This window comes from Panthera pardus, unplaced genomic scaffold (assembly GCF_024362965.1).
Source record: "Panthera pardus isolate Hobbes unplaced genomic scaffold, ASM2436296v1 HiC_scaffold_11, whole genome shotgun sequence".
Lineage (NCBI taxonomy): Eukaryota > Metazoa > Chordata > Mammalia > Carnivora > Felidae > Panthera > Panthera pardus.
The window spans coordinates 12,759,086-12,831,174 of NW_026526666.1; the positions used below are offsets into that span (position 1 = coordinate 12,759,086).

Here is a 72,089-nt window from a genome sequence, read left to right on the forward strand (position 1 = left end):
ACCCACCACCATGAGTAAGGGTAAGGGTGTGATTTCCTAATATATTCTGACAAGTTTGCTTAGAATTGGTTCAAGAACTGAATTGCCCTAGCGGTAAGCTTGAATGGGACCTGAGGATTGGGTGGTAGCAATGCAAAATGTTAGTTTCCTAACTGGAGTGGCGTCGTCGTGGTTACTACAAGAATACACACAAAACACACTAAAGGATTCAAGGGTGATAGGCAATTTATTTTTGAAAATTATTGGCAAATAATTTTGGCAACTTATTTTCAAATGGTTAAGATAAGAGTTCTTTGTAGGGCACTTTTAACTCTTTGAAAAGTTGCAATTGGATCCAAAATAAAAAATATATAGAAGTCACATTGTCTAGTTGGGGGGGGGGGGAAATAACTGAGTTATCCTGAGTGGAGACTATAAATACAGATTTTCAATACTTACAGCTATGTTTCGGTCGGCAAAGTCTGACACGTCACAACATGTTTTAGTTTTATTTGCATTCGTTTTATAAGCAAGTAATATATCCATTGCATTTTCTTAGGTATGAGGAAGTCCCCAAAGAATTGCATTCATATTCTTTTGTCATTACAGAACTCAGTATTATTTGGTTCATCGTGGGCCTTTATATGCTTTCATTAATATCATCACCATTGTCATGAAAAGTCAATAAAATGGTAATACCATCCGACAGACATGTTGAGTTGCTCTGTCAACGTCATTGCAAAACCAATGACAAAGTAATCACACTGTAACATTTTGTCTGTAGATTAATAAAATATGCTTTGGTTTTCACCAGATTGGCAATACAAAAAAAAAAAAAAAAAACCTTGCTCAAAACCTCGATCTACTTCAGTAGATTCCTGTAAATGCCTGCTGAAGTTTTACAGTTCCATGTCAATTTATGGTCAACAGTTCACATTAATATCAACTCAGTCATGTGACTAAAACCACCCCTTTTATCTCTCCAAATTAATTTTATTGTGGTTCGCCCATAGCCTCACAACAAGGACTTCACACAAGGAACGTGAGGAAACACAAGGCGTTTTCTAGATATTTTTAAACATTCTTCAGAGCGCCTGGGTGGCTCAGTCGGTTGGGCGGCAGGCTTCGGCTCAGGTCATGATCTCGCGGTATGTGAGTTCGAGCCCCGCGTCGGGCTCTGTGCTGACAACTCAGAGCCTGGAGCCTGTTTCAGATTCTGTGTCTCCCTCTCTCTGACCCTCCCCTGTTCATGCTCTGTCTCTCCCTGTCTCAAAAATAAATTTAAAAAAACGTTAAAAAATAAATAAATAAGCATTCTTCATCACGTCCACTTTGAGAAAAACCACGGTGAAAGTATTACGTGTAATGGACCTCTTGCTAGAAGAAAGTTAATACGTTTGGCAGTGATCTAAAACCATTCAAATGTCTCTACAAATGTTAAGATTCCCATCTGCCAACAAATAATTGGTACATACAGAGGGCTCTACTGCTTGTCTCATTAATTGCACAGCTCATCTATGATTAGGAGTGTGACTGCCTGATTTTTCAATACATTAACCAGAACGAGCAAAAGCCATGCAGGTATTTCAGTGTCTGTACTCTCTCCTACCCAGAAGCTTAAGAAGAAACACGGGACTTATTTAAATGCTTGGGCTAACATAATACTTGTATCACTTCGGCTGCCATACTTTCTGACAGAACTCCAGTCTTCTCTGAATAGAAGTTATTTTCTGAAAATCACCCTGCCATGTGAGAACACAGACTAGACTGCTGGTTCATTCTGAGAGCCATCTTAACCCCAGGCAGAACCTGTATCTGCATCTATTTCTAGAATAACCCCTTCCCTGTGTCTAGCATCTTTCTTCTTAAAAATGGTACAAATTCAAGAAAGCGCATTTTATAGCCTTGGTGTTGAGGTACAGGACTAACACCTTCGTCACGGTCTATCCATCAGATTTTAGTGAATAAGCATTTATGCTTCGTGACTGTTCTTCTTAAATTATATTATTCAAAAATCATTTATCGTATACCTGCACAATATCGGAGACTGGAAATACACAGATGAATGAGACAAGCCCTCTAACCCTCGCAAAGGTGGTCTAGGGATGGGCTTGTGAATGTGGACTTCGTTCGAATCCTGGTTCTGCCATGTCCTAATTCTGTATGATCTTGCAGAAGTGACTTTTCCCACCCTCCACTATTTGTCCAGGTGTAGAATGATACAGCAGTCATATTGCCTACCCACAGGGCTGCTGGAGATTACTGCATATAAAGTGCTTAGCAGAGTCCTGGCTTATTACTGTGTGTTCACTGCTCAATATGTTAGCTATTAATAGGAGTTCACACTCTCATAGGGACACAGATCATCACATACACACTAAATATAGTACAGTAAAGCCCTCTTATGGAACTCTGAACAAAATGCGATAGTACTTCTGATGAGAAAGAAAATCATGAATTCCTTTATAATCACTTTTGCTGAGTTTCTTTGAGGTGGTAAACATGGCTGACTGGGAGGGTGGGGGTGTCAGAAGAGTTGACATCTAAGCTGGGTCTTGAAGACTGAATTCGCCAGTGGGTAAAAGGTGGAAAGGGTGTCCAGTGAGCTAGAGCATGAGCAGATGCATGGCTGTGTGCAAGGGGGTGTCTGGCATGTCCAAGGACCAGTAAGTGGTGTGGAAAGAACACAGAAGATGGCTGCCAGAAGGTCAGGTCAGCACCAGGGTTCAGCCATCATGGCAGCACTAGAGAGCAGTGTGACCAAATCTATGTTTTACAGAAATAACTCAGCTACTTCCTGGTGATGAAATACATAAAAGAGAGACTGGAAGCAGGGAGCTTGTTATGAAATGGAGAGCCTGAACTGGGACAGTGGCAGTGAGAATGAAGAGGTGAGGACAGAACCTGAGAGGGACTTGGATGGAGAAGAGAAAGCACTTAGTGACCAACTGGATGTGGGGGGCAGAGGAGAGATTGAGGGATGACTTTGGATTCTAGCATGAAGTATGAAAAACAGGAAGAGGAACAACGTTGGAGAGAAAGATAATGAGTTCAGTGCTATAAATATTAAGCTTGGGGTCTCATCAGGAAGAATATCTGAGTAGGCAGTTTAGAATAAAATTCCAGAGTTCAGGACAGACCCATCCAGGAGGGTAGAGAAAGAGGAAGTGACACTTAAAAAACAAATTAATGCATATCTGCACAGCCTAGTTGGTTCTGGGAGAGAGAACCAGAACTGGACAGATAATTCTCCAAAATAACCCCTCTATACCAGCCAACTGATTCACTCACTGGACCTTACTATGCCTCGTGCGTTCGCTCTGCACCTTTCTTTCCACCATTCATCACATACTGATTAAGCGCCTCTTGTGTGTCAGGTATTAGTCTAGATTTTGGTGACATACAAGTAAAAAAGTCAATACCCTGCCATTGGGGAGTTTATGTTTTAGTGCAGGAGATCGTCAATAAGCAAGTGACCAAATAAATGGAAAATATAAATTCAAAGAAATAAATAGAGTAAGGAAAAATAAAGCAGGTAAGAGATTAGAAAGTTACCAAGGGGGGGAAGGAAGGGGAACTCTTTGAAATCAGCCGGTTGTGGTCTGGGACATTATCCCTGATGAAGAGACATTTTCTTTTATTTTTTATTTATTTATTTAAATTTTATTTATTTTTGAGAAAGAGAGAGAGAGTGCACAAGCAGGGAGGGGCAGAGACAGAGGGAGACACAGAATCCGAAGCAGGCTCCAGGCTCTGAGCTGTCTGCACAGAGCCTGACGCGCGGCCCGAACCCAAAAACCACAAGAACATGACCTGAGCTGAAGTCGGACACTTAACAGACTGAGCGACGCAGGCGCCCCAAGATATTTTACATGGAGACCAAAAGTAATGGAGAAAAGCCATGCGAAAACCTGCAGAGTGTTTCTGGCAGAGGGAAGAACAAGTACAAAGTCCCTTGAGGTAGGAACCAGTTTAGTATGAATGAGAAACAGCCAGTAGCAGCTTGGCTAGAAGGGACCAAATAGTCACAGGGCAGCTTGTGACATTTCTGGCACAATGCTGTTGTAAAGATTTCACAAACTTGTATCCTGTCTTTCCAACTCCATGTAAGTCCTTTGAGGGCAAGCTCCTCATTCAAACTCCCTACTCCGATGCCTTGCACATAGCAGGCGGGGTTTCTTTTTCATTCATTTATCTATCATTGTAATTAGTGGTAACTTCTAGACCTGCCTTGCCCCACTCTCCAACACTTCTGGACTAATTCCAGAAGCTGCTAACCATCTGGCAGACCGTCGGCGAGCTACTCCTAGTACTGTTGTGACCAGTAAGAAACTCAAGCTATGTCCAGAGCAACACAGAAAGCCCAAACCAAGATTCACCCTTGGTGTTTGCAAACCTGATGGTTTTATTTAGGGTCTACTATTGAGGACTTGAAATATGAGGAAAATCTGCACATGCTCAGAGACGCTGTTGGCTTTGCCACATTTCTATGCTTAAACATTAGAATAATATTATTATTATCCCGCAGGGGTGTCATGTGGATTAATGAGACATTTTCAAATCACTTTGAGCTACTCCACTGGGGGTACTAAATAAGTGGCATGTATTCCTCCTGAAGTGCTATTTTTGACATTGATTTGTTGTGATGGGTTCTGCTGTCCAACAGGGCTGGAATTCGCCCACCAACTCATTTCCTATAAACAACAGACCAGCTGTCAGAAGGCAGTGGTTTTCGGTTCAAATAAATATGAATTGAAGTGAACTAGTCAGCAATCAGAAGCAAATAGGCTGCTGTTAGAAATCTAATATTTATTAAGCACTCACAGTGATCAACTCAAGAGTTTCACAGTGTGATACAGTAGGGCGAACACTGGATTTGGAAATGGCCCAAGATTTTAGGCTCGGCTCTGCCCCTAACTAGCTGTGCGGGCTTGAACAAATTGCCTGACTTCTCTGGGCCTCCAATACAAAGTAAAGGCTGTCCTAAGAAGCTCATAATGAGTCTTCCAGAGAAGGCAAATACATGAAAGGAATGGAAAGAGTCGTTTCTGAAGGAAAGATACTTCACAGCAGGGAGAAGCTTGTGACCATCCATCACAGGACCATCCTCTGTTCTGGTCTCCCTTTGCCATTGATTAATATTAATTCCAGTACTGATTCCTGCAAATGGAGAAATAAATCACTTTCTAGGTCAGACACAGAAGTGCATGAAACATTTGGTCTTTAAAAATAGGGTCCTTGCCTTTCTACGAGCCAACCTTGCAGCAAGCCGGCTGTCTTATTCTTAGCTTTAAATATATGAATGATTGATTATACCACTACCCTAATCACCAGCTCAAAAACAGTGTTCTAGTTTTGTGAGACTGTTTTACATAGTTGTCTCCTTTTACCATCTTACAACACATGTCACCGTCTGCAGTGCCTAGTACTGACCTAGAGGTGAAGTCAAAGATAAAAGGCCAGTAAAGAACATAAATGCTTGTTGTACCCAGAAGAGGCAGAGGTGGAATCTACAGCTTGGTAGATTCTCTATTACTCGGTGAAATAACCAAGTAATGTACACCTCGTGAGCTGTTTCCCGTCACTCTTCATCCCAGGAATCCCAGTGGACCTGGGTTCAGAAAGGAGAAATGTTGATACTCCAGAGCAGACAGAAATGCAAAGAATTGCTTATTGCGAAGTTCAACAAACATACTGAGTTCCTACTATTTATCAGGCACTTTGGTAGTTGCTAGGGATATGAACTGGGTAAGACTTTGTCTCTGCCCTAGAGAGCCTGGGTTGGAAGAGGTGGTGGGAAGTAGTGACCACAAATCGCAGTTACTGGCGGTAGAATTATTAGCTAAGGTATGATGGGTGAGGGAGTAGTCCAAACAGTTCCCTTTTGTAAATATCTCGAATGATACAGTAGAAAATGCATTCTAAAAGCCTAGGGTCGACTCTAAGTTGGAGTTGCTAAAATGTCTAGAAACAACAATCTCAAGAAAGAGTTTAGGTTCAAAGGGGATAAAACTGTTGTCCCCAGGCCAAAATCAAGCAACAGAGATACAAATTGCAGGCTGAATGTTCTCCCAGTGTAACAACTAGAGCGTGGCAAACCCTACCACAAAGCCAGCAAGTGGAACATTAAGTTGAGGGGTCTAGGTACCCATCTTGCTCCAGTCCTTCCCACGACAGACTTCGGACGAGATGTGAATTTCTCTTCTCTTCCTCTCCTGTGCCCACCGACAGGAAACCTTGCTCTTCTTTAAAGACCTCTCTGCCCTGGCCAATCGCAACCAGGAACTTGGTCCTTGATTTTTCCCAAGGGCTGAAATCTCAGCCATTACCATTAGTGAGAACTAGTCTCTCCCTACACAGCAAAGTCCCTGAATGCCTTTAATGACTCATTTTCTTCAGACTCCGGGTGCGAAACTCATCAGCACCTATTACTCCGTTGGGCTTCTCATGCACAGAGGACCTAAACTGTTCAGAGCGCTCCAGGCCTGGCGGTCTTCCAGCTTCAGTGGGCTCAGGGTGTGGGCAGCAGACTGGCCTCTTCCCCCAGGGCGCCCACCGGGCCTGTCACTCCCTAGGTCCACCACGCTCCGGGCCCGGGGCGCATCTCCGTCCTCCCTCCTCGCCCGCCCCGGGCCCACGGGGCCCTCCTCCCCGGGCGGGCCCAGGCGGCGCGTGCAGGACGAGAAGGCCGCCGCTCGCGGGCGGCGGGGTGGCCCAGGCCGGCCGAGAAGCCTCGCGGGCCGGACGCGAGGGGAGCACTGACCGGGGGCCGGATTCCCCGAGGGCCGCCTCGGCCCGCCGGGGGCTCGAGGGCACGCGAAGGCGCAAAGCGAAGGCCACGGGCGGCCACAAGGGGTGAGGCGGCGGGTGGAGAGGGGCCGGGCCCGCGGCCGCGGCGCGGGGTGGGAGCGGGGCGCGCGCCCGCGCGGTGGGCGGGCATCCTGAGGGGCCGCGGAGGGGCGGGCGCGCGCCCCGCGGGGGAGGGGCCGGGGAGGGGCGGGGGGAGCGCGGAGGCGGGGGAGGAGGAGGAGGCTTCTCCCGGAGGAGCCGGGCGGACCGCGCCAGAGTCACACTGAGCCTCACGGCGGCAGCAGCGGCGGTGGCGGCGGCGGCAGCAGCAGCAACAGGCGGCGGGCCCGGCTCGGGGGCGGAGGCGGCGGAGGGGCGGGGAGCGCGAGGAGGAGCGACGCGGCCCGCGCCGCCGCCTCTTCCCGCCGCATGGACGAGCACCTCAGCCTGCTGCGCTCACCGCCGCCGCCCTCCGCCCGCCACCGCGCCCACCCTCCCCAGAGCCCCGCGAGCGGCGGCGGCGGCGGCGGCGCCCACACCCTGGTGAACCCCGGCTACGCCGAGCCCGCCGCAGGCCCCGAGCTGCCGCCCGACATGACGGTGGTGCCCGGGGACCACCTGCTGGAGCCGGAGGCGGCCGACGGCGGCGGGGGCCCACCGCAGGGCGGCTGCGGCGGCGGCGGAGGCTGCGACCGCGACCGCTACGAGCCGCTGCCGCCCGCGCTGCCGGCCGCCGGCGAGCAGGACTGCTGCGGGGAGCGCGTGGTGATCAACATCTCCGGGCTGCGCTTCGAGACGCAGCTCAAGACCCTCTGCCAGTTCCCGGAGACGCTGCTGGGCGACCCCAAGCGGCGCATGAGGTACTTCGACCCGCTCCGCAACGAGTACTTCTTCGACCGCAACCGGCCCAGCTTCGACGCCATCCTCTACTACTACCAGTCGGGCGGCCGCATCCGCCGGCCGGTCAACGTGCCCATCGACATCTTCTCCGAGGAGATCCGCTTCTACCAGCTGGGCGAGGAGGCCATGGAGAAGTTCCGCGAGGACGAGGGCTTCCTGCGGGAGGAGGAGCGGCCCCTGCCCCGCCACGACTTCCAGCGCCAGGTGTGGCTGCTCTTCGAGTACCCGGAGAGCTCCGGGCCGGCGCGGGGCATCGCCATCGTGTCCGTGCTCGTCATCCTCATCTCCATTGTCATCTTCTGCCTGGAGACGCTGCCCGAGTTCCGCGACGAGAAGGACTACCCCGCCGCGTCGTCGCAGGAGCAGTTCGAGGCGGCCGGCAACAGCACGTCGGGGGCGCCCGCCGGAGCCTCCAGCTTCTCGGATCCCTTCTTCGTGGTGGAGACCCTGTGCATCATCTGGTTCTCCTTTGAGCTGCTGGTGCGGTTCTTCGCTTGCCCCAGCAAAGCCACCTTCTCGCGAAACATCATGAACCTGATAGACATCGTGGCCATCATCCCTTATTTCATCACTCTGGGCACCGAGCTGGCTGAGCGACAGGGCAATGGACAGCAAGCCATGTCCCTGGCCATCCTGAGGGTCATCCGGCTGGTGCGCGTCTTCCGCATCTTCAAGCTCTCCCGGCACTCCAAGGGGCTGCAGATCCTGGGCCAGACGCTGAAGGCTTCCATGCGGGAGCTGGGCTTGCTTATCTTTTTCCTCTTTATCGGGGTCATCCTTTTCTCCAGCGCGGTCTACTTTGCCGAGGCAGACGACCCCACTTCAGGTTTTAGCAGTATCCCGGATGCCTTCTGGTGGGCAGTGGTAACCATGACAACAGTAGGTTACGGTGACATGCACCCGGTGACCATAGGGGGCAAGATTGTGGGGTCGCTCTGTGCCATCGCTGGTGTCTTGACCATTGCTTTGCCAGTCCCTGTGATTGTTTCCAACTTCAATTACTTCTACCACCGGGAGACAGAAGGGGAAGAACAAGCCCAGTACATGCACGTGGGAAGTTGCCAGCACCTCTCCTCGTCGGCGGAGGAGCTCCGAAAAGCAAGGAGTAACTCGACTCTGAGTAAGTCGGAGTATATGGTGATCGAAGAGGGGGGCATGAACCATAGCGCGTTCCCCCAGACCCCTTTCAAAACGGGCAATTCCACTGCCACCTGCACCACGAACAATAATCCCAACTCCTGTGTCAACATCAAAAAGATATTTACTGACGTTTAATATATGATACAAGTGACATGCTGTGCTCAGTATTGTGTGGAACGTGCCCCCTTGGTCTGTGTATGCCCTTGTTTTATACATTTCCAGACCATTCATCAAGGAAAGGACATGAAGAAGTGGAACGCACACTTCATTTTCCCTCTCCCTACTGCTTCATACTGAAACAGGTGTCTGTTTTGCAAGTGGGCTGCATTCTCTCAGCTCTCCATTGTTTTCTCCCCCTCTCTCTAATATTGCAAAGAACAAACTTACTTTAAACTTGATTTCTAGTACACACCCTCTAAAACAAACAAACAAACAAAAAGCAGCTGTACATCCTGGGAGGAAATGAAATTAAAGAACAGTTAGAGTAACCGCCTAACCTCAGAATTAAAAGACACTTGTTTCTTTACTAAGTAAAGCTGGCACGTACTTAAAGGATGCTTCAGTGTGATGGACTGTTCAACATTATTGAGTATTTAGTTCAATTGCCTACGCTGTGGATGTGTGGATGAGAAGTCTGATTAGAAAAATGACTTGTAAACCCACCGTGAGTTTCTTTGGTTTTTGACTGGGATTTCTTCTATTCGGAACCCCTCCCGGAATTTTAAAGATATATACAACTTTGAACGAAGGGAAATGCCTGAGATGTCCTGATCTGACTAATCGGTTGCAACTCTTTGGGGCTTGTTGAGCATTTCGAAAGGGGTAGACTAACAGATTCCTCTGAACTTCTGTGTGTGTGTTCCAAGCAACATCTACCAAAGTGTAGAAACAGATGTTTTCAGCGCTGCTGAGAGAAACAAACAAAATTCCTAACGCATCTGCGAGATAAGCTTCTGCAGTATCACAAGAAGATTAAAGTGGCAGACACTCCTTCCAGCGGAAGTTACTAATTCGGACCTGACTGATGCAGTTCCCATAGCAACCCATGTTTCCTGGGAAACCCGAAAAAGGTTGTCATGGCATCTCTTGCTCTGTAGCCCCACCCCCTAGCCCCTGCCGTTTCCACAGTAACCTTTCCAGATGGTTCCTACTTACAGGATGTCGGAAGGAAAACCACTGTTTGAATAAACCGCACAAATAAAGTTATGTCTGAGAATCTGAGGGTGGTGAAATGAATCACAAAATGCGTTATTTTTTTACTACAGAAAATCATTGATATCATCTCATAATGATTGAATCGAGAAGGAAAATATTGCCTTTGGAATGTTAGATATACACCACAATGAGGCATGATTTGAATTCAATGCCAACAATTAGGCAATAATTTAAAAGGATGCTGTTTTCTTCCTCCAGGAAGTTTCAAGCCAACAGATGAAATTTAAAAGCAAATGTAAAAGCGTTCTGTACATAAGCATATGAAAGATCCAATCAGTGTACCTGAAACCTTACTGCAAGGGACCTTGAGACTTCCTCTTAAAAAAAAAAAAACAAAAAAAAAAACAAAAAAAAAAAAACTCCAGATCCCACAAGAGCACTTGAAAAGCTAAGTAAACTTTAAAAATATAAAGGATGCACGCTTTTTAACTGAGGGAATTGCAGACAATCAATAAAAAAAGACGGATGGGAAGTAACCAAATCTTGGGGAAATACCTGCAAGTTTCAGCCACACACCAGGGTTGCCAGAAGACACACAGAGAATCAGGTGAGCACTGTGGGGGTACTGAGAGCTCTCCCTCTTTGTACAGGGAACCAGGGAAATGCTGTTCCTGTTTGGGTTGGTGCTACTTGCAAACCCAGTAGTTTCATATTAATTACGTGCAAGTGCCTTTTAATGATCAGTTACAACATCTTTTCCATTTGATTTCCCTTTTGTTAACTGTCCTTTGGTTTCTGTTGTCTGTGGCAAACGGATGGCAGGGGGGAAGTCATCGCTCTACAGAATAACCTTCACCCAAACTGAAATGAAAATGATTCCATTCCTTCTACTAACCCTCTTGGCTTCTGCACAACCTGTTTCCCCTTAAAAAAGGATAAAAGGCAGAACCTACTGCTGTTAGATTATTGGCCCAATTTTAACTTACACAATTAGTCATACGCAGCAGTACGGTTCCTTTCAATAAAAAGTGGTTAAGGTTACAATAAGGGTAACAAATGTGTTTAATGTATTTTAACAAAACCATTTTAGTTTATATACATTATATGTATTATATGTTATACATTGTACACAAGTATACATTGTCCACAATTGTTTCTTGATATTGAAAGGGTATGACTAACTATTCTATCTTAGAGTAAATTAGAGTAACCCTGAGTCTAAAACTCATATTTTCAGGTAGTCAGAAGCCTACTTACTTTATTGTTTGTGTATTTAAGACAGTGAAAAAGAATGAAGACTGTATGAGGGGGAAGAGGAAGGAACAGACAAATAATAGAGGCAGGAAAAGTATATGCATGTTCATTGCTTTCTCTGTATGTGCATGCAAATAGGACTCCTTTATCTAGTTTCCTTTGCTACTTGTTAGAGTTGCTTTCACCACTGATCTACCTTTTGATCAAACTCTTGGTGTTCTTAATGACCAGACATTCTTTTTGTGACCCATTTTGGTGGTAAACTGTTAGACACACTATAGTAATAACGTAAGAATAATTTTTGTGTCTGTTCTTAAAAGATCTGGAGGTGAAGATGAACAAAGTGCAGTGACCCTTTATTCGTTTTTTTATTTGAAAATATAGAAACCTTGCTTTGTTGTGTGAGTAAATTATGGTTGTACCATAATTTTTAGAATTGTATGATTATTAATAGTAATATGAAGAAGACCTTTTTCTTCAATCCAGAGAAATAATGGCTTTTTGAATCATAACTTTGACATAGTATAATTATGTTCTAGTTGCCAAACTAAAAGCTCCTTAAAAGGTATAGGTTCTGTATCTTGACAAAGTTTTGGATACTAGTGCCTACCACAAAATGTAGCACTTTCTATGTATTCAGTACATATTTGATGAGTGAATGGCTCTAATCTTACATTAAGGTTATTTTAAGGTTTTTAATGAAGTGATTTAAAGCATAAGCTCTGCAGTCAGACTGCTAGGGTTTGAATCCTAACTATGCTGTGTGACACTGAGCAAATTACTTAACCTCTCTGTGCCTCAGTTTCCTTATTTGTAAACTGAGGATAAGAAATGGTACCTCGTAGAATTGTGAATATTAAATGTTGATACAGGCATGATACTTAGAAAAAAATAATTGCATGGCATGCAGCAGAGATTTTGCCAAGAGATTACATTATTATTGTGATTGTTACTTACAAGCATTGTATAATTACTACTGAGGTTTGCAAATGATATGACATACATAAATAATCAGTGTCTTCCTATTTACTTTCTGTGTAACAATAGTAATTACCATTTAATTACCATGTCCTGGATGCTCTCAGCTCTGCAAGGTAAGTGGTATTCACCCCACTCTAGGAGGGGAAAAACTAGATGGCTATGGTTAAGTGATTTCCCAAAACTTCCCAGCTAGCCAGAAACCCAGCTATGATTAAAGCCAGGTCCTTCTGGCCCCCAAACCCATATTCCTTTTATTGGGTGACTTGAAAGAGATTGAGAAAATAAATTTCTTATGCTTTTAGGTTTGACTTCAGCCCATGTTACTAATTAATGAATTTCTGTAAAGAATATATCTCCAGAAACCTATTTTATGCAGTATATTGAAAATTAACCCTTTCTAAACATCAGATACTTTTAACCATAGGGATCAAGTATCAGGTATTTAAATTGAACAAAGAGATTGACTTTTCTAGTAATAAAAGATCACTTTCTTATATTATTGATTTGTCTGGATTTAATATTATACTCAGAAAGTATAATTAGTCATAGTAGTGATACCTGCTAGGGCAATAGATATTTTTCAGTTTTAAGATTAATTTTCTATTTTCATGTGCTTTAATCTACAATCGATAGTACTATGCAAAGTGTTATTTTTTCCATCTCCTCATATTTTGCCTAGGTTACTGAAGAACGATGGCAGCAAGTAGTATAAATATTTTGACTCTCTCTTGAGAAAGGAGAAATTACTTAGAACAAAAGGATTGAAAGCACAAGGAGATTGCGAGCTCATTGAAATTTGTGACATGATTGCCTTACCTAATAACTCCATGGATCTTTAAGAGCATCTGTGCTCAAAGAAACAATAGAATATAATTTTGGCCCACATAATAGCTGTAGCCCCTTCTCTAAGGTCCTAAATCATTTAGAAAATGAAAATGGATAGTGATTTGGGCTTACAGCAAAATGCAAATGAGTCTAAGTCCACATATATCAGTCAGCTTTGCCAAACCACAGGCTTCACTGTTGAGCTCAGTGCACGTCTTAGATGTTGAAAAGTATACATATGTCTGTGTGTACAAAAGATTCATGAGAGGAGGTGTGACTGGAACAGGGCACATCCATCAACACCCTGGGAAAAATGTACATACCCCACAGCTGGTGAGTCCAGAGATGAAAATAACAGCATTGCTATTTATTTCCTTTATGGTGCTTTTAAGCTGATATTATACCAAATTTTAGTGCCCACCAACTATTATAACAAACAGCTACAAATATGAGGAGGCATTCTATCAGTTATTTCTGAATTTTGAAATAAAATTTCTGGGATTGAAATTTTAAATGCCGAGTATGAAGCAATTTAAAGTCATGGTTTGTTTATATGAAACTGGTGTTTACCTCTTTGGCATAAAATGTACTCAAGCAACTGCTTGAGCGATTGTATCTAAATTCAATATAAAATACCAATCATCTATTCCTTTGAGAACCATAACTATAACTTAATGACTTCTATACATTTAAAATTTCAACATTTTCTATAGCAGTTCCAAGTCCTTCCCACCTCTCAGCTGTGAATAACCCCTCCCACTAAGAAATGCAGAGAAGTACACCGGCCCCTCCCCCATCAATTCGAAGACTTATGGAAACACTGTGAGATAGATGTGAGGAGCACAAGAATGAGACAGAGGATATTTAGGGATTGCATTTTAGGGTGGGGCTTTTTTTTCCTTTTTCTTTTTCTTTTTCTTTTTTTTTTCTTTTAATTATTTCACCTTTTGAATGAAGGAGGGTAAGACTGTTGCTTTGGTGCTACTAATTTTCTGTATTTTGTTTTATATATATTAATGAAGTCCCTGAAGTCACTTGTTTTCCCTAACTTGCAGGGAGTACTTGAAAACCTTCGAGAGAGGGCAAATCAGAAAAGGCAGGAAGAAGGGAGGGGAAGCCATGCAGAGCCCAAACCCTGGGCTATCATGACTCAGCTCCTAACCTCCTGCCAGAAAATGGCCATTGCTATAGAGTACATGATAATAATATTCTTTATATACTCACATCCACCTTGCAAATTTCATTTAACCGACTCAGAGAGGTCAGGAAGTTCTCAAATATCTGTCTTCGTCTTCAGTGATGCCGCAAACTAATTTTGTCTTCAGAACTGTAAAGAAAAAACATTTTACAGAGAAACGTTTTTGTGGTTTTCCTCTTTTTCCCCCCTTTTTTGTACTGGATGTGTTTTTCCTTGCGTTTCAAATTTTGCACCATAAACCATCAAATACATTAAAGAGGAGATCTGGAAAAGAGGCTCCATCATTTTCTTGGGAGCCATTTTATTATTGCTGCAACCTAAAGCATGCAGAATAGGAGCTCTAGCCTGAAAAGTAAATCCTGGGATCCTGGTTGTGAGAAAGATGGCACTTAAATGCACGAAAAATGATGTTTCATCATGTCTGGAGAACATCATGAATAAATATGGGCATGCAGGGCTCTGACTCTGCAGATCATGCCCCCAGCATGGAGGTTAGGAGTGGAGAAGAGCTTTTTCTTTTTCAGTGAGCCCCCAGCCTCACCCTTACCCCTTCCATCAGAGCACAAAGGCTCTTGGGAATCTCTTTTGAGATTCCCACTAAATTTCTAGAATGAAAGCTAGCATTGCACTTGTGTGTTACATGTCAGTCAGCATTGGTTTTGTTGTCAAGTTTATTTTAAACTCCTGTTCTTTATGGAAATTCTCTCTGAATCCTAAAGTTCTTATTTTTATACATTTAAACATGTTCCTTAAATTAAACATATGATTTAATTTGGAAAAGAATCCAGTAAGGGTAATTTGTTATACACACACACACACACACACACACACACACACACCTCACCTGTTATTTTCTGTCCTAAGATATATTTACTTTCTGTCCAGAAATCTAAACCATATAAAATTGGTGAATTTCCAAAATACTGGTTTTCATTCATTCACATTTACAAAGCATTTTTATTTTTTTATAGCCTTGCTTAAGAGGCAGATTTATTGCCTAGTGTTCTCAATGTGTTTATTAATGTAATAGTAGATTCATATAAGTAAATACATTCAGTCTGTCACTGAGTTTAATCATTTCACTTCCTAAATACCCCTAAAAATAATCTACTTTTCTGCATCACTGTCACCACCACTTTAATCCACACTACTCTCCTCTCTATCCTGGGTAAGTGCCAAGGTCTCTTGACTGGCCTCCTTACATGTCCTGTGGCCAGTCTGACCATTCTCCCCCTGGTAGCCAGAAGAATCTTTTTGAGACTCAAATCCGATTACATCACCTGCCCCTACTTAGAATTCTTTGAAGGTCTTTTTCTTGTTTTGGGGATAGAGATCCAAAGGTTTTACATAGCTTTCATGGCCACACATGATCTCTCTCAGCCCTGATCTTCATCCACTTATGGGATTGGTTCCCTTTCCCCCTTCATCTATGGGGATCTTTGCAGATGTTCCCACTGCTAGCCCCCTCCTCACTTTCTTAACTTCTATTTTTACTTCAATACTTCCAAGTTATCTCTCATGACTCTGGTTTTATCAATTCCCCATTTAGGGTACCCTTCATCAAATTTAAGGTCCCTTAAGAACCACCACTATTCTATGTGCCATTAAAAAAAGAAGAACTGCCAATTATGAGGGAAAGTACCAGTGATTTTAAGGTACATCCTGATTTCATAGGTTCTCAAATCTGAAAAAGTGTGTCTTAGAATTAATTGAATATACGATGTGTTCTTGGCATGGCTGTCACTTTATATTTATTTGTGTTATATGATTAATCTATCTCTTCTATGAGAGCAGGGACTGTATCACTCTTCGTTCATCATGGAATCCCTTACCATTCGCTCCCAAATCTGCTCCAAACACTTTCACCCCTGTCACTTCTGAAAGTGTACTTTTCAAGGTCATTGGTGACCTCTGATAGCTAAACCCAATGGTCATTTCTCAGTGCTTGTTTCATTTGACTCATCAGAAGCCTTTGGCACTGTGGAATACTTCTTTCCTCCTGCAAAGAATTGCTTCATTTGACTTTAGGACCCAACACTGTGTGTTTTCTCACTACCTCTCTTCTCTCTCCTTTTTAATCTCTTTTGCTGGTTCTTTCTCATCTCCCCTGAGTCTTAATGTTTGAGAGCCCCGTGGGCCACAGCTTAGTCCTTAGACTTCTTTTCTTTCTATATCCCGTCTTACTCTCATAGCTTTAGACTATCTATATGTAAATTTCTCTCTCCCCCCCCCCCCCCGACCGTTCCCCTGAACTTCAGATTGCATTTCCAGCTCTCTACTTGACATCTTTACTTAGACATCTGATCTCTCAAACTTAGTATGTCCAAAACTGAGCTTCCCTCTCTTGCACCACCCTTGCCACCAATCCTGTCTCTTGCCCTTTTCCCCCTCTCTGTGACTATAACTTCAATCTTCCCATTATTCAAGCTAAAAAAAATCCTTGGAATTATTGTAGATTCCTCTCTTTCTGTCATACCGCTTTTGCAAGCTATTGGCAAATCCTGTTGGCTCCTCTCTTAAAATGTTTCTGGAGTCTTACTTCTGCAGCCACCTATTCTAAGCCATCATTATCTCTCACCTGGGTTTTTTTTTTTTAAGTTTATTCATTTATTATTTCTGAGAGAAGGAGAGAGCACAGTCAGGGGATGGGCAGAGAGAGGGAGACACAGAATCCGAAGCAGGCTCCAGGCTCTGCACTGACAGCATAGAGCCGGACACGGGGCTCGAACTCAGTAACTGCGAGATCATGACCTGAGCTGAAGTCAGACGCTTAACTGACTGAGCCACCCAGGCGCCCCTCACCTGGATTTTTAGAGTACCCTCCTGACTGTACCCCATCCTTCATCCTTTCCCCTGCTGGAGTCTGTTCTCAATGTAGCAGCCAGAGAACCTTTTAAAACATTTGTCAGATCATGTCACTTCTTGGTGGCAAAACTCCCATCTGGCTCTCCATTTCCCGCAGACTACACACTAAAAGCCCTCACGTGGCCTGCAAGGCCCTACCTTTTCTACCTCGTCTTACCCTCACCCTTCTCACCTCATTTCTGACTCTTCTCCCCTTTGATCCTCTACAGCAGCTGTGCCGGCCTCCTTGCCCTTCCTCAAACACACCAGGCACGCTCCGCCTCGGGTCTTTGTACCACTGTTCCACTGCCTGGAACGCTCTAACATCTGATCTCTGCGTGGCTGGCTCCATCAGCTCCGTAGCTGTCACTGCCTCAGTGAAGCCTTCCCCAGCCACTCTGTTTAAACTTGCAGCCCCCACAGCACTCTCCTTTAGCCTTTCTCTGCCTTGTATATTCCCTCCTCTAACATACTAGATATCTTACTTGCTTTTTGTTTATTGTCCATCTTCCTTTCCCTTCCATGAGCATAAGTGACCTTTGTCTTTCGTTGCTACTATATCCCCCAGGATCTGGAATATTGCCTGGAATAAAGTTGGTGCTTAATAAGTCTTTGTTCAAGGAAGGGATGAGAGGAAGGAAATTCCAATTTGAGTGTTTTTAAACTATAAGCAAAATTTTCATGTTGTGTATCTGTGCTTCAGTCTATCACTGTGAGGCTTATACCCCTTATGCTTTTTTGTTTTTTATTTTTTAACATTTATTTTATTTTTGAGAGAGACAGAGACAGAGAACACGTGGGGAAGGGGCAGAGAGAGAGAGAGAGAGAGAGAGAGAGCGCACGACAGAACTCGAAGCAGGCTCCAGGCTCTGAACTGTCAGCACAGAGCCTGACACGGGGCTTTAACTCACGAACCTCAAGATCATGACCTGAGCTGAAGTCAGACACTTAACTGACTGAGCCACCCAGGCGCCCCCTCACCGTGCTCTTTTGGATAGAATTTCTAATAATTGGTTCACTGGGGAGGGCTTCCATTTGGTAGAACATGCTCCAGCAGGTTTTACCCACAAAGTACTACCCAATTGTGGCGGTAGAGTTCCTTAACATAAATAATTTAAATATAACATTATAAGAGATATCGCTCGTAATCACCATGGCTACCTAGAGTTGGAATGCTTCACAGAGACTGTGTTTCCTACCCTAGCCGGTAATAAAATGCTGTTTATAAATGATACTCAATATATATTTGTTGACTGATTGGCTTACATAGTATAGCAAAAATCAGAACACGTAAGTGATATCTATAGGAACTTACCTATCTAGGCAACATTCTAAGAAACCTTTCTGTAAGTTCACTCTTGCTTTCAGTTAATGGTGAGTCTTAATATATCCATGGGATTTCCATTACTCTGGAAGCTGATTAAATAAGGCATTAGATATTTCATCAATGAATCACCTTGAAGAATTACATTACTGTAGTTGTGACCTTACTGAGTAAAATAATTGCTTTTACAAAGTAAATTTTGATGTAATTGTCAAGTTATATGGTAGGCTCACAAAAATCGGTTATTTTTTTAAAGGGACTTTTTCATATATGAAAGAGAAGATGGGGACATTGAATCCAAGAGCAGTAAGAGCAGATTCTCTGAGTGACTGTTATTTTTTTTTAATGTTTATATTAATTTTTGAGACAGAGACAGAGCATGAGTGGGGGAGGGGCAGAGAGAGAGAGAGGGAGATACAGAATCCGAAGCTCCAGGCTCTGAGCTCAGCACAGCGCCTGACATGGGGCTGGAACTCACAGACCGTGAGATCATGACCTGAGCCGAAGTCGAACGCTCAACCGACTGAGCCACCCAGGCGCCCCTCAGAGTGACTTTTACAGTGGCAAAACATAGGTCATTTCTAAATAAAATCAGTAGTAGTAGTACTGATTCAGTACTGGCATCAGTAGTAGTACATGTTGGTACTGGGAAATTCTTAGAAGCTTTGGAAAACCAAGGTGTGTAGTATGGAATTACTGAGTCTAAATGAAAACATTGCTGTAAAGGAGTACCGCAGAGTTGAGGTAATAGTATTGTGGGATTTTAGGTAATCTTGTAACAGAGGCACTTCCCTGTGTAGTAGGAAATGGGGACTCTCCAGATATGAATAGAAGGGAACTTTTTCCATGCTGCTCCTGGATTTGCTCTCCCTGGATTTCTCAGGCACATCCGACCGGAACTTGACTAGGTGTTGCCTCTGTACCTCTACATGGAACAATTTCCTCACGAAACATGTCCCTAAATTAAAGAAAACTGACGTATACGCTTCAGATTACATATGGAGACCAACAGAAGACAGAAACTCTGTTTGCCTCCCTCACTTTATATAATGAAGCTCACATAGGACAGAGATCATTTCTTTTCTGAGGGCACGTTGTCAGGACTTTTTAAAGGAATGACACAAAATAGAGGATTGGAATGAGTAATTTTCATTTCTTATTTTTTCATGTTTTTTTCTGGTTTGAAGAATTATTGTTGATATATATATATATATAGTATATATAGTAACCTAGTGTATATTAACCTGTACAGGTTAATATAATACTAAGTTAATATTATATATATTATATAATTATTATATAATATATATTATTATATAATATATAATATATATTATTTATATAATATATATTATATATTATATATTATATATTGTATAATATTATTATATATTATATTATTTTATATTATCTTATATATAATATATTATTACGTATAATTATATATTATAATATTATATATTATTATATAATACTAACCTAGTATTTTATATATATATGTGTGTGTGTGTGTGTATATATATATATATATATATATATATATATATATACATATATATAATATTAACCTAGTATGGGTTTTTACTGGATTTTCTGTTAAAAGCTGGAATGGCCAAGGTATTAGAAATTATAAGCGGCAGCCTCACATACCATTACATTTTACATTTACCTCATGTATGACTATAGGACAAAAAAAATTCAGGTATTCACCAACAGATTACCTCTGTAAGAAATTATAATAAAAAGTATGTTAAACAAGAGTGACACTGTCCTGGATTTCAAAAGGTAGTGGGTGACTAAAAACCACAGGCAAAAATAGTTTCTCCAGGGAAGAACTGTGTTTGAATTGCTTTACACCTGTATTCTATAAATCTTTTACCTGCAACCATTTTAACTTATTCTAAAAATCAATTTATTTTACTAGGTCACAATGTGATTTAAGGATATTTATTATTAGCAGACCTAAATATTGCTGTGATTACACCTCACAGCTCATTTTCCCATGACTTTGCAGATTTTTGACAAAGCTCATGTCTTTTTCAAATTTTTTTAATATTTATTTTTGAGAGAGAGAGAGCACAAGTTGGGGAGGGGCAGACAGAGACAGAGAGACACAGAATCCAGAGAGGCTCCAGGCTCCAAGCCGGCAGCACAGAGCCGGACGCAGGGCTCAAACTCACAAACCACGAGACCATAACCTGAGCTGAAGTCAGACACTTAACCAACTGAGCCACCCAGGTGCCCCATCAAAGCTCATGTCTTAACACATTAGCAACTCTAATGACTGAGTTTAAACTTTTTTTGTTTGCCAAGAGTACATAATTTCCAAGAGGCCAATCAGAGATTTATGCATAATTGAACAAGAAAATTTTCTAGTCCTTTGGCTAAATCATTACCATTTGGTTGGCAGAATTCATAGAGCTTGTTGGTGTGCAGCCAACTCTAAGTTATTTAATAGATGTCAAAGTATAAACACATAAAAACAAAGTTCCCGTAAAATAGAATGATTGTAACCCTTTCCTCGTGAAATACAAATTAGTAAGGCTAGCAGTTAGGTAAGTTGGGTTTCTGTATCTCTTTTGTTTGGTGGAGGCCTTGGTGGAGGTATTAATTACTTTTTCACAAGCTTGATAATTATAGAAATTTGACTGTTCTTATCCTCTTTTCTTGCTTCTTTTTTTAAAAAATTTTTTTACATTTATTTTTGAGAGACAGAGAGAGAGCACAAGTGGGGAAAGGGCAGAGAGAGAATGAGACACAGAATCCGAAGCAGGCTCCAGGCTCTGAGCTGTCAGCACAGAGCCCAATGCGGAGCTCGAACTCACAAACCGTGAGATCATGACTTGAGTCGAAGTCAGATGCCCAACTGACTGAGCCACCCAGGCGCCCCTCTTGCTTCTTATGTTAAATCATTTATTTGGTCAAATATCATCAATTATAAGTCACCATTTTCTGTTATACTTCCTTTCCCTGTTTTTGTAGAGTTGATTTCGATACCTAAGTAAGCCCTTCAACCCATTTCTTAGCCACTAATGTAAACATGATTAGCATCCAAATATCACTTTGATTTCTTGTTTCTGTTAAATTGCAACTCCCTCCACCCCTACAGTCTATTAGGATGCCGAGCTATACCTTACTTATTTAATAGTCCCAAGAGCCTTGAGGCAGGCACTGACACATGAGGTTAAAAAAAAAAAAAAAAAAAAAAAGGCTGAACCTTTCATATAAAAAGGATGTAAATAGTAGCAAGACAAGACTAGCTTAATAGAACCATCTCAAGATAATGAAAGCTACAGTAGCATTGAGCAGAAACTAGGCACTTAGGAAATGAAATGGATGCCAGATCATTCATGTTACTTGTAATTTCTTGTAATTGGTAGTCATTACTAGCTATTAGACCATTGTAATTTTCAAACGCTCATAATGAAAATTAAGAATACTGTGATGCAAGAGTGTACTCTTGCTATTTGGCCAAAGATTAGTGTCAAGAAGTTCTCTCTTTCATGAAGGATGATCCAGTATAATCCAGGCCAATAAAGAAAACTTTTCATTAAATGATTGCCAAGTACACAGTAGGCATATGATATTGGGTTTTGTGAGTTGATGATTCTTCCACAAAAAGCACATTCAAGTTCCAGATCAACACTGGTAGGCATTTGCCACTGGATTTCAGATACCTGCTAAAACCAGGAGTATGTATGGGAAATAATCTTCTCCTTCCCTCCCTCCCGCTGCTACCCTCACTCCTCCACCCCCTTTCCAGAACCCTGAGCATGGGATTTCCATTCACTTTAAAAGAGTTCTCATCTTAGGTTACAAGAGTGGGATATACAGCCAGGAAAGAAACAAACCCTTGGAAGTACATTGAGAAAATTAATACATATATTTTCTTTAAAAACAGGCACTCAGGGGGTGCCTGGGTGGCTCAGTGGGTTGGGTGTCTGACTTCGGCTCAGGTCATGATCTCGCGGTCCGTGAGTTCAAGCCCCGCGTCAGGCTCTGTGCTGACAGCTCAGAGCCTAGAGCCTGTTTCAGATTCTGTGTCTCCCTCTCTCTCTGACCTTCCCCCATTCATGCTCTGTCTCTCTCTGTCTCAAAAATGAATAAACGTTTAAAAAAAAATTTAAAATAAATAAATAAATAAAAATAAATAAATAAAAATAAAAACAGGCACTCAGAACCTTTCAGATGGTTGTAAAGGTGAAGATAAATTTTTATGTTGAAAAAGCAAACAATCACATTGGTTTAGACTACATTTCGAAGTGGGTATTAATAAGGATAAAAGGGGGGAAAGGGTGCCTGGGTTAAGCATCCTACTCTTGAACTCTTGATTTTGGCTCAGGTCATGATCTCATGGTCGTGAGATTGAGCCCCTGCCACCCCTACATTGGGCTCTGATCTGGGCACGGAGCCTATTTAAGATTCTCTCTCTCCCTCAGCTTCTTCCTCGCACACACGCTCTCTCTCATAGATGATAGAAAGAGAGACAGAGAGAGAGAGAGATGATAGATAGATAGATAGATAGATAGATAGATAGATAGATAGATGTAAGGACAAACAGCTCATAATTTCAGCATACTCTGAAACTTCTTCTAATTTATAAATTAAGTGCTTTTGATAAGTTTAGAAAATTAAATTGGTTGAACTTTTCAGGGTACCTGCAAAAAAAACCCCCCAAATTTTGAAAAGTATAATGAATAGAGTATTTTATATTGACATAAAGTCTATAATTTTTTTAAAAACTAAATACACAGTAAATTATTGTGCTTACTCTGTCCAACAGATACCTGAAGAGTCCCACATAGAGAACTGTATTGCTGCACGGACCAGTAGGATCCTCATTTTTAAATTGCCTACATCAAGAACGCTGTGTTGGTCCTGTCGCTGATGGGCAGTGATCTGTCTGCCAGTGCATATTTTTGTTTCAGTTGACATTAAATAACATGTCTCTAATAAATGCTTTATATAAAGGAAACAGCTCTAAAGCTGGAGGATTCTCTTCGAATTGTGTGCAATACTAAAGATAGTGATAGATGAAGAAGAACATTCGAAAATATTAAGGGATCATTTCAACCTTTTGACATTTTGGTGAAATTGAATCACTCAAAAACTAGTCAGTACTGCTGATAAAGAAAACCTAAATGTTTGTTTCCAACAAGCCAACTGGTACTGTTTTCTTCTTTCAGTTAATCACTGGACTGTGTTGAATCATGAGATATAGTAACGTTACCTTCTGTGTTCTGGCTTATGTGCAACCTTATTTGTGAAGGCGTGTTTTGTACCAAAGGCTCTCCTACGTAGATTGGCCCATTTACACATAAATAAGTGAAATCTACACTGTGCCCAGATGAATGGTGTTCAAGACAGACTGGCCTAAAAGAAATGTGCCTTGCTTGATTCAACATCCTTTTATTTTTTTGACTCAAAATGATAGATTTGCAAATTTGTCTCGTAGGTAGGTTTTAGCTGAGCATAAATTTAAAAGTATATTAGTACTTATGTTTAAGTTGTCTATTTCAGCTAAAATTTTAATATTTGGTTATAGTTTTCAGCAGTTCATAGATATTATAATCACTCAGTTTAGTTTTCGTATGATGTTTGGTGTGGTGAGACAAAGCACATTCTTGAAGATATAATATTTCACCTAATGTATAGAATTTCCTTCAAAATTGTACCTGTAAAAGGTTTCTTGACTCATCCTCTATTTTTATAAGTTATTCCTTTAGAAATGGAACTTTTTTCAATAAAATAAGCAAAGTTTTAGTTGGAAAAGAGATTTAGGAGGTCATGAAGATGATTTCCCATTTGGGGACATTTCACTTCTGTGCCATTATTAATGTATTTACTGTGACATTTCAGCAGAATGGTAGCTATTTGTATATTATTTAATAAGCCTTATGGAAAGTCAAACTGTGAACATTTGGTATAATGAAGACTTTTTTTCACTTTCATATTTTATTTTTGAAACATACCTGAGCAAATGCGTAAATAACCAATTTCCTGTTACTCAAATGCATAGCGATGCTGTTCTAATAAGAGTGCTTGTAGAATTTTAATTACATCAAAATATTTCAGTAGCAAAGCCAAGATGATAATACTTTTTGATGCCATGTAAAAGGAAATACAGGTGATGAGTTTCATTGTTAATATGTAAGAATCGATAACTAAGCAATCTTATACCTGTTAGCAGCAAAGGATGTAGGAGATAAAATCCAGGTAATTTTCTTTGGGTCAATGCCTACAATGAATTTTGCACAATCTGCTGATAATTCTTCTGTGGTCAAAATTTTGAGACCAGATCACTCTCGGGAAAAGTGAAGTAAGTGACTGCTAAGTATCTCAGATTTGAGCTATGTGAACCTCCCAACTGAATGATTTGTAATTAAAGTGAAAACATAGCCAAAGCCACCACCATGTTTTTGTTCTGTTAGCACACATAGAAGAGACGCTGGCCCAGAGAACTGTCAATCCATTCCAGCCACCTAATACTCATAACTGATGTTCACAGACTTGTCAGCAGTTAAAGTAATTCACATCAACTATTGGGATGATTGAAACAAACCAATTAAATGTCCTATAAGGGGTTTTAGACATTCACATGTTTTAGTAAGGATCGGTAGGCATTACAAAAATAGACACAGGTACTACCTTCAGGAAACACCAATGACACAACTTTAAGTATCATGTATACTTAATATCATATCTGCATTATTATTACAGGCCGCGGTTTCAAATAAAGACAAAACCTGGACTTTGAGATAAAAGCACAGAATGGCACCAGATGAGTAAACTGTCATATCTGATATGGTTCACCAAATGTGTAGTAAAAATACAGTATTGATCTAGATATCATGAAACCAGAGTTCTTACCCACTTTCTACCTGTGGGACCCTAGATAAGTCACTTACTGTTGCTAGGCTACAGTGTCCTAAGTTGCAAGGTGGTTGTGCTGGGTTAAATAATCCCCAAAGCCCATTCTCAGCCCCCAAATCCTCATTTATACACATTTGAAAAGTCTTTGAAGAATACTTAAAGTACTCAGATTTTTCTTACGCATCTCCAAAGGAAAGAGTAAATTGAAATAAGATTTAAACCTTTAAAGTGTCATAAATATACCATTCTTCAAATTGATTGTGAGAAGAGGAAATAGGATGTTTTTTCTCCTCTAAGAATTGTCACTGGCCCGTAATGGGATCATGAAAAAGTAGAAAACCCACTGTGCAGAATGGAAACAGATTAATGAAATAGCTGCAAAGGAAGAGGAGGTTATTTGTTCAATTTAATTAGAACTTAATGTGATTTGAAATTACATATGAAATGCTAAAAACAGTTCCAGAGCTGTACTGCACACTCAACATTATAACCCTGGACTAGAAAGTGGGAGAAGGTTGGAAGGATGGGGATGTTTGCCTTATGATCTCTTGATTTTTTTTTCCCCACAAGAAGCAGTTTGGTAGAGCTTAAGCAAGTGTCTTTGCTTTAGTGCTGGCTCTGCTAATAATTTATGTGCCCTAGGAAAGTCCCTTTGACTTCTCTGAGCCCTAGTTTCTTTATTTGTGCAATGAAGACTTTAAATTTAGTAATCTGTACATTTCTTTATATCTTTGAAAATTCTATAATGTTTCCAGAATATTCTGATATGCACATACATGTTGCTCCTCTCCAGGCACTAAGATGCCACAGATCTCTGTTCATATGACTGAACAGACTACAAATCCAAACGTTCATATTTCTAATTGACCTCAGTAAGACATTAAAAAATGTAACTTTTAATTTGGACCATGGCTTAACTATTATGACTTATCATTTCATCCTTGAATGGTGGGTTAGTTACTATATAAACAAAATTTCTGTGCAAGTGAATCTTCCGTTTAAATCTTTGTAGTTTAATAAACACTTAGCAAACCAGAATTAAATATATTATGCTTGCCAGTGAACTGTAGCTGACTGCAAGGTGCGTTTTTGTCACATTAAAAAGGTAACGCCGTTTTTGGTCCCAGAATTCAAATGACTATAATTTGAAATAATATTCACAAAATGTTGTAAACTTTTGTGAATACAAAAGAGGCCTGATGGAGCCATGTTGTAATTAGTTTCGCTCAGGAGTGAGAAACGAAATTCAGGGATAACCCAAACACTTCTGTTTGGCTTTTGTGGACAGTTGGAAAAAGAAGGGTTATAGCTTTTGTACAACATAGATAAGAGATAATTATGCCCATTGAAAACCAAGAGTATATTCTGGTTGCTGGTTTTATGGTAGAAAGAGATTAGGATAGAAAGATGCTAAAATATGGACACTAGGGAAATTGTTAAAATGATAGCAGTCCATTTGAATAATCTAGAAATATTTTGTCATAACGAGATTATTTGTCCAGAGGTTTAGTCTTCTATCCTTCCATTCAGAAAAGGGGGCAGTTTTTAAAGGCCTCTATCACAATAGGAAATGTATATTTTGACTAGCCGAGCAATTCATTAAAACATTTAATCTGATAATTTTTGGTCTTGTGAATCTGAATTTTCACTTTAGGTGTAATTGAGTCTCTTATATATTCGTGTTAGTGATATTTGTGAAAAGTAACTTTATCCATTTTTTTTAAAGTTGACGAAATTTGCTCAATGGTGATTCTATCAAATTGTGTTCATATTGTATCTTGCAACAATTTGTGAACTGACCATACAGAAACAAACCATAGTAGTATCTCTTCTGGTGAATTGTATCCATGGTGTGATCTCTTAATGCTGGGTTTGGGGCGGGAAGGTTAAGTATTTAGTTGACTTAAAACTAATTGTCAAAGTGTTTTTAAAACTGTAGGACTATAAACCAAATAGGAATATACTCTTCTTTTGTTCAGTGTAGACCATTTTTGGAACTACCCCATACAATGGCATAATTTGGGGTAAAAAGTTCCTCTATATGTATACAAGGGAAAGCAAACAGTGTATGTAGTATTTCCATGTAGTATGTTAAATGTAATAATAACAATAATCCATTTCTGAAATCGTATACAGATAGTAATTATGCAGACATCCAAATACGATTTTTTCATAGGAACGTCTAACATTTGTTTATCTCATACTTTGCAAAGATCATTCACATCTTATTTAATCTTTAAAATATCCATATGAAGTAATAATAGCATCTGAAGTTTAGAGATTAACCAACCAGTGGAAAGATCAAGTGACTTGTTCAAGACCGTATGGCCATCAAATGGCTCCAAATCTCATTTTCTTTACACTGTTCTCCCTTATGTTATTTTGCCATTAGCTGTAAAACTTCAGCTGAAATCTAATTCTACATGATATGTTGGGAAATTTCAGAGTTGGAGAACGAGGCATTTTTTGCTATTAACAGACCTTGTTAGATACTTCCAAAAGAGAGTCCTCCCACAGGGTGATAGCCAAACATTTTCCATCTAGAACATAATTAACTCCACCAACCCTGATCATAGACACCAAATCCACGTGTTGTCATAATGTTATCTTCTTCCCTAGCTTTCTAATTTCCCTAGACAAGTTATCTTCTTCCCTAATTTCCCTAGACAAGTTATCTTCTTCCCTGGCTTTCTAATTTCCTTTAAAAAAAAAAAAAAAAAAAGTCTACCATAGTAACTGACTTCTGAACAGTTGAAAGAAGCAATAACCCAAGAAATGGCCAACATTCTGATTCAGAGAAAACGTACCGTCAGACCAACCACTGTAACCAATTTTCAGCCCACTGTCTTTCGTCACATGTATGCTGTGATTAGCAGAGGACAGGGAAGGAGGAGAGGATAGAAAAACTGTCTTCATTTTAAGAAAACTCCTTATTCTAACTATTCAAAAAGAATTGGTTATCAAATATTAGACTACAGGATTAATACCTGCATTCTAATACATGTTCAAATACATGGTAAAGTTTATCCCCATATTTAAAAAGTAGGTAATTTCCCTGATAAAATTAAAATCTGATGACTGCTCAGTTTGAATATAGAGAAGATTCATGTGTTAATTCATGACATAATACAACATTTTTATTCTTTCTTTTTAAACAACAGAGAGGCACTGTTAACTGCTTTCCCTTGTAAATCAACAGTCTGTGATACGTTCTGTACTTTTACTCACTAGTAATGCAATGTTACTGTGCATAATTAAGTGGAACATATGCTATATTATATCAGAATTTAAATTTTGCTAACCTTAAATTTAGTTCTCTTTATCAGATAAGTCAATCAAGTATTATTTTGTATGGAATGAAATAATCATTCTCAAATAATGACATAGTAACAAATAATGGAATTCTGAATACAATGTAAAGTCAAAACTTCTTTTCTATATTTGTCTTCCTTTGACATTGAATTGTGTTCACTTATCACTTATTAATGTAAAGTTTAAATAAGTTTTTATGCCGTGTTCTTGGATGTTCTTGTCATAATACATTCGAGCCTTCTGTTAAGTAAATACAGTAAATACCTGTGAGTTGATTATGTGATATTTTTATCTGACCCATTTTTTAAAATTTGTCGTTGTATCTAAAGTATTTTCATGGCAAATGTTATGTGCGGAATTCAATAAAATACCCCCCAAAATCCTGTTACTCCTATTAATTAGCTCCAACTTCTTTCTTTTCTCTCTCCACCTGCCTTTTCTCGTTTTGGTTTTGCAAAACAGGAAACATCAACACCCGAGCTGTTGTTAACAGCTTAAGTATCACCTATCTTTGCAGACTGTTCTGTGTCTTCCTACATGAGTTGGCAAGTCTTTTGGATGCCAACATTGCCCAGGTTTCTTCCATTGCTCCCTCTCTTACGTTGTTGAGGGTCCAGAAAAATCTCAAGGAAGAAGAAAATTATGTGTAATAAGTATGTACCTTCATACTTGGTGTCAGTTATATGGGAAAATTGAAGCAAAGCAAATGTCTGAAGGTGGATACAAAGATGACCCTGCTCTCAGCTTATAGTCTAACAACAGGGGAGGGTAGAATTCTCATTATTAGACCCAGAAGAGTCAAGTGTTAAATAAGGGCATTTTGTTTTCCGTATGTATTCTCTATTATGTCCAATATTTTTTTGTCCCAGGACAGACTGTAATTTCTACTAATCAGCCCGTACATACCCATTGTTCTTATTTTGTGCTCAGCAGTGTGTATCCTAATTCTTTTTCCTAATAGCAGCTAGTTACTCAAATGTGTTTGTGCTTTTGGAATGTCAGCACATGCTGCATCACCAAAACAGAGGCCCTCTTGTTTCCATCTGGAATTTTACTTCGTCTAAAAAGAAAAAAAAAAAAAGTGCAGATTTAGGCTGCCTTCTACCTGTAGTAATTAGAACAAAACATATTTTTCTAAGCCTCCAGTTGATACAAGAAATACCTGTTTCTAAGTTTTCTGGTCATGCAAATTTGGTGGTAGATTCCACGAGCCATAATTTGTATTTCATGTTCAGGAACTAAATCTTTAAATCCTTTGCGAACATTTACAGAATGAATTAGAGATACGGGATTACAAATAGTCTCTTAGAACCATGCCTTCCTCCAAGAGAATTCTGTTGGACTTAGCAGGAACAAATTAGTACATAATTCTCACTGCTGCACGCCTTCTATGGGCTGTGGGGTATGTATGGGCCCACTCAATCCTCAGCTCACCCTTCTGTACTTTCTTTTATATTAGAACCTTTATCAATATTGTGCCTTTCTCTCCCTTAGGCCCATTGATCATGTATTTAGAAGTTCCATTAATCGCAGCCAGATGGGGCACATTATTATTATTTTTCAATCCTTCTGGATTCACTCTGCATGATACCTGATAACTTGAGTCATGAGAGGAGAAAAAGCCAAATGGAGAACTCCGTCCTCTGGGGACAGTACTGTCTTTTAAAATCTAAGGTCAGTGAAATCATTGTTCTGGAAATGAAGCCACAAGAGGAGGGACAAAGCAAATAACCCAGAAATCTGATTTCAAAGCGCACCACTGTCAGGGAAATGAGTGTGTGTGGACCGTCCCTCACCCGTGTCTGGTCCAATTTGGCAAAATAAATGCCTTCAGATGAAGATAAAGAACACAGGTTGATTCATGGGCACCATCTCATTAGCCTTTACGATGTTGGTGAGACGTAGATGCCAGGTAGTCCTGGTTTAATTTATACCTATTCTGCTAGCCATGAAAACAAACATTTCCGCATGACCTGAGTCTGAAAGCAATCAGGCACCGCGTGAGGGAAGTTAGTCAGAGGACTGGAGAGGGATCAGGAAGCCGAGCTAAATGATGTTAACCGCACCTGATGTCTTCAGTGTTCATTTGGTTTCTCCAGAGAAGCTGAGGAACTCTGCAGAGGAAAATGCTTGTGTTGCCTTCTGGTTTGTGGTGATGGAGACGGAAGTAATTTGGAGAGAGAGGGGCAATCTCTGGGGGCAATTTATAAAGCTGTTTGAACTTTATATGTCTAGTCTTGAGAAAGTAATGAGTTTGTGATTTTAATATGCCTCTCCCTGCAGGCACTGTCTGTGCCTGCGGGAATGCTCTGCGCTCAGGCCAAGCTCTCATCATGTGTAGTACCCCCAGAAGGAACCTAGCAAACAGTACTCCGAGGCCATGCTGTGCATGTATGTGCAGTCAGACAGGATTAGACAGCTCCACGGGGCACACTGCACAGGCAGCCCACATCTCTGGAATGCCTGGTATATGAATTAAGGGGCCTTTACAATATTTATGATATTTTAAGAATAGATAGAGCATATATATCACATATATTTATTTAAAAACAATCTGTAAAATCTGTAATCTGTAAAATCGGCAGAGGAGGTACCCTCACACACTTTGCACAAATGAAGAAACTACACGCATAGTTGTGCGATTTAAGGTGGTGCGATCAGGAAGCCCTCTTGCCTTAAAGTGAGACCCCAAGGGCTATAGAAACCTCAGTTCTGCAAATTGGCTCCATCACCCCTCCATGAGTCGATTCATTTGTTATTCACAAATATTTATTTGGTGCCTCTTACATTTCTCCCTCTTGCTTCAGTGGAAACAGTGTCCCCATCTCTGGAGCTCTGGTTCATGCTGTTCAACCTTCTCCCAAACTTGGCTTCACCAAATATTATCTGTCTTGGCCATGTACTCAATATCTTCCCACCCTGGAATCTTTTTTTTTTTCTTTCAAGTTTATTTATTTATTTGGAGAGGGACAGAGACAGCATGAGCAGAGGAGGGGCAGAGAGAGAGGAAGAGAGACAGAGAGAGAGAGAGAGAGAGAGAGAGAGAGAGAGAGAGAGAGAGAAGCCCAAGCAGGCTCCACACTGTCGGCGCAGAGCCCGACTCGGGGCCCGAACTCACAAAACTGAGGCCATGACCTGAGCGGAAACTGAGAGGCTGACGCCCAACTGATTGAGCCACCCAGGCGCCCTTCCCCACCCTGGAATCTTTGATTACTAAGTAAATGCTTCCTCCACCATGGGTCCATCTTTAGCTCTATTTGCCCCTTTCCATTCAAAGTCAAGCTTTTTAGACAGAAGTTGTCTCTGCTCCCTGACCCCTCATGTATTTGATATTCTACTTCACTGCATCCCACCATCATCCGGCTTCTGTCTCCCTCTCCTCAATGAATAGTCCCTCACTCCTGGTTCCTTGTCAGCCTTTAGTTCTCATCCTACCCACTCTCTGTGGAATTTGATGCCCTTTGACCGCTCCCTCCTTCTCCATTTTTGTGATGCTATCCTTCTTCTTACCTTTCTTTCCATCTGTTCCCAGTCACGTTCACTGACCTGCCTTCCTTCTGTCACTTCTTAAATCCTGCTGCTCCCCAAGGTTCTGATCTGAGCCATGACCTTCTCTCAGCATCTAAACTCTCCCTGGGTTATCTCAGCCAACATCTTAGATTTAACTGCTTCCCCAAATCCTTCTCTCCGGCCCAGATCTATCTCCTGAGTGCTATTCATACTGTAGTCCAGGTACCAGTTGTTTTCTCAGGAGGTACATTTCTTTCTGCTCACATTCCATCCTTAGAGAACCTGCTACCCACCAGCCTAGAAGGGAGAGCCCTAGAACCCACATAAACTCCTTCTCTATCCACCAGCGGTCACCTCACCGACCCTCACTGAGCCAATTAGATTTCTCTCTCCCTAGAATTTGTCATTGAGACTTGAAGACCTAGAGACAATTAAGCAGAGATCTAAGTCTTGTAGAATTGAGCTAAGGTCAGTCTCTTGATGACCCTAAATCCATGTAATCCATATTCTGGTAGAGCCGTAACTAAGCCTAGAAGAGAAGCAAAGAGAATGAAATGGACATGAAACAAAACAATCATACTGCTTCCGTGAGAGATAGTAGCTACTGACAAATTTCCAGTATGTAAATTTCCCAACTCTACCTCCTGCCCCTGAGTTTAATGAGATTCTTCTACAACCTTCCAGTAAGCCAGGATTTTGTTAGCCAGCCTTATGGAGTTTTCTGATCCACACACAGATGATCTCTCTTGTGTATACCAATCTCTTTGCTAGAAATATCTTATTAGATGGTCTCCAAACTATCCAAGGGACCTCACACTCAACATGTCCGACCCAGAGTGACTCATTTCCTGCACTCAGAACCACATCACACCCTAACCGTATTTCATAATTTGGGGAATGGAACCACTTCTCCTTAATCCTCCTGTTTGGAAATCTGAGGATCATCTAATCTCAGACTTCTCCTTCTCCCTCGCTTTTTACAGCCAATAAATTCTCGCCACAACGTCCACCACCCGCTCCACCTCCGAGTGGTTGCCGTATCTTATAATTTCTTGCCTATTTTGCTGCAGTAGCCTCGTCCATTTTTCATGCTACAGCCCCAGTGATGTCTGGAAACCACAAATATGCTAATGACTCTCCTGGCTAAAATACTTCAGTGACTTGCCCTTTATCCTTTGAGAACAAAGCCCAAACTTTCTAGCATGACATCCAAGGCCCTTCATCTAGCCCCTGTTGACCTTTCTAACCTCATTCTTTATCCCTCTCTAACAGGTGCTCTCTGCTTCCATCACCCTCAGTTACTATGAACTCCTTGCATGTAATATGCTCTCTCTACTCCTTCACATTTGCTGCTCCCTCTGCCCACGCCTTTTTTCTGCCCCACTCCACCCATCCACCCTCTTCTCCTCAGCTGGAGCGTCACTAGTTACTTTCAAGACTTACTTTAGCTGGTCTTTCCCCTCGAAGATCTCTGGGAAGTATCCTTTTTTTTTTTTAATTTTTTTTTAACGTTTATTTATTTTTGAGACAGAGAGAGACAGAGCATGAACGGGGGATGGTCAGAGAGAGAGAGGGAGACACAGAATCCGAAGCAGGCTCCAGGCTCCGAGCTGTCAGCACAGAGCCCGACGCAGGGCTCCAACCCACGAACCGGGAGATCATGACCTGAGCTGAAGTCAGACACTTAACCAACTGAGGCAGAAATTCAGTCTTGACAAGTATGTAGAAAGAACCGAGTGCAGCAAATGAGGAGGGGAAGGGTGTTTTCAGCATCCTGCAGCCCAGGCCAGGTTGGTTGTACTCCACAAGTTGCAAAAGCCGTGACACTTTGAGGTACCTCTGTTCAGAGGCTCTCAACTCTAGATTCGTAAAACAAATGCACTCCAAGGAAACTGGATAGTTGACTTAGCAGTGGAAAGCCCTAAAATAACATGTCAAACTTTTGCAGTGCTTACAAATATTTTGGATTCAATAAAACCCCAAATATGTCCCTCTCTTGGAAATTTTCCCTCTTAATTTTGAAACACATGAGTCGTGTTGAGGAAGTTAATCTGTGCTTTCAAGTCAACCACACTTACCTCATTCACTTGCTGTTTTAGAAGATCTGTTTATTATTCCAGGAACCTTCAAGGTCCTTATTGTAAGCTTGCAGACTTAGAAACAGGAAATCAGATTTTATCTCAAGTGTAATTTTAACCTCAGCACTTAAACATTTCCAGTAGTTTCTAGACTTCATCAGAGGGCCACTTCAATCTCCGATCCTTGGAAGTGTTCCACTTGGACAAGAGCTCTTGTGCTTAAACTGTACAGAATTTGCCTGTTCGTATCTCTACGAACCCTCAGTCAAAATGATTCCCAGCTCAAAATTACCTACACATCCTCTTATCTGTGTGGAATCTGCCGGAAGCAAGCCTGCAGAAGGCACCAAACTTAAATCATTGCAGTCACTAAGAACCATTCACTTAAAGCAAGAGTTTAGCTACTGATAATGCCAAGCACACTTCTTAACAAAACTTCAAATATGGATTTTCCTCCTTGCAATAACAGCGAAAGAACATATATTTACTGGAAAAGAAAAACTAAGCCTAAGGGTTGCAAATGGGTCTCGATCCATGTTATTCATTGCAACTCCTTCGGGCCTATTAAAGGGGAATTTAGGGAACCAAAGACTAAGATATAATTAATGTAACTTGGTGTTGGTGATTTACTCAGTGACAAATTATAAGGCTGCTACTATAACAGGTTCCCACTGGCTCAGAAGGAACAAAGCTCTTCTGTTTTAAGGAAGGGTCATAATAGCAATTCTCAGATACATGTCATTTCATCTTTCCCAACAGTTGTACACACCAACTGAAGAGACTTTCATCTGGAATCCTATTTGCGTGGTCTCCACTTGAAAAGACTTTTAACATCTAACGCTCTGGAAAAACTTTGTATTTTGAAATATAGATTGTTGTCCATATCTGTCCATATTTTCCTGTCTCCTACCTGGGTTGTTATGAGCTGACCTTGTCCGCGTCTACAAGGGTTAAATCTGACATTAAAGGGACACTTCCCTCCTTTTTTTTTTTTTTTTAAACATTTGCAAAACACCAGTTCTATTCAAAATAAAGAGCCAACCTGATTTAAATGTACAAAACCTTTTCCGAGAATATACGGATGGCGAGTGAGGATAAGAGAACATGTTCGGTACTCCCATACCACACAGCCGGAAGCCACAAAACACTTGGATGCAAATGTCCCTCGCAGCTTTATTTGTTTTCCAAAAACCGGAAACCAATGTATAACGGGATGGATAAACAAAATCATAGTACGTTCACACGATGGATACTACTTGGCAAAAAGGAATACATGGTTCAACCTGTCAGAAACTTAATACCAAACGAAAGCACCTTGAGGGGCGGTTCCTTCCTAGCTGGCATCAATGTACCTTGATCCTTGGGCCTTTTTGAGAGATGATGCAGATCTTGTTTAATAAGCTAGTAGAGATGACCACACAATACTGCCTCGCAACAAAGGGGGTAGATCACATCGCTAAAAGCCTAAATCCAGTTGAGATGATCTTCTTAGTAGAATGCACAGACATGTTCTTACCATGCTCTTTTGAATCATGGCAATCCAGAATTTAAAGAACTATACTTCACATTTTCGCGTTCCTTTCTCTCATGTCACGTATTTCTTCAAAGAATGCCCGTTCTCCAAGGAGAAGCTCACAATCACTGGGATTTTTAAGTCACAAAACTGGTAATTGTGAGTCATTGGCTGATTCATCTTCTAAAGTAGCTAACCCTCTCATTTTATAACACGGACCTTTAATCCCTCCACTGGTAATTCAGAAGTGATTTGCAGCTGCTTTATAGCACCACTATTGTTCGTTGTTAAAAACATGTCAAGAGTTTAGAGGTGTTTTCAAAAAAACAAACAAACAAACAAAAAACAAAAACAAAAAAGAAAGCTTCAACTGAAATAAGAGATTGCCAGAGATTTGTAGTAGGAAAGCAGTGCTTTTAGGTAAGCGGGAGTCAAAATTTCGAGTTAATATTTTAATAATTATGTCTTTGGCCCAATTTCACTTGGATTTCAGTCCAACAATCCTCTCTTGAAAATATTCTGGGTAAATCAGTGTCTCCCCCCCATTCTAAAATGCCACCCTAAAAATGATGGGCTTTTTATTGGGTTCTGAAAACACTTGAAGAACAAACCAAAGTGAATAATCACGCTCGTAAAGCAAGAGGAAAACCCTTATATAATGCAGTCAGACACCTCTGAGCTTTCTGGCCAAAAGCCAGACGATTGCATACAGCTTTACTTAACTTCCTTTGTCAAAAAGACCTCAGGGGATGGTGGGGGGAAAGAAGTGTCTAGCTTTCACTGATCATTCTTAATCTCATTCCCTCGCGAGAGCCCAGCTCTACTAATATCGGGTGATTCCAGCTTTGTATGTGGGTAGGAAGTGGGAGGAACCCCTTCCTCTAAACCCACACTTCTATGCAAAGGCATCTTCGGGAAGAGCTGTATTCAAAAACCTCATAATCTCGCTACTTACTGGTCCCCAAGGACCAGCGGCATCAGCATTACCTAAGAGCTTGCCAGAAATGCATAATCTCAGACTCCACCCCAAACCTACCGAATTAGAATCTGAATTTTAATAAAATCTCCAAGTGACTCATAGGCACATGAAGGTTTGAGAAACCCTGCTGGAGCGTCTGGGTAGCTCGGTTGGTTCGGCGTTGACTTCGGCTCAGGTCACTATCTCACAGTTTGTGAGTTCAAGCCCCGCGTTGGGCTCTGTGCTGACAGCTCGGAGCCTGGAGCCTGCTTGGGATTCTAGGTTTCCCTCTCTCTCTGCCCCTCCCCCACTTGTGTGTGTGCACTCGCTCGTGCTCTTTCTCTCTCAAAAATAAATAAGCATTTAAAAAAGGAAAATGAGAAGCACTGCTATCAGAGTGCCACTACATCACCTCACTCACCTGTGAGCCATCAGAGTGGATAAATAATATCTTAAATTCAAATCAGACTTAAGCTAAAATAATCCACCTTGATTCCATATAAGTTTGTTTAGCAAAGAATGCATGTTGTTACCCATGAGCACTAAGAATTGAGAAGCGACCATCCCTCAATAGCTATACAGCCCTTGGTAAAGCCCCAGATTTGGACTAGTCTTCATGAGTGTCAATAAACTGGGGAAATAGTAGCTTTCACGTACTAAATGCCAATAATCAATGACAATAGCCATTTTACCAGGCACTGTTCTAAGCCTGTACCATATTAACTTGTCGAATTCTGGAAACCACCCTGAAAGGCAGGCACTATTATTATTGCCCCCATTTTAAAGATGAGAAAGGTGATTGACGGAGAGGTTGAGTGCCTTGCCTCAAGTCATAAAACTAGAGGTTGGCGGAGCCAGGATCCGAAGCCTACTCCAGAGCCCAGAGGCTTAACCGTGAGGCCATATTACCACCAAATGCCTGGAGTACGATATCTCTGCTCCTCACAGCAGCCCTACAAGGTAGACAGTATACAGTTGAGAACACTGAGGTCTCCGAGCTAGCAAACGATGAAGCCTCTGTGTTCCCCCACCCCCAGCCCCACCATGATTCCATGCCGGCTTTGAGCCACCTTCAGTGTTGCAAATCCCAACTATTCCTGGCAGGCTGGCTACATCTCAGCCTGGTACGATCAGAGCCCAAGACTTCAGTTCCTTCTGTCAGTGTAACAAAGGTAAGAACGCCTTATCTCATGCCTTCCCCCCTCCAGCCGAATTCAACATGTATATTTTATCTGTATTTAGCACGGCATATTTTACAAGGCTGGGGATTCAGCCCTGTCCACTGTGGTTCTTCATGTATACAGGTCAAACCCTGGTCCCGAACACATATGTCTAGCAACGTGCTTGCCCTGGAGGGCCCCCGCCCCGCTGCCTCACTGGAAAGCCATGTTTTAGTCATTAGTATTCTGGTCAGACAGGAAATCTCCCTTGCAGAGCTGCGGTGGAGGGGAATGAAGCTTTGCACACTATAAATAGTGATTTTATTAAAATGTAGAAAAATTGTTGAGAAACAGAAGAGAGGTGGGGGTAGGGGGTTGCCACGGCAACTCAACCCTCCCTCAGTTTTCAAAGAGCAGAGAAGCCTAAGGAATAGTAAATAGAGAAAAGGAACCAGGTGACACGTGATCACAAATGGAATGAGACAATCGGAGGGACAAGTTTCAGACTGAATGACGAGCTGGGAGGCAGAGGGTGGGCCTCACGAGGAGATGTCCTTCCTCCAAGTGCAAGGAGCCTGGTAGAGGTAGATCTTTGTCACCACCTTTACCGCATGGCTCAGCCACACAGGTCACCAAGCAACAAGGCCGTGGACAAACGATTTATGGATAAATGAGTATCTCTCACGAAGAAGTAGGAATTCTCCTGGCATCCTCCCAGGAGCTATCCCCCATGACCTCTGTGCGTATTTTTAGGTATTGGCTCTGGGACCCCCATGTTTCATCCCCACCCGTTACCCCAGGATTGTTGATTGACTCCAGGCAGATCAGGAAAGATCAAGATGGTCCAGAACTCCACCGACTTATTTGACATTAGATAAATTCCCATGTAACAAATTCAAAATATATTATTGAGGAAAACTAGGATAAAAGGATAACCTTTATTCAGCACTTACAGGTTACCTAGTATTTGCATATTCTCTCATTTAATGCATGGGAGAGCAGCCCCAGCAATCTGGGATTACTCAACTTTACAGTAGCCGATGAAACCCGGTATGCAGCTGAGACTGAAATAAAGTGATTACTCTCTCCCGCACGCAAGAATTTCCCATCTCTCCTGGAGAACGGAATTCATGCTGATGGCCTACCTCATCTTCAGTCTGGCTTCTTCACACATTGTGACAGTTTGAACAATGCACCATCCCCACTAATTAACACGTCAGCTTTTGGGGGTGGGGAGGGTGGAAAGGGTAGGGGGAGAGAGAGGGAGACGTCCCTGTAGATACACACAAGCTAATGCGTGTGTATCTTTCTGCTAATGGAGAAGAGCAATGCTAGAGATAAACAAAAGATTGTCTAAAAGTCATTTTGAAGACTGAAATGCATGAAGTTACTTTGTAGCGGAGCTTGCCAGCAGCTGTTTCAGTTAATTTTTCAATGAGATTGCATTTCCACCCCCACGCACTCTGAAAGAGATAGCAAGGGGAAGGTAGTTAGGGGGAAAGTAGTCTGGGATTCAAAGCTGGCCCCAGATGACCCACAGCTCACCTTGCAGCACGGTGATCCATGCCGCGTGACACCTGGGGTTCAGCGTTCACTCTGCCCGCCTCCCCACCAGTCAGACCTCATGCACACGAGGCAGGGCTCAGGAACTCCGACATCGTGGCTGAAGGGAGGAGTGGTGCCAAAGAGAAGCTGCCTCATGAGGCAGGGTGAAGGCGTCCTTGGACTGGAAAAAGCATGATGCAAAAGAGGGAAGGTTCTGGGTGAGATCAATGCATACTTGATCACAATACCCCAGAAGAGCACCCGCTTGGAGAGGCAAGTTCTGTAAGTCCATAGACAGTCAAAATGGTGCATAGTAGGTCATCATCAGAGAGGAGAAAGCTGACACTTGGAGAAGGTAGATCATGAATTTGAGCCGAACACCAAATCTTTGGGGCTGATGCTCTCAGTAGTCCTCTCATTTCTTGAGGTAGGGGGCAGGCAGGAGGAGAATCGGTAGGCATTGATTAGAAGGGCATTGCTACAAAGTCGAAATGAGAGAGAATCTAGACTATATGTTTGCAGCCTTGCCTGGGGAGTTGAAAAGGGGCACCAACATTCACAAGCGCAAACTGGGAAGCCACAACTTGGTTGGGTTTCCGGTACTGAAGCCAACTGTGCAGTGGCTCAGTGACGCCCATTTCTACCAGTCATCGAGTGCTGTCTTTCCTTAGTTGTACCATACACACACACACACACACACACACACACACACACACACTATTTCTCTAGTCTCCCCCTTCTCTTCCCTTTTCTCTTTTGGAAAGTCACATACAATCATCCTTTTTTATATTAGCTGCACTTATCTATCCAGGGCCAGTGTTAGCATTTGTCCAGCTAAGTCCCGGGGCCCCAGTTGCCAAACGACTTACCCCGAGACTGCACTAACACACAGCCGAGAAAAGCTTATAGCAATGGTAACCAGTATTTACTGAGCACCTGCTTACAACGTGGAAAACGCTGGGATAACAGCTCTCATGCATTCAGGTTCCTGAATGTCTCATCCAGTCCTTAGGACAATGCAACAACCTTGGGAAGTATTACCATCCCTACTATGCAGGTGAGACTCTGAGACAGAGAGGGGTCAGGAACTCCCGGAAAGTCACAGCACTGATCAAGGACTGGGTTGGAGAAATATGACCTGCTTCCCCTTTGCCTCCCCAGCATTTTAAATATATTTAATTTCATCTAAGTTGCGTGCCTTAAGAATAAATGTTTTCTGTTAAGCTATCTTAACTGGTTCAGTATTCAGTTCATAATCAACTGATTCTACTTTGTAATTAATCTTTGTTTTCTCAGTGATGAGTTTATATATGCCTTCTCCCGCTCCCCGTTTCTGCCACTCACATCAATTTCTTCATATTCTGGTATCCGGCAAACCATCCAGCCTCCTTCTCTTGTTCTCTTTTCTGATCTTAGTTTCTTGCATTAGGAAGGTAGGCGGGACTGAGTGAGCTCACAGCACATCTTTCCCTTCATTCTACAAAGCACCTCGGGTTTCCCATAACTCTTTGAGCCACCTCCTCCTTGCACTACCTTACTCTCTCACTCCTTATTTTCCCTTATTCTTAAACGTGTGGTCCTCACACAGTCTGGGTTTTTTTTTTCCATATAATTCAAAAATTATTTGGACCCAGCAATATGGCATCATCCCAGAACTATATGCGGACGCCTCTCCGAGGTCACTGGCTTTTCTTGGGTCTTACCCTCTTGACATCTCCATTTTTGTTGGTTTCCATGACACAGAACTGCCTTACTTCTCCTCATTAGTAATTATTCCTCTTTAGCCTTCCTCAGGCTCCTCTTCTTCCGTCTTTCCCATCAGTGTTCTGTTGCCAAGGTCTAGCCTTAGCCCTCTTCCCTTCTCCCTCAGTCCCTTCCTGTGCCATGATACATTCCCATTCTATGACTGTCTTTGGAGCTAGCTCCTAATCCATATCCCTGTCCTCAGCCTCTCTCTTTGGCGCCTCCATTTCCAACAGCTGGCAGGTCACTGCCACTGGGATGACTCACTGACATTTGCCACCAAATTGCTCCCGGCAGAGCAATTTCTGTTACTGAACCAGTCCCTTTTTCTGACTTGCCTATTTCTGGCAAATATCACCATGTCCTCGGTTACCCAGGTAGAAAAATGTGCTATAATCTTGGACTCCTCTGTCTTCCTTACCCACTAGATTCTCTTAGCTTTAAAATATAACAAGATTTGACCTCCAATATCCCCATTTAGGTACCTTTAGTGACCCTCTGTTGCCTGTCGACAACGTGCCAAGTCTCACTTTCGTTTTTCATTTCCTCTCTCCATTGGTAGCTCAAAGCAACCCTTCTTATCCTAGTTTGCCCCAACCAAATTAGACCCTGCCCTGTTCTCACATAAAGGCGAAGCTTTCCTGCTTCCCTGCTCTGATCCATACTGTTCCTGACACCTGTAACACCTTCTCCTCCAAAACACACAAGTCTTTTCTGACCTTCCTACCCACAACTTAATGAGTCTTCTTAAGTTTTGGTGGTGTTTTTCATGCTCTAAGACTCTTTGTTTTTCTCTATTTGTTTCACCTCCTTAAGCACACTGTGGATTCCATGCCTCAAGGATCTCTGTTTTCCCATAACCCTTACATGATGTGTGAGTGGCAGATTCTCTTGTATCCTTGATGAATGGAATGGAGTCGGGGCTCAGTGGCTGTAAGGGAAGAACCAAATTGCCAGGACCTTCTCCTCTCCTAAATCCAAGCACATATTCTTTTAATTGTCCTACTTTCTCATCCTACAAATGAGCCTCCTGTTCCCCCTATGGCCTGAATGACTGCCATCTCCCTCTGTGAGCGGTGAGATCTTAGGAATAATGGCCACAACTATTGAACACTCCCATGTGTCATGCACCATTCTAAGCATGCACCCGTTTTAACTTCTTTAAACCGCTAAGAAATCCTGTAAAGTATAATCTCTATTTTACAGATGAGGACATTGAAGCACAGAGAGGTTATGTGGCTTGTATACATTCCAACAGCTAGTACGAAAGGAGCCAGATTCTCACCCAAATCCTCTGGCTCCAGAGCCCATGTCAGACCACAATGCTACGATGAAATGCAGATTCAAAGTGGAGAGATTTTACTTGTAGGTTTGGATGGCCAAAATCTCAAAACCTGGATGGGTCTTTCGTGTGTGGCCAGATATGTACAGATGGGCATCTGATCAGGAGTGTATGTGCAGTGGAAAGGGGGACGCGTGTCTGTCTTCGTACTCTGCTGTTCAGCTGGTGCTTGTGTATTTGCTATGATTTCCCCAACACAAACTTGCTGAGAAGCCAGTACCATCCATGACTTTATTCTGCCACTGGAGTCTACTCCCGGGCTTGTCACATAGTTTATGACCCACAATTTGAGGGCTGAATGGTATTTTCATGTATAAAATGTTCAATCCATGCATCTCTGTTAAAGCTTCTGTTGTCTGCCCCCACTTCTCCCAGCCTCCCGACTCACACCCACTCTCTTACAAAGCAGGTGCCGTTCAGCAAAATGTAAGCAAATCAGCTCTGAATGTCAAAACATGACTTTACTCAATTATTAATTTGGGAGAACCAGGAGAACAGCAAATAAATATCCCAACTAGGTCATGCTATGAAGTATGTGAAATCCTCTTAGATCTAATATTTAATTTACACTCTACTGCTTGAACAAGTTTCCAGCCCCCCAGATTCAAGCCAGAGGCCATGAGACATGGCGTCAGATGATGACACCAGATGACGTCAGATGAAGACTCAGCAGCTATAGAGGCCCAGTGCAAAGGCCAACACTAAATGAGGGACAGCTTCCCAGGAACAGGTGCCCGAAGGGCAGAGGCAAAAATGCTTCTCTAAACAGACCAATTAGCTCAAACACAGGAACGAGAGCTTGGGCCCTGACATCTGGATAAGTCAGGCTGCAGGTCAGGGCTTGGCCTCAAGATTCTGCAGGCAGCCAGGTTCTGGACCAACATCAGCTTCTTACCGCTCTGTGCTATTCAGGCCAGCCAAAAGGGAGATCCACGCATGTGAAGTGCCACCTAGGGCTGAAGCAAGTGGGCAGGTGCCTGACAGCCGCTCTCCGGCTGTAACACTATGTAGGTGTTGGGGCCACAGCGAATGCCAAAGAGGAGAAGGGAGGAAAAATGGAGGAGTGGAGAAGCAACAAGGGAAAGAGACTCAGAGTGAATCCCCTGCTCATTCCACTCACCCCACTTCACCTGCCATCCTTTGTACCCATGTCTACAGCCATCATCCTCTGATCCCCACAGGCTGCCTTCCTGTGGCTCCAGATTTGGGGGGTCTGCCCCCACCTCCCCCAAGCTTCTGCCCAGGCATGTGTGGCACACATGGACTGTTTCCCTTGTCCTTCTGTGCTCATGAACTGGAGTTTCACTCTCTCCTCTCCTCTGATACCTCCCTGAGCAAGGATATGTCCACTCTTAGCTCAGCATCCCAAGTACGTAAAGCAGGCTCAACTTCTAGAGTCAGGAAATGCATGAAGGCTTAGGATACGGAAACAAATCTTTCAGTCACCTGTTTCAGCAGGGGACGTCTCAGGGCCTGGTGGGAATCAGCTGTCAAAGTATCTTTCACCAGACCTCCCGAAGGGCACCCATACTGCTCAGACCCCACCCAGAGGGAGACCCAGGTCCCAGACAGGTCCTGACATACCGAAGGCTCTATCACAGGGCTAAGGAATAGGGATGGGTTTGGCTGCCCCGGGGCTGCTCAGTCTGCAGAGCTGACTGATGACCCTATGCCAGCTAGTGAGGGAGGAAATGCTACCAGTGAACTCAAAGTAATCCTGCAGCAGAAAAGGAAGTGGCAGGTAGAGCTGGAGCCCCACCCCACTCTGAGCATGCAACAGCTTCCCAAGAAGGTGCAGGTTACTCAAAGTAACACATTCTTTCTGGCTCCTCACAGTCCCTTTTAGACAGAATCTGATTTTAATGAGCATCAAGGGCAACCCTAAACCGACACCTTTGACTTGGTCATTGGGGATGGTCCATGGAGAACTGGCACATGACCCCTTTATTTCAGAGATCTTTGGTGGCTTTTCTCTTCTGCAGTCCTCGACTTCTGCAGGTCTGATGTTGGTGATGGAGCCCCAAGACTTTGTGAGAACGCCCTTTCCACTGTTGGACAGCTCCCCGGGCAGCTAATAGTTGGTGAGCTCTGGTCAAGTGCCCCACTCTGCGTTAGCCACTATCCATGAGTTCTCTAACCCCACCAGGTCAGTATTGTTATAAATCCCATATTCAGAAAAGGAAATTGTGGCTTGGAGACGTTGACTCACTTGCCTAAGATCACGATTGCTTGAAAGTGGCAAAGCCAGGACTCAAACCCTGAGCTCTTAACTAGAACAGAGTTGCAAACTGCAATCCCTCCAAAGGGCTGGGTACCTGTGAATCAGTGAAAGCCATGCAGGTGTAAGAAAGGTGGAGGAGAGTGGCATCTGTGATGACCTGGGAGGGGGCAGCTGCCATCCTGGTACCGTTTATTGTTCCATGACAGAACATGAACCTGAGTGATCAGCCCTTCACGTTTTTCAAGAGAGGTTATAAATACAGATGTATAAGCATAATTTCTCAATTTGTATTGTTTACTGATGGAATTTTTAAAAATCGTGGTGCAAGCCAACACCAAACAGGTCTCGTAACCACATCTGTGAGCAGGTTTGTGACTACGCCCATTGTAACGCTCCTCTAGAGCCCAGGATGTTAACCACCAGGTTCTGTTGTGTTAAAATGATCAGACAGGTGTATCTCTGGCGGTTTGCAGTTTTTCTTCCTGTTATTTCCGTCTGCTGGCCCCAGTTCCGCCATCTGGAGCAAGAAGTGTTCCAAAACACTCTCCTGTTCTCTTCTCTAGACTAAATATCCCCAACAGCCTCAAGCATTCCCTTCCTGGTTGGTTTGTAGGACTTTTGCCATACTGGCTGCTGCTCCAGGCAAGCCCCACACACACTCCCACCTGCTCACATCACTCCCCAAACCCACTGCTGGAAACTGAGCCATACACTTGAGGTTTATCTGTGTCACACAGAGCAAGGCAGGCTCCCTGACCCACTAAGACTCAACCAAACATGGAGCTCAAAGACACTTGGCTTACTGCGAGCTCAGGTTAAGTGAAGAGATTCTGGTCCCTCTCCCCAGTGAAGGGCTTCTCAGTCTCCGAGGTGATTTCACTGTCGTGAGGAATGACATCCTCAGCCACCAGCCCTTCCCACCATGGTCCCAAGTAATCACCCCAGTCCTCGCAGGGACTGCTCCAGGGCTAGCCCACTAACATGTATGGCTGTCAGGCCCACACCTGGATGACATTCCCTTCAGTGAAGAGAATTTGCACACGGCACCAAGGATCCATCCTTCTGTGTTGTGAAACAAACCTCACCCTCCTCCCCAGTTCCTCTCTCCCAGTATTTGGGGAGACTTTCCCCTGATTCATCTTGCCCACGCAAGAGTCACCCCCATTTCCTGACACTCACTGCCCCAAGCATACCACGTGGAGACTAAAAGCCTGGCTGTCACCACCTGTGGGTCAGAAGCAAAGTGGGGGGACAAAGGTGAGAACCCAGTGGGTCTGAGGAATAGGTCCAACAGCTCAGCCGAAGCCCTCCACACTCTGTAGCTGTGGGCCTTCCATCTGCCTCTTTGGTTCCAGTCCCACCTCCTAACTTCCCTTCTGAAATCAGGAAATGCAAATCTGGAAAGCTGCTGTAGAAACTGAGAAAAACAAAGTAGCCTATCTTCGACTCTTGCTCTGCCTGCTGGCCCTTCCCCACGGCCACAGGGCCCGGGACTGAGCAGAGCAGCTGGGTTTTCCCCTGAGCAGTGACTCACAGATGTCGTTTCTCTGGCACAGACTCTCACGAAGGTCCCAGCTGGGAAGGTTGCCTGGTGGCCAAGTGATCCCTCACAGCTGCCAGCCCAGGGACAAGAGATTCCAGCTGGTGCTAGGTGACGAAGAACAGGTCTGGGCTTTGTCCCTTGGCTACAGGACCTGTCTATCCCACTTGCTAGACTCAGGATGTAATCCATCTTCAAGGTTACTGAGCACCCAAGCCCTCAGCCCATCAAAACCACTTTAGTAAAATTCGATTTCTGGAAGGGCACCATGACCACCTCAGAAGAGCACTGGCTTTTCAGTGGGCTCAGAGCAGGGCTCTGGAGCTGCCCAGTTGCCCGCCAAGTGCCTAACATTCAAACTGACAAGGGTCCGCAGATAAGGACGCACCACCAGGGACATGCCCTACAGCACACAACAGCAAAAGGCTCGTGCAGGGTAAGGGCCAGGCAAGACCGAATTTTTTTTTTAATGCTTACTTATTCTTGTGTGAGACAGACAGAGCACAAGTGGGGGAGGGGCAGAGATAGAAGGAGACGCAGAATCCGCAGCAGGCTCCCTGCTCTGAGCTGTCAGCACAGAGCCCGACATGGGGCTCGAACCCATGAACTGTGAGATCGTGACCTGAGCTGAAGTCAGACACTTAACCAACTGAGCTACCCAGGCGGCCCTGGGCAAGACCAATTTTAACATTGCTTTGGACAGCTGAATCCTCGCTCCGCCCAAAATCTCCTGCAGAACTGCAGTACTCAGATCCAAAAACAGCTTCTCAGGTGGAAACCAGGAGCCCGTCCCCACTCAGACTCCCCTCAGTCCTGCCCCTGGGAGGGGGGCCTTAGCCTCTTCCAGGGAGTCACTCGGACTCCACTTGACATGGTCGAAAACCACGGTTCAACCCCTCATTGCACAGAGGCTCGCAGAACATGCCATGCGTTTCCCTAAGTCACACGGTGACTACATATTACAAATTCGGCCATATTACAAATTCAGCCAGCATAAAAGGGCTTGTAGACCAAGCTTTCAGTGAACCGAAACGTCCATCCAAATGGGCAACTTGCGCAGGTAGGCGGAGTAAGAGAATCCACACATGAGAGTAATTTTAATTTTTCTCAGCCACTTTCTAGCTGCCTGTACTCAGGCAAGCCACTGTATCTCGGCGGGCCTGAGGCGAGGGCTAGGTCCAGTGCCACCAACTCTCGTCGCCTTAAGGAGACCTCACCCTCCCCTGCAGTCACTTAGTCTGCAGCTCTTTCATCACCATAATGTCAGGCTCCTGTGCTCTGTCCATCCAGCACCTCTACCTCTTCCGCTCCAGGATCCCACATCCGGGCTCCACTTGGGCTCCCCACCCAAGGTCACATCCAGGACTTTGATAAAACCTGCCGCTTCTTGGGAATGTTAAAGACTCCAACACCCTGTCTCACCCAGCCCTCAAGCTCTCCCAAATCCCCCTGCGGGGCTCTGACAATTTAGCAACACCTTCCACCTTCGATCACTCTCTTTTCCCCCAGCCTATCCACCTCGTCCTGTCTTCACTCCTGCCAAGAGGTGGCCCAGAGCCCTGGACTGTTGCCTTGAGTACTTTCTGGCTAAATTCTCAACTCCAAGAACCCTTACTATACTGCTATCACTCTCCAGCTCCCTCTCCAGCAAATCACACCCCAGATCGGGTTGGAGACTACGGTGGCCTCCTTGCTCCTTTCCCCAGACGGTAGAGTCTTGATGGAGAAGATCACAGAGCCACGAGAACAGGAGCACTGCCCCATCCTTCTTTCTTACCACACTCTGGACAGAGCTCAGTCTGCCTCAGTGGCCTTCTTTCTGGTCCAGGCTCCAGAGCCCTGACTCCACCAGTCTGGCTCTCAACAAACCCCATCTCCTTCTCTCTCATCAAGTAAGGGCCCCAGGCCTTACCTCATGGCTCTCCCTCCACCTGTACTCTGATGTCCTCCCTCTCTGAATTCTCTTCTCTTATTTCCCCTACATCCCTAACTACTCATGCTGGACCCATTTCCCTCCATACATTTCTTCCATCCCAAACCAAAAAGTCTCAAACAAACGAGACACTTCTTTAATCTGACATTCCCTTCTACCACCACCCCTTTTCATTAATTCCTTTATATTCAGATTCCTTCAAAGGGCAGCCCTGAGTCTTTTTCCTGTCTCATTTCCCGCTCCTCCTTCTGCCTATGGCCTCAGCCTCTGCCCCACACCGTCCCATTGAAAGCATCACCCCAGTGTTGCTGACTCCAAATGCCTGAGCTCAGCTGCCTTTGACTCTGCCACCTGCCGCCACTGGGGCTTCTACGCCATCCCTGCCCCCAACTTACCTTCTCTATCTATGACCCTGCCTTCTCCATTCCCCTTGTGGCTCCTCCTTCTCTTCTAGGTCCCTAGATGTCCCTGCTTTCCCCTCTTCTGCTCCCCTGCCCCTAGTGTCATCTCCTCTATGTTGGAGGCCTCATCCATGCAGACTCCAGATCTCCTTGGAGACCCAGCCCCAGCCTGTCTCCTGAACTCCAGGCAACATCTAAATCCTCCTGCATTACCCACTCAGGTCTGCCATGGACCCCTCAGAGCCTGCAAGGTCCACCCAGGTCACTGAGCCTGTGACTGTACCCCAAAGTATCTCTTACCAGTTCATACCCACACTGTGTCAGCTGGGACAAGCAGTATCTTTCCCTCTGGCCTCCTCACCTTCTGCGTCACTTGTTCCCATTCCGTCCCTCAGCAGGCAGAGTGATCACCCCTAACAGGAAAATCCAATCATGTCACCCCTATGCTTGAAAGCCTTCCAGGCTCTCTACCTCCAACAAAAGGTCCAAATAGCCTTTGCAGAACCTGCTGGACAGACACTACAAGATCTGGCTCTTGCCACCCTCTTCACGCACTTCTCCTGGATCTCCTGCTCAGGCGGCCCCGTCATAATGAATTCCTTATAAATCCCTTGGCCTTCCATGTTGTTTTCCCTTCATGCTTTCACAAGTGCTGGTTCCTCTTCCTAATTCTTCACATTGCTAATTCCCACTGGCCCTTCAGTGCTCAACTCTTAGTCACTAATTCTGGAACCTTCCATGGCCTCCTCCAGCCCCTCCCTCTCTGTGCTCCCACAGAGCCCTGCACTTTCCTCCTTCGTGGCACTTCTCCTGCACCACAGTAATAGGCTGTTCACTAGCCTGTGTCCCCATTAGACCTTGGGGGTTTTGAGGACTGGCATTGGGTCTATCTGTATGTTCCTAGTACCCACAGTCCAGTCAATGCTCAACACATTGTTCTGAATAAATGAATGAATGAGTGAACAGAGAGGTTGCATTTTCTCAGTAAGCCTCAGAAGGCACTAGATTTCCAAGAAGACTAAAAATCTAATTTTTCTGGGACTTTTGCCTTTTACAGTGTCCTTCCCATCCTGTTCAACAAGGAGCCTTGGGGACATAGGGGATCTGGATTGTTTCATCCGAGCTGCTCTCCAGGGCACCCTCTGCCCTCGTCCCCACACACCATTGTGTGGGGACCTCCTCCTCACTCCCTTTGGCTCACCAGTAATGATTAAGGGCTCAATGAGTGCAGGGCACAGACCAGAGTAGGGAAAAAGGACTTGTTTTCCTTTGAAGAGAAAGACTTACTCTTGCCCTCCCTTGGTAGGGTGACAGGAAACACCTGAAGATTGTTGATAAAGCATCATGAAAACAGGTCAACCACCAAACCTGAAACCCAGAGAGCACTTACCAAGAAAGGAAATGTTGATGGGGTACTCAGTAGAGTGAGCCTTCATCTGGCGCCAAACCAGTGAAGACTTCCTGGAGATGAACTTTGGGCTGGGTCTTCAAGAGGCTGAGAGAAATAGAGGGGCAGCAGATATGAGCATCGATGGGTGGGTATTAACAGACAGGAATGATGTGAGCAAAGACAGAATGGGAGATGCCTCGCAGGCCATGCCGAGCAGTGACAGGCATAAGACGGTGAACTTTGATGGGGACACATCTTAAGGGCCCAACGGGATTCTGAACCTTCACAAAAAGCAACATGGGGGTCTGAAATGGAGTGAAGGTGAAGGGAAGGTGCTCTGGGAAAGATTCTGAACAAGTACCCTGCAGGTGTAAGATGACCCCGGGGCAAGAGGCTGGAATCTATTGAAAATTGAAAGGAAGAGGCCAAAATCAAAGCACCAGTTGTGACTCCCAAACAGCACACCAAGACCAGAGGGGCAAGGGTTAGTCCCCTCCTTCTCCAGGGTTTCAGAGACCCTGCACTGCACAGGGCATTGACCTGCCGACCTTACTTAGGCCAAGCAGCCAGAGAGCTCTGTGCTGCCATCTGGTGGTGGTGGAGTGGAAGACCGGTCTTGGTCGGTCCGGGACTCACCATGGCGGGATGTGGCCAGGGAGGGTGTTGGGAGTAGACTGAGACTCTTCCGGGAGCGTTGAGGTGGGAGGTGCTGACACTGGGGTTCTCAAATCCTTACCCTTTGTAAAAGGTGCAGTTTCTTTGCTCTTTCCGTTGCCTCTTTTGGGCCCTTATGTAGCATAGAGGCTGGCAGAGTAGGCATTTTCTTTTTAATAGTAATAATGAATTAACAGTTGTTGAATGCCTACCATGCACCAGGTACTTATATATATTATTATCTAAATTATTCCTTATAGCAACCCTGAATGAGTATATTATGATTTTTTTTAATAAAAGAAGGAACTGAAGCCATGGGCAATCCTCTGAGTTACTGGGTAAATACTTACTGAGCACCATTGTATGTCGTGCTGTGCTAGGCACTGGGGATGTGGAGGTGAATGCCAGGGGTAAGGTCTGCCTTCCTAGAGCTAAAGGCCTGGAAGAGGAAAAAAGACATTGTGCATACAGTACCTTAGTAATTAATTGATTTTATTGTGATTCATACACTAAAAAAGGAGAAGAGATACAGAATACTTACAGATATTAACTAACTTTCGAGTCCTTTTAATAAAAAATACGTATGCCTCTTCCAGCCTGACTCGCATTCTTCTGCATGACGTGAATGAATACTCTTTTCTTCTTTGGTTTTTACTCCCCTACTTTGGATTCTGTCTCCTCATGGAATCCATATTTTTTTTCCTCTCTCTTCCTAATTTATTCTTCTTTTCTGCCAATATTATCCCTTCTATCCTTATTATCATTTGTTGAATGCATCCCTGCATAAATGAAAGAAAGAAAGAAAGAAAGAATGAATGAATGAATGAATTCATGGACACAAGTATTGCACAAACATGTGTCACCCATCCACTGTGGGTCAGACACTTAGTGTGCTTATGAAAACACGGTTCCTGTTCTCGAGTTGCTCACAGGCTAGTGGGGACAAAAACATGGCAACAAATAATCACAATACTGAATAAGCACACAGAGGAAAGAGAGGGCAACCAGGCTGAGGTACTTAACTGAGCCTCTTTCTCGGGGTGATCTGTAAATGTAAGCAGCATCTGGCCAAATTCTGGCTGTCCCAGCAGATCCTTTGCACTTTGAAAAAGTCCTATGATGGTTAAAACCCATTTATGTTGTGTCAAAGGTATGGGTGCCCTCCTTACTTTAATTTACTAGTTTATTGGAATACCTCCCAAACAAGTGGTTCCAAAACTTAGTGGCCCTTGGGATCGCCTGGGGATCTTTGCAAATCACTGATGCCAGGCTTTTACCCATCCCAGACATTCTGAAATGCAGCCTGGACACCAGGAATTTTTTTTAACTCCCCCAGGAGATTCTAATGTGCCGCCACATTTGGGAGCCAGGGACCAGCTCCTGGGTTTGAAGGGCACAGCCATGACTCCCAGAGGAGATGGCTCTGCTGGGCTCTAAGTCAACGAACAACATTGTGAGGTTGTGTCCACCATTTCACAATCATTTCATGCTCACTTTGTACCTGCTTTGAGCACAAGTCAGTCCATCTCTGCTCCCAAGGATCTGGCTGAGGGGAGATGGGTCTAAAACATACGAGAGACTCATGTATGGTTGCTAAGGTGCAGGATGTCCAGGGCACCATGGGGGCACTTTGATGGGGTATCTAATCCGGACTCCCACCCTTTATGTCATCTGCTCTTTTCCAACCCTCTGCAGAGAGAACTTGCCCAATAAAAATGTCCGGGGCATCTGTTATATTATCAGACAGCAGGTGCCAGGCAGTGCATGTGGCCCCTGAGACAGGACAGGGATGAATAAGATAAATCCCTGCCCTCAAGGAGCTCACAGGCTGGGGTGAACAGTCTTCCCCTCTTCTTCCTCTCATATGAAACAGCTTGGGGTGGACCCGTCACTGAGTAGAAACCAGTGCTGTGGAACATGGAGGATGGTCAGGTCAGCTCTGACATCTAGAAGGATCCTTCACAGCCAACCTTAAAAGATGGGTAGGATTTCTGAGGGTGAACATGGAAGAAGGGGAAAATGTCTCAGTCCTCACTTATTCTGCTCGACTCAGGACATGCCCAGGGTGGAGGATAGAGTTGAGGCTTGCTTCTGGGCCTCGCATGACCCATGCTCATTAATGCTCCCAGGGGCACACCACCTTCTCCCCACATCAGGGCACACCAGAAGCCTGTGATTGCTGAAAAGCCTTGTCAACCACCACCATCATCTGGAAACAACAAGGCTTTATTGGGTAAGGCACTTGGGAACTAGCAGTGGCTTTTGCATTGCACTTCAATCATCTATATCTTATTGAATTCAAGAAAAGGGGAACTCATCATTGCCCAATAGCAGCCTCTCTAATATAAATGTTTCCTCAATGCACGGCACTACTTTCAATACCTCGTTTCCCATTCTTATCCTTGATATTTCACTTCCTGTCCACCCCATAGAGGTTCCTGCCTCTCTCACTTCCTCCTGAAATCAAGTCTGGCACTAACGTTTCCTTTAATTGAACTCATCCCTTTTTTCTTAAGTTTATTTATTTTGAGAGAGAGAGACAGCATGAGAGCGGAAGGGGAAGAGGGAGAAGGAGAGAGAGAGAGAATCCCAAGCAGTGCCGAGTCCGACGCAGAGCTCAAACCCATGAAACCATGAGATCATGACCTGAGCCAAAACCAAGAGTCTGACACTCAACCAATGGAGCTGGCCAGGCACCCCTTAAACTAGTCTTTAAGATGTCCCTAATTTTATTTTAGTTTTCTTCTTCTACCTTTCTTCCCCTTCCCCACTGTCTTCCTTCAGACTTAATTAATCATTAAATTTTTATTGAGAATCTATTAAGTGCCAGGTTCAATCATGGGGTATCCATACAAAGAAAGGCAAAGCTAGTCCTGGTCCTGAGCCCTTGCCGTCTAACTAAGGACACATGGAGGTGGATAGAGATAACATGGCATTAGCTGGCATAGTGCTGCTGGTAACACCAAGAAGCTCAGGGGGCTGGGACTTCACATTTCAAGGGACAGAGACTGTACATGGGGGAGTGGATAGAATCTGGAACTACAAAGACTTTGTGCCTGGACATTAACTAAACACTTACTATGTGCCAAGCTATGTGTGGAGTGTCTCCTTCCCAGTGTCTCATTTAATCCTTAGTAACTTCTTGAAGTAGGAATTTTTATTATTCCCATTTTACTAATGAATACATTAAGGCTTCTGTAGATAAGGTAGCTTTCCAAAATCACAGAACTGGGAAGGAGCTTAGTTGGGAGTCTAAGCCTGGACCTATGTGACCCCAGACATCAAGGTTGGGTCACTGAGCTGAGCCATCTCTGGGAAGGGTTTCCTGTGTGTGACATAGCAATTCCTCCTTCACACAGTTGGTGGGAAGATTAAAAGACATACAACCAACCACCTACTGCAGTGCCAACACAGAAGGCTCCTGGTAAACAGTGGTCAACACCATCATCATCACCATCATCATCACTATCCTCATCACCGTCACCATCATCATCATCATCATCATCACCAACATCATCACCATCATCGTCACCATCATCATCACCCTATCATCCTCAACATCATCACCATCATCGTCACCATCATCATCACCATCCTCACCATCATCACCATCATCATTATCACCACCATCGTCATTATCACCATCATCATCATCACCATTATCATCATCATCATCATCCTCACCATCATCACCATCATCATTATCACCACCATCATCATCACCATCATCATCATCATCACCGTCATCATCATCACCATCATCATCATCACCATCATCCTCACCATCATCGTCACCATCATCGTCACCATCATTGTCACCATCATTGTCACCATCATCACCCTATCATCCTCATCATCACCATCATTGTCACCATCATCGTCACCATCATCATCACCATCCTCACCATCACACCATCATCATTATCACCACCATCATTATCATCACCATCATCATCATCATCACCATCATCCTCACCATCATCCTCACCATCATTATCACCATCATCATCACCATCATCATCACCATGATTGTCACCATCATCATCACCATGATTGTCACCATCATCGTCACCATCATCATCACCCTCACTTACCATCATCCTCATCATCACCATCATCGTCACCATCATCATCATCGTCACCATGATGATGATCATCATCATCCTTATCCTGTTACATTCTTCTTCTTATTAAAGCCTCCCAGGGAAGTGGGAGAGGGCCCTAGACATTATTGATTGAAAGGAAATGGCATTCCATGCATGGAGGTGAAAGAACAAGATTCAGGTTCTAGAGAACCTGGTTTGGCTGGAGCCTGAGCCCTGGGCAGGGCTGAGGGGGAGATAAAGCCGGAAAACTGAGTCTCTTAAGTTCAGGCTTAGGATCTTTAATATCCACTAATAGCAACCTTTGAAAATAGAGTTTTGTTGTTGTTGTTGTTCTTGTTGTTGTTTTGAAGGGCAATGTTTTGTATAGATCAAAAATCAAAATAATAAAGATACACATTGATATGTCTCTTCTCATTCTGCCCTGACCACCCCATTTTATAAGCCCTAGAGGTAACCACTGAGTTTAATTTCTTCTGTATCCTTCCAGTATTTCTTTGTGCAGATATGAACACACACACGTGTATTTGTATTCCCTTGACTTCGGTATTCAAAAGGTAGCATACTAAATATGCTGTTTTCCCCTTGCTTTTTTTTTTTTTTTTTTCACTTTACATCATTTTACTGCCTTGGGGCCTCCATTTTTTTTCTCAGGAGGAGTCAGCTCTTAACCACATGCTTCTTCCCCTGTGTGTGATGAGGTATTTTTCTCTTGCTGCTCTCAAGATTTTCTCTTCATTTTAGCTTTCAACAGTTTGACTATGGCGTGTCTAGGTGCAGATCTCTCTGTGTTCATCTTATTTTGGGTTCGTTGGGCTTGTCAGATCCACAGATTCATGGGTTTTTAATCAAATTTGAGAGGTTTTCAGCCACTTTTTGTTCAAATATTTTTTTCTGCTCTTTTCTCTCCTTTTCTTCTGAGAGTCTCATGACACATTTGTGGGGCACATTTGGCATAATACGAAAGATATCAGAGCCTGTTCATTTTTCTTCCATTTTTTTTCTCTTTGATCTTCATAGCTTATGGTTTCTATTGATTTGCATTCAAGTTAACCAATTTTTTTCTTTTTTTCTGACATCTCAAACATGCTGTTAAGCCCATTTAGTGAATTTTCCATTTCAGCTATTATACTTCTCAATTCTAGAATTGACATGTGGTCCTCTTTTTAGAGTTTCTATTCATTCTTTTAGATTCCCTACTTGTTGAGCCATTTTCCTAATACTTTTCTTTAATTCCTTAAACATGCTTATTTCTTTAAACATTTATAATAACTACTTTGAAATCTTTTTCTGCTAAATCCAAAATCTGGGCCCACTGAGGACCATTTTTAACTGCTGTTTTTCTGAGTATGGAGTACATTTTCCTATTTCTTTGAATGTCTTATAATTTGTTGAAAATTGGAAATTTTTAGATAATATTTTGTAGCAACTCTAGGTTCTGATTTTTTTTTCCCCTCTGAAATTTTTTGCTGCTCTTGTTTGGTTGGGTTTTGTCTTTTGAGTAACTTGCCTGGGTTTTTTTTTTTTAATTTTTTTTTTTAACGTTTATTTATTTTTGAGACAGAGAGAGACAGAGCATGAACAGGGGAGGGTCAGAGAGAGGGAGACACAGAATCTGAAACGGGCTCCAGGCTCTGAGCTGTCAGCACAGAGCCCGACGCGGGGCTCGAACTCACGGATTGCGAGATCATGACCTGAGCCCAAGTCGGCCGCTTAACCAACTGAGCCACCCAGGCGCCCCTCTTGCCTGGGTTTAATCTGTGGTTATTTGTCTCTCTGCAACGTGCCTCACTGATGTGCCTGCTTATTCTTACCCCCTTATTCCCTTTTTCTTTTTCAGCCTGTCTTTAGAGGGGTTGCCTCTGGTCTGATAGCTTAATGATCAGCCAATGATTGGCCAGAGATTGTACCCAAGCACCTTGAGCCAGTAAAGCATCCACCCTCTACCCATGGATCTGAGTGTAGGCAGGGAGTGCATTCCAAGTTCGGGCAAGTTTTAAAGTCAGCTTGTATTTTCCACCCGGAACTTGCCTCTGCATGAGCTCAGCCTCCCAGTCAACCAGAAATGTGTGGAGAACTTATCTAGTCCCTCTATGACTATCTTATTTCCAGATGTTTCTGTTACATTTCTGAATACGCTACTGGTCTGCTGCCCACCCCAAGCGACATGAAGCATCAAGCAAGCAGGGCTGTGGGCTTTCCCATTTGTTTCATTCCGTGTTTGCTACTTTTACTGAAAACTCTCCTGAACGTGGGCCTTTTGTCCTCCTCTCCAAATCAAGAGAGCCTTCTCCAGCAGTGAAGCTGTTGGTTTTCATAGCCAGACACCCTCTGGTAGCTCTCCCTCTCCCAAGCTTGGGGGGTAAGAGGGAAGCTCTGTGCACTAACTCCACAGATTCCCATTGTGCAGGCCAGAAGTTCGACAATTTTTTATTTTTATTTTTTTTTAATTTTTTTTAATGTTTATTTATTTTTGAGACAGAGAGAGACAAAGCATGAATGGGGGAGGGTCAGAGAGAAGGAGACACAGAATCTGAAACAGGCTCCAGGCTCTGAGCTGGACACGGGGCTCGAACTCACGGACCGCGAGATCATGACCTGAGCCGAAGTCGGCCGCTTAACCGACTGAGCCACCCAGGCGCTCCAACAATTTTTTAATGAGTAAACATTTCTCAGTGTGTTAGTTCGTATTTGATCGATTTTCAGAGCCCTGAAATGATTTTGACAATTCTGTCCAGTTGAGCATTATTTTTGGATGAGAGGATTTGCCAGAGTCCTCACTCTGCCAGAGCTGGAAATCTCACCAGTTTTGTTTTTTTTTTAAACGAAGTTATAATTTTATGTTCCAGAGACACTTGTATTTTATCGGGCTAAAGCATTTTGCTACCTGGAAGGGCTATAGTCAAAATTAGCCTAGTAGCCCATTTTTTTTTCATGGAAACTTATAAAAAAAAAACTAGCTAATGCAGCCTTCTTCATCCAGGAAAGAACAGCATTCTAAGGAGTGGGACTCTGAACGGTGCAGTCCGTTCATGTGAAGGACAAAACCGAAGCCAATGTCCACATTCAGGACTCTCCAGAGACTTGGCGTCCCAGGGGCAAGACTGTGGCACTCTAGTTAGAACTGCAAAAAGCCTGAGGAAAAGTCACACCTTTCCCTGTAACAGGGCTGCCCAAGCAAAGCAGAATGTCACGTGGCTTTACTTTGGGCTGAATCCTCACCCTTGAGCGAGGCAGTCGGCAGCCTCCCATGCGGGCCAGGAGCTATGCTGGCTGTTACAAACGTTCATGTTGCTAACAGTGGATACTCACACTCATCGTTACATAATACAGGCAGTTTGTTTCTCAGGCAAAATGATCCCACACACGGGGCTCCTGGGGGGGTGGGGAGTGGGGAGGATATTTTAAAAGGAATTTTCGGTGGGAATGACCACAAAGCGGAGCTGCGTGGAAGACAGGCTGACCATTCCCACCTCAGGTGCAGCTCAGCCCTGATCCTGTACTCAGCTTCCACCCACATCCTGTCCTCGGGACGTCGTTTGGTTAGACCAGCAGCTCACCGCCTCCCTCCCTCCCTGTCCTGCCTTCCCACTCCCACTCGCTGGCCCTCTGCCGAGCGAAAGCCCCATTGTCAATGGCATCACATCCAGCCCCTGAGAAGGAGCCTCGGGACAGACGGGAAAGCCCCATGAGCGGCCGTGCCTGGGAGAGAGAGATTGCTTACCATCCAGAAGACATTCCATCGGTCCCCGTGGGCCCAACCACACCTGAGGACCTGGAAATGGGGATGGGGGTAGTAAGCGGTGGTTTCCCAGCATGCTGGAGGTGCCCAAGAAGTGGTGAGGTGGTGAGGTAACCTCCAAGACACCGTTGCACTGAGGGCTCACCTGCCCGCACGGGATTGGCCCGGAGGGGACGGGAGGGTCTGGAGGAGAGACCGTGATGCGTGAGGACAAGGCGTGGGTCTGGATGCTACAGATGTCAAATTTGGTCTGGGGGCTGAGAAGTCTGGTAGCCTACCGGCTCTGGGTCCTCACCAAGTGAGTGCTTAATCCCTCTCTCCCTCTTCCGGTCTCTCTCTTTTTCTGTCTACCCCCCCTCCCTCTTTCTCTCTCTCTCTCTCTCTCTCTTTCTCAGGAAGCTCCCACAACTACAGTTCAGAGCAGCACTTGCAGTGGGAGATGTCCACAGGGACCGGTGACCTCCTGGGAGAAGATTAGGCCCGAGTCAGCCTGGAAAAGCTGCGAATGCTGTCCCCAGAGGCCTGGCTGCTTAAACGGGTTGGTTGGGCAGAGGGGTTTGTGTTCCTTAACCACACTAAAGCTCCAGTTTCTGGGTTCTGTGTTTGCAGAAGGGAGACTGGGCGGGAGGGGGGGGGGCACTGCTGTCAGCAACATGACCTCCGGTAACAGGAGACGGTGGGGCTTGGCGTTTGACAAATAAGTGGAGGGAAAACCCATTTTTAATCGGCAAGGTCTCACCTGCCTGTTTCTAAGAAGGCCTCAGTTAGCAGGTATGCGGGGAGCCAGGTTCTGGTTCGGAATGCCTACTTCCCATCTCTCCCGTGCTGGGGGAGGGTTAGGGGCCTGGGGAACTGGGGCAGGGTGGCTCCAACGTCCCCAGGCTGCTGCAGTGGCAGCGTGTGCCGCAGTGTGCCCTTGAAGCTGCCTGTGGCGCCCTCTGGCGGCCATGGACAGTGCATGCATCTGGTGCTTTCCGCGGGGCTGATCGCATCTTCTCAGCGTAGGTCCAGTGGAACCGCCGAGGGTGGGGGCGGATTTCATGGCCAAGACAAGAGAGCTTTGGCCAGGCTATTATTCCATGCTGGTTATTAAGTTCTTCCTACGTGCCAGGCACCTCCTAGGAGACCATGTGTAAGCAGAGACCCCGAAAGGAAGCGAATATTGAGAATGCTCCGGGTCAGTCTTCCAGGGGGTGGCGACAGTCAACGCACAGGCCCTGCAGCAGGGATGGGCTTGCTGGGTTTGGGGACAGGCAAGGAGGCAGCTGGCCCAGCTGAGTGAGCACGGGCGGGGGTGGGGGTGGTTGGAAATGAGGTCAGAAAGGTATCGGGGGCACAGATGGTGCGGAGCCTTCCAGGCCACAGAAGAGCTGGAGGTTTAGTTCTAAGGCCGGTAAACAGCTATTGGAGTTTGAACAAGGGCATGATACAACCTGATTCACATTAAAAAAAAAAAAATCACTCTGGCTTCTCTGGGACCATGGGGAAGAGCAGAGAGACCTGTTGGGAGCCCAGGTGAGAGATGCGAGTATCCAGTACCTGCCTTGCTCTTTGGAGGAATCTGAACCAGATTCAGAATACATTTTGAAGGTAAGACAATAGGATTCGCTGATGGCTTCGTAGAAGGCTGTCTCCCAGGGTTTGGGCCTGAACAATTGGGTGAGCGCTGACGTGGTTCAGGACCAGGTTTGGGGGTGAGGGGAGCAGAAAGGAGAAGTCCGTTTGGACATACTAAGTTTGAGCTGCCTGTTGGACGTCTAAGTAACGATGTCAGGTTACCTGAGCAAGGCTCTCTATCCTTCTTGTCCTCTCCTTATGTTTCTTCCATCACCCTCCTGGGTCTCTTTCTCACCGGAGGGTCACACATCCCCCTCGCCTCCTCCCAGAAGGAAAGTCCACCCAGAGCAGTTATTCCAAACAGAAAGAACAACAGGCATTGCCGATCTTCCGGGGCCACGCCTCAACTAAATGGCAAAGTCAGAGAAAAGCTTGGGATTCTGGGCTCCTCGGATCCGCCAAAAAATAATTAGCTGACAGGTCTCTCTTGGGGTGGCTGGGCTCATCCTACTACGGGAGTGTGGATCTGTGCACCCCAGCAGGGAGCAGGTGGGACCCTGGGTTCCAGGGCCAAGTCCCAAATCCTCTCTGTCCCAAGTCCCCACCCCTACAGCCACCTGGCAGAGTGGTCTCCCGTGGGTCCCATGGCTCCCATCACCCGACATCTGCAAGTCTGTCTCCCCTGCAATCAGTGAGCCACATGAAGGAGGCGGCCACCACGTCTCCTAGAAGGCACAGTGCCCGACCCTGCCCCCCAGGTATTTCCAGGTCACAAAGCCTGCTCCAAACTCCTCTGGCTCCCCTTCCCCAGAGCCCACATCTGGGCACTGGGTCCTATCTCTAGACCGCAGTCTACCCTTCCCAACAAATGAATGGGAAGGACAAGGCTACTTTGGAGAAAACTCTAATGAGCTTTGCCAGTGTTTTTAAAAAACTGTCTTGGGGTGCCTGGGTGGCTCAGTCGGTTGAGCGTCTGACTTCAGCTCAGGTGACGATCTCGCGGTCCGTGAGTTCGAGCCCCGCATCGGGCTCTGTGCTGACAGCAGAGCCTGGAGCCTGTTTCGGATTCTGTGTCTCCCTCTCTTTCTGACCCTCCCCTGTTCATGCTCTGTCTGTCTCAAAAATAAATAAACGTTAAAAAAAAAAAAAAAACTATCTTACGTTTAGCTCCACAGATACCACTAATAAAGTATTTCTTCCTTCTGAAGAATTGTTGGCCCCAATGTAGCGCGAACATTGACCCTAAGTAGGGACCCTGGGATATCAGACCCTGCCATGCCCTGTGCTTCTGTGTGGGAACGAGGGAGGGGGCCATGGGGCTCAGATGCCATGGAAGTCCCATCAGTGGGGGACGTGAATGTGTCAGCGAGGCCCTGGCCCAGATGCGGCTGTCTGGGACACTGCTCTCAGGCCCTCCGGCCCCTCTGACCATGACTCCACTGGCTCCTTCTGCTCCACTGTCTTCCTTTCCCCATAAAGTGGGTTGTTCTCTTGTCATTCCATCTAACTCTCATCTTGGAGGATCTCGTTCTCCCCCGTGGCTCCAAATACCCCAGCCCCAGCCCCTGGCCTCTCTCCTGAGCATCAGGCCAGCATTGTCACCTGCCTAGATGACAAGGACAGCCTGGCCGTAGCAGCCCCACAACCCCCCTCTCTGCCAGAACTGCCCTCCCGTGGGCTCAATCCCCCAACACCCACATAGGCTCACATATGCAGGCGCACACCCACCTGACACCTTCCTGAATCCCTTGCTTGGCCAAAGGCACCGCGGTCCTTTCTCCCCCTTGCCCATCTCACTGACCACTGAGTCCTGTTGACTCCCCCTTTGCGGCTCCCCGTTGATCTTTTCTTCTTACTACCGGGACCATCTCTTGGTCTCTTCCTGCCTGTCACCTCTCACCGGGAGGAGCCACCTCAGATCATCCCTCACGCTACGTTTTCATGACAAATTTCATTACAAATCATATTACCTTCCTAAGTTATCTTTCTAAAATCTAGTTGGATCCTGTCTCTCTCTTCCACAAAACCCTCAAAGGTTCACTCTCATCTATAGGACAAAATAAATCGAACTCTTCCGCATGGCATTCGAGGCCTTCCCCAATCTTCCTGAACAACCTTTCCTGTCTCACTGTGTCCTTCCAGGCAGCCCGCTCCAGTCCTGCCATATGACTCGGTATTCCTGGGGCAGGCGACACTGCTTCTGTGTCCTGTCCCTCTTGTCCCCGTATCCTGGAATCCACTCATGCATTTAGACATCTATTTTACAAATATGTGTTGACTACCCTTAACACCCCAGGCACTGGGGGTATAAGAAAGAGTAAAATCCTCAAAATCCTTCCCCATGGAATTTGTATTCTAGCAACAGGGAATAAGAGAACGAACAAATATGTAAATAGCAAAGTGACAGGTAGAGATAAGTGCTCTAAAGAGACATACAGCAGGATAAGGTGCAGGGAGGGGGTCACTGCTTGGGATGGTGGGTTTCTGCAGGGAGTGAATGCAGGTATGCAGAGACCCCACGCAGAAAGCCCCAACCCTCCACAGCCCTTTTATGGCCTTTGGACATAACGCCACCTCTCAAACACCCCGTCTTTTATGAAGGCTTCCCTTGTCTCATGCACTTTTGTACTTTATTCGTCAGCTGAAGCCATTTCATTCTGCCTCGAGTCAGAGTCAGTTACTGACAACTTGCTTCCCTCTCCAGCACCAGGGAAGGATACACTTTGTTGAGAACCTCCTCCTGGCTGGGCTAGGGCCCCGTCTGGAGCTGGGGCTGCTGAGTTGGACAGACCACAGTCCAGCTCCTGCCCCTCGCACCTGCTTACTGGCCATGCGGCCACCAGCGTTACTCACCCTCACTAAGCTTTGGTTTCTGTATCTGTAGAATGAGAATGAAAATAGGACCTGCCTCCATTAGGTATTGTCCTTATCACATACTCTTGGGCAGGAGAGTTTCAAGGAGACCCTCATTCCCAGATTCTATTGTGTTTTTCTCAGGAATTGTGCCACCTTCTTCACGACCCAACTCTGGGGTCCCACGTTTCTTAGAGGAAGAACTTCTGTCTCTTTCTTAAAAGCTCAGGGACCCCGGGGAGGGTGTACGAGAAGAGAAGTGGAATGCAGTCTGCTGGGAAGTGATTTGCAGCCCCCTCCCCTGCTGCCCTAGAGATCGCACTGTGCTAACCTCACTGCGACTATGACCTTGACCATGACCAGATCAACCCAAGAGGAGGGCCAGCTGGTCCTTCCTCATCCAAGAAAGTGGGGCTGGGGGAAGGGCTGCAGACATCCCTGTCTCTTCAGGTCCTGGGGCCTCCAGATTAGAGGAATGTGGGCTGAACCCAGCAGATTCCAAGTGCCCCGGCTGAGAGGAGACAGGCAGTCCTTTGGGGGGTGTGGACCACTACAGAACAGCTCTTCCTAGACCCAGAGACCTGTGGGGAGCCCTGAACCATATCCTCAAGGCTGGAAGAAACGCAGAGCTTTCTCTTTTTCTGCACGGCTGGGTACTTTTCCTCTTCCATCTAATTTCAGCTTCCCTGGGCACCTCTCTGCACCTCTCCCACATGGCCACTGGGTGGCACTGTTGAATGATCCCGGAATTTTAAGCTGGGGACCATCAGGCAAGCCAAGTCGCCGCTGGGAGTGTGCAGGGGCAGGGAAAAACACCGGTTCCAACTCTCTGTCCCTCTGTCTGGCCCTCCCTCATCTCCCTGGGCCTTTGTCGGCTTCCCTTCATTTTTCCGGGCACATCTTGGCTCTGCAATACAGGGAAAGTTGCCAAGATGGCTCCATCACCTCCATTCTCTGTCTTCCCTTTTCCCTAATTCAAAGTTGGGTCAGAGAGGCTGAGTCATCCAGAACCTCAGATCTGAGCTCCCCAGACAAGGCCCTGCTGCCTCTCCAGACCACAGCTCATTCCATTCCACAAACACATTATCTGCCACCTGATACTTCCCTACCCAGTCTTGAACTCACCTGACTCACCTGACTCTTAGCATTCTGGGGAAGGCCATACCTAAGAGGTGTGTGACAGTCAGGCCGTGTTCTTTAAGATGTCCTTGGGTCTCATAGTTCATCAAATGTCCCATAGTTTCCATCATTATCCCTCTGCCACCCCCCACCCCCCTGCCCCACCATCTACGCGAGCTCTCTTGCTGAGGTATCAGCCTGTCTTCTCTCCGTAGGGTCTCAGAGCTGAAGAATCCCAGAGTTTCCCTTGTAATGACCCTTCTTGGATTCAGAGAACATCATTAAGATGCGCTGAGCATCAAGTTTGCACTGTTTTGAATTTTTTTCAGGACTCATTTCACAGTGATTTAGCATCTCCAAAATTCCTTCCTCCCTTTTTAAAACAGGCACTGATATGTGATGGGGGCTGCTGACTTGGGGGTCAGAGGGGCCTGGGCCCGAGTCCCAGTTCTGCCACTCCCTAGAGTGAGCCTTGTGACCTTGAGCAGGTCACACGCCTCTCTGAGGTTCAGGGTCCTCGAAGCAAAGTAGTTCTAATAGGAGCACTGATGATACGAGCTAATGAGATACATGCATTTGTTTGCACGGGGCTCCCATTCCTTGGCTCGGTGAAGTCAAAGAACTAGTCCTAGAGCAAGATGAGGTCGTATAGATCGTGTTGTCCAGCTTTCCCGTTTTACAGATGAAGGGGCTGAGGCACAAAGAAGACACGTGGTTTACCCAAGGTCACACACCTCAAGGTCACCCAGGCAGTGGCAAAGCTGGGGCCGCAACTGCCAGGCCGGCGGACTTTCCATATCAGGTTCCTGCTCGTTTGTCTGCTCTAGTCCACTTGCGTTTGGACTAGGCAGTAAAGAGGTGAAAAGGAGGACACAGGGGTCAGAGTAACAATCAGGCCCAGACCAAACAGTCACAGGACATGGACACGAAGGGTCAGTGTGTGCTGTGTTCATGTGATAAGAGCCGTGCTGGTGCCCCTACCTCTGGGCTGATTGGGCCACACCCGGGCCAAAGGGCTCTTCTCTGGGGACCTCCGAGTGAGACACACTTAAAAGTTGGAGTAATTGGGGCACCTGGGTGGCTCAGTCAGTTAAGCATCCGACTCTTGGTTTTGGCTCAGATCATGATCTCACGGTTCATGGATTCGAGCCCCGTGTCTGGCTCTGTCTGCACTAACAGTGTGGAGTCTGCTTGGGATTCTTTCTCTCTCCCCCCCCCCCGCCCCTCCCCTCCTCTCTCTCTGTCTCTCAAAAAATAAATAAGCTTAAAAAGAAGTTGGAGAAATTTTCAGAGAATGGCATGAGGTGTTAAGGAGAACAGAGGGCCTGGGGATGATGGCCTCAAAGAAGAGAGGTTGTAGGGTTCCTGGCTTCTCTCTGCAACTGTGTGAAATGCTGGAGTGTGCTGGGCGTGGGGGTGGGGCATCGTGCTCTATGGCCACAGGTGGAATGGAGACCTCTGAGTTAAGACTTCAGGAAGGAAGGTTCAGGGGTGGACACAAGGCAGTGAAAACGTTGGAATGACCGTGGTGGGACTCATGGTGTCCCGGTGCAGTAAGCCCCGGTCCCTGATGGCGTGTAACAGCCATAGGTGGGGAAGCATGAGCCAAAGGGTCCTTAGGAATCCTTGCAGAGCTTAACGCACAGAGTGACCGGGGGACAAGATCTAGTCCAGCCCACAGGATGCCCGGACACTCAAGCTGTGAGACAGCACAGCAGAAGGGCAAAGGACATGAATCCTGGAGCCTGAGTTCAAACCCTGGCTCTTACTTGGTTTAGCTGTGTGACCTTGAGCAAGCTATCTAGCTTCTCTGTGAAATAGACAGGGAGCCACCCCCCTCAGGGGAACCATTCTACCCCCTCTGTCATCCTCTGGCACAGGGGCTGCCCAGGTGTGTTCCCCCCGGGGTAGTGGCTGCTGTGTGACCGGCCGTCCTTCTTGGACCCTCTCTGTGGATTAGGCAAGAGTCGGGAACAGGTCCTAGCCGGTCCTGGGGTGACTGAGGGTTCTTGAGAAGCAGGAGCCTTCCACACATCTGCCAACATCTGCCAGCTCACAAATACAGCTCTGGGCCTGGCCTGGACCAGACATGCAGTTGCAGGTGGGAGACACCAGCACCTGCCCTCAGGATGCCCCCTGCCCAGGGGAAGAGAGCATGGGGACAGAGACAGACTCCCAGAACTCAGTGTGATGGGCCTGTTTCCTGGGCAGCGTACAGGCATTGCATGGATGAGCGGAGACCAGGGAGAGGGTCCAGAAAGGCTTCGTGGAGGATGTGACATGAGTTGAATGTTAGGAGTCACCGGGGGAATGAGGGGCGGGGGGGCAGGGTGTTCTGGGTGAGAGGCTGCAAGCCAAAGCAGGAAGACCTGGAACCATCTGGAAGTTCATATTTTTGAGCCCATCCTGCAGGGGAGCGACCGAGATAAACACCCTGTGCACATTATCTCCTTAGGTCCTCAGAATAAGCATTAGGCGTTAGTCCCATTTTACAGATTGGAACTCAGAGAGGGAAAATACCCCAGCTGAGGTCACGTGAGCGGCAAGCAGCAGAGCCAAGACTCGACACCAAGTCTGTCTGACTGTAGGACTTCATTTAATGTGTCTGTATTAAGCCAGGTAGAGCTATCAAGACCGTTTGGCCTAATGCCAGCATAGACTTTTAAGATGGGCACAGAGGAAGGGTGGGGGAACACCAGATCACGAAGGGCTCTGCTTGTCTTTCAGAACACGTAGTCTGGGGGGCGCCTGGGGGGCTCAGTCGGTTGAGCGTCCGGCTTTGGCTCAGGTCATGATCTCACAGTTTGTGGGTTTGAGCCCCACATCGGGCTCTGTGCGAACATCTCAGAGCCTGGAGCCTGCTTCGGATTCTGTGTCTCCCTCTCTCTCTGCCCCTCCCCTGCTCATGCTCTGTCTCTCTCTCTCTCTCTCTCTCTCTCTCTCTCTCTCTCTCTCCTTCAAAAATAAATAAAAACATTTAAAAAATTAAAAAAAAAAAAGAACACGTTGTCTGGGTCACAGCAATAGGGAGCCAAAAACGGGTTAAGAGGTAAGTGACATGACGGGATTTGCTCTTTCAGAAGATCACTGTGGCGACTGTGGGGAGAAGGGACCAGGGAGAGCTAGCCTGAACCATAGTGGCTCAGACCCCCCTGCTGGTGGCTGAGACCAGGGTAGCAGGAGATGGAGAGGGAATCGGAGAGAAGTGAAGAGCTACCAAGGCCAAGTGAGGGACTGCGTGCAGGGGATATTGGGGTGGGGGAAGCAAAGAGAGCCGATAAGGCTCTGGTTTGGGCGACGGAGTAAAAGGTGGGCTTTCTCCAAATCAGGGGAGTGCGAGGGAGACGCGGTCCTGGGAAGTGAGGCTTCGGAGACAGGCCTGGGCTGATGACAGAACGCACAGGGAGCCAGCTGTGGGCAGGGCTGCCTGGAGCACAGGCCCAAGGAGGTGGGTGGTCAGGACCTTGACCTAACCCAGGCCAGCTGGCTCACGTGATGGAGCTGATTACCTCTGTGAGCCATCGGGGCTCTGAACACATGGGAGGCTGGGACATTCAGAGCTGCACCCCCACCCCCACCCACCAATATCCGGGCCACCCCAGGCCACCTGGGCAGGCCACCACGGCCTCAGAAAGAGTCTGGAGCCAGAAAAGCCAAGAGACACAGTGACTGATGGGGACACCGCCAGCGTGCTCAGAAATAGGCAGCTCCAGGGGCGCCTGGGGGGCTCGTCGGGTAAGCATCCGACTTCAGCTCAGGTCATGATCTCGCGGTTCGTGGGTTCGAGCCCCACGTCAGGCTCTGTGCTGACAGCTGAGAGCCTGGAGCCTGCTTCGGATTCTGTCTCCCTCTCTCTGTCCCTCTCCTGCTCACACTCCATCTCTCTCTCTCTCTCTCTCTCTCTCTCTCAAAAATGAATAAACATTAAAAAAAAAAAAGCACAGAAAGAAAGAAAGAAAGAGCTCCACAGGCAGCTGAAATCACAGATGGTCCAGGGGATGTGGTTTGGAACACCCAAGGCATCCGTGTCACGGCCCCCCATCAACCTCGCCCATTTCTATTCCAAACAGAGAGGAAAAAGGTGATTGCAATGCTGAGGGTGGTCTGCCAAAAGTATCACTTAGTGTGTGCTACGGGATAGGCACTGTTCTGTTTTACATCCCTACCACACAATGAAAGTTTACAGGTGAGGAGCTGAGTCACAGGGCTAAAACATGGCAGGCCGGGGATTGGGTCCTACACCTGCTGGCACGAGCGGTTGTACTTCAAGCGTGACGCCATTCTGCCTTTGGGTGCTAACGGCACGGACGAGAGGGTGAGACCACCAGCATGATGCCTGACCCAGAGGAGTGGCCCCAAAAGGGGAAGGAAGGTCCACCCCCTTCACCCATTCCTTAATATACTCTTTTATGTGGCCAAACTTCGCAGTACAGGAGCCAAGGCCCAGGCCTCCTCACAGGAGTTCCTTGGAGGCAGCGGGGAGTTAATCGCAGAAGGCTTCCTGCAGGAGGCAGCGCTTAGGTAAGTAGGGCACTGGAACGATGCTCCTTCTACTTTCTAGGGGAAGTCCTCGGACGTCAGACATGATGCACACGGGCAGGGCACAATCATGACAGCAGCAGCAATGGTGACGGGACCAGTGTCCTCTTCCACACGGACCAGGCTTTCTGCTTTTCCAAGCACATTCACATCAACTCTCCTCTGATGCTAACAATTGAGATTTTTAATACACACTAAAAATGAATGCTAATTTCCTTCCTTCTTTTTTTCCTTCCTTCCACTCTCTCTTTAAACCCTACAAAGCAAGGGGAGCCAGGGGACAAATGCTACCCTTCCTATCTTACGAGTAAACCACAGCATAGAAAGGTCAAGCCAGTGACTTTGGGTCACACAGCTCCGCATGCTAAGACTAAAGCTCTGGGGTGAGGGAGGCTTAGCCCTGTGCCCTGCAGATGTGACAGCCATGAGTCGAGCTGCTCCAGGCAAAGGCACAGAGGGGAAACTTCAGGTCCTGAATCTTGTACTGCTGTCTTGACTCCACCAACAAGCTTCCAAAACAGACATCCTGGCAGGTTGGGCAACCTCCGCAGAATATATGGATATGTCCTAAGGGTCTAGAAGTTCTGCTGGATGGGATCCCTGCCCCTGAGACCAGGAAGTGAGCCCAGAGGCCTGGCACCAGGCTAACGGTCGAAGTGGGCAGGAGAATGAACAGTGATTTGTGGAGTCAGACATCTTGAGTTCCAGCCTCACCACTTACGAGCTAAATTGCCCTGGACAGCGACTTGTCCTCTCTGAGTATCTTCATCTATAAAATAGAGATGATGGCATCTTTCCCCTTAGATGGTGCCAAGGAGTCAATCCAACAACCCACGACAGCTGTCAGCAGGCGCCTGGGCCCACATTCCCTGTTTCCCTGGCCCGCTTCCTGCGGGCTCAAGGGGGCTGTGCCACCACAGTGGGCCCGAGGGCTGGTGGGGGACCAAGCCTCAGCAGAGGTGACGGTCATGCAAGGAAGGAGCGCCACTCCTCTGGAAGTGACACCAGAGAAGGGCGCTCCTGTCTTCTACATTCATGAATCATGGCGGGAAAGACGAAGAGACCCTCCCTCTGTACCCGCAGTGCCTCGGTGTGTGTGTGTTGGGGGCTGGGGTTCATGGACGTGCCCTGTCATAAACTCCTCCTTTCAGTGACTGTAGTCGCAGAGGGCAGGAACCGACTTCAGGTCACTGGCAGGCCACTGCTGACTGTCACCAGTATTTCCCTCTGCCGAAGACAAGGCACGGCCCCCAAGCAGGACACCCGACTGAAGGATAAAGGAGTGGTCTTTGGGGGTCTGGCCGGCCCCAGGGAGGGATCAAGAGGCACCCCAGCTGTCCTTTCGTGGCCCAGAATAAGAAATGGTGGCCTCTAGAGGGCTGGAAAGAGAGCTAACAGTGATCAAGCAGCTAGGTTAAGCTGGCTGGCTGTCCACTACACCTCAGTTCATCCTGCCCCCCACCCTGTGAGCCGCTCTGCTGTCCCGCCCACCAAAGGAGAAACTGAGGCCCAGAGCAGTTTAAATAACTTGCTCGAGTTTACACAGCTAGCAAATGCCAGAGGTAGGAACTGGGTCCGTGCTCTTTTTCTCACACAGCCCTGCCAAACCAAGAGGGACCGTCCAGGGTGGGAGCCACACCCCACGTGCCCTGGCACAACTGATATTATGCTTCTCTTTCTTTCTTCTCTTTTTTCCTTCATTTCTTTTTGCTTGCTGTTCACACTTAGGTAAGGCTTTGAGGGGGGTGGGGGGGTCGTGGAGTAGGACGACATACCCCTGAGCCCGATCAGATGGGACAGGGGTCAGAGGAAGATCCCAAAGAGGGAAATGAAATTCTGGGGCTGCCAGAGCAGTACCTGAGCAGTGTGGCGTGGGGGCTAAGGGTATCTGCCCTGGGGTCACAGACACCTGATTCAACTCCCAGAGCCACCACTCAGGGACGTCGGGCAGGTTGCTTCACCTCTTTCTGCCTCAATTTCCTTCCCCCCGGAAACGGTAGTGATGTAGAAACTAGCTCTGGGAGCTGTGAGGATTAACCCTCCCGCTGAACTGGACGTGCTTAGCACAGTGTCCGCCACATGGTGGGCACATGTTACCAATTAGCACAATTATGAATTCTCCCTCAAGAGCGTTTTTTCTGTCCGCGGCTTTCATTTGAACAAAGGCGGGTGAAGAAAATATATACAGGTGATCAAATGGATGTGTGTTATGCTTCAATTGACATGAGGACCCCCACAGAGCCAGAAGGAGAAACAGAGCCTTGCACAGCTGGGAGGGGAGACTTTCCAGTAGGAGTGCGGAGCCCAGACCGGCAGACAGTGGGCTGAAGGAGGTGGGAATGGCTGAAATCTCAGGGGAAGTGAGGGGTGGGGCACACTGGGAGGCAGAGAGAATGGGCCAGAAAAACCTGGTGATCGGTGATCGGGAACTTCGAGAAAGAGCCACAAGCCAAGCTACAGGCTGGGAGTTACTGCGAGTTTCACAGGGAGGCAGAGTGGAGAAACCATCATTTGTGGAGCGTCTGCTGGGGGCTAAACTCTTTACATAAGCAACTTAACCCTCACAACAGCCTGTGAAGTATCCTCATTTTGCACATGAGGGCACCGAGGTCCAGAGAGCTGAATTAATTCACCTCCTACCCAGCAGGGATTTAGGTCCCAGCCTGGCTGGCTTCAAAACACCCAGGTCACCCTCAGGCTGAGACATGGATGGCTCAAGTTCTAGAAGCCCTAGGCCAAACCAGCCCTGCTTTATGTGTCATCCCCAGAGCTCACTAAGGTCACTTCCCTCCCAGACCATGCCCTGCAGCTCTGGGTAGGCCCCCAGTCTTAAACCATACCTAGCAGGACCACCCTGATGGCTGTCAGAACTTCCATCACAAGGCTACAGGCCTAGAGACAGAAAGTTCTAAGCAAGAAGGTCCCAGCAGGAGCCTCCCTGGGACTGGAGCCCCTTTGCATCTAAGGCTCCTGGTCTGCCCCAGTCTGGGGCTCAAGGAATCATTGTTTGGAGCCATGATTCTGACAGAGATCCAGATGCCAGAACTCCCAGGGGCATGGGGCTGTAATGTGGCCATGAGCACCCTGGACCCCCTCACATCCACCATCTGAGCAGAGGGTAGGCTGGGCTTCCCCTACCCTTTCTTCCAAAAGCAAAGGCCTTTCTCTTTTGCCCACACCCCAGGGTGCCAGGGCGCCGAGAGCTGGACTCCCATTTTCAGACTTCCGTGGCCCATCCGGCCCTGTTAAGGTCTGTGAGGAGACCGGTTTTGTGAGTGGCTGGCCTTTCCCTAGGGCAGCAGCACAGCCCAGAGCCTTCCCTGCCCGGCCCTGGAGGGGAGGGGAGCCTAGAGGGCCGGCTCTGCAGTTCTGCCCGTTTCCTGGGGCTCCTTGGCAGGAAACCAACCCAGTGAGTTTCAGCTACACTGCGGCCCATACCTGCTGCATTCCCTTGCGAAGCCAAAGCTTTGGCAGGGTAAGAGGGAGGTGGGGAGGCAGAGCTGGAGGAGGGGGCGAATGGGCGCGAGAGGGGGTCTGCAAATTCTGTCTGGCAGCTTCGTAAAAATAGCAACACATCTCCCGCGGGGCTGGATCCCTCCTCGGACCCGGGATGG

General features: G+C 45.5%; 2 protein-coding genes and 1 long non-coding RNA gene across 4 annotated transcripts in view; 2 read left to right on the top strand and 1 right to left on the bottom strand.

Moving 5' to 3' along the window:
* The first annotated feature begins 7,047 nt into the window (after positions 1–7,047).
* On the top strand, positions 7,048–28,968 carry KCNA3 (potassium voltage-gated channel subfamily A member 3). The gene is made up of 2 exons (XM_019457806.2): positions 7,048–10,570; positions 23,173–28,968. The coding sequence occupies exon 1, from the start codon at positions 7,198–7,200 to the stop codon at positions 8,941–8,943; it is 1,746 nt and encodes a 581-aa protein (XP_019313351.1). The 5' UTR covers positions 7,048–7,197; the 3' UTR covers positions 8,944–10,570; positions 23,173–28,968.
* Positions 28,969–38,712: 9,744 nt separating this feature from the next.
* LOC109272026 (uncharacterized) lies at positions 38,713–41,044 on the bottom strand. Its single transcript, XR_002082217.2, has 3 exons — positions 40,683–41,044; positions 39,339–39,519; positions 38,713–39,256 (listed from the first exon to the last, which is right to left on the bottom strand). It is a non-coding gene; the product is annotated as an uncharacterized LOC109272026 (long non-coding RNA).
* Positions 41,045–71,834: 30,790 nt separating this feature from the next.
* The window catches only part of KCNA2 (potassium voltage-gated channel subfamily A member 2), an 11,688-nt gene continuing 11,433 nt past the window's right edge, over positions 71,835–72,089 (top strand). Inside the window, exon 1 of one of the 2 annotated variants that reach the window (XM_019457802.2) lies at positions 71,835–71,950. The gene's annotated coding sequence lies outside the window, so the exon portion shown is untranslated. Of the gene's footprint in view, positions 71,951–72,054 lie in introns of those variants that run through there. The other variant, XM_053891347.1, reaches the window with a different exon arrangement.

Excerpts from the sequence above, each read along its gene's own strand:
- KCNA3 (XM_019457806.2), top strand. The coding sequence starts at position 7,198 with ATGGACGAGCACCTCAGCCTGCTGCGCTCACCGCCGCCGCCCTCCGCC.